This window comes from Triticum aestivum, chromosome 5B, assembly GCF_018294505.1.
Source record: "Triticum aestivum cultivar Chinese Spring chromosome 5B, IWGSC CS RefSeq v2.1, whole genome shotgun sequence".
In the NCBI taxonomy this organism is placed as follows: domain Eukaryota; kingdom Viridiplantae; phylum Streptophyta; class Magnoliopsida; order Poales; family Poaceae; genus Triticum; species Triticum aestivum.
The window spans coordinates 520,344,724-520,416,812 of NC_057807.1; the positions used below are offsets into that span (position 1 = coordinate 520,344,724).

The window sequence follows — 72,089 nt, forward strand, 5'->3', positions numbered from 1 at the left end:
ATAGGCATACTAAAGCTCCTGGCATATTAAGGCATATCGCAATAAGCAGCCGCCTTTTAACAAAAGAGTTTTAAATAAGAAATAGCAGCAGATGAGCATCGCATAAATTCACATGTTGTATTTGAATGATACCTCAATGCGTATGAGTACAGATGATGTGATAAAAAGAAATATGGTTGCGGAACCTGCTGATACCTGGCGTGAGGAAGTTGTGTTCGGATCCGGGGTGTAGTCGGATGATCATAGAGGGGCCTTACGCACTCGAACTGTTTCCACGCCATCCATTGTGGCCTACGTAAAGGTGAACCTGCAAAAAAAATGCAAGAAATGGTTTTGCGCCACAGAGCGGTTGAGCCGCGGTATGTGGCTTGTAATACCTTTTTCCGGAGTGTTTTTAATTAAGCTTCGAACAATCCGGGCTGTCCTGTCGCGCGGTAGTTCAGACTCCTTTGGCGGTGTCCGGGAGCTTGGCCGTCGACTCGAGGTTCGACTGGAAGGTACCATCCGTTGCTCTTGCTGTTAAAGTGGTTGTAGACTCTTTGGCAGTGAGGGGGAGTTCGGACCTGTCATTAACCGTGATGACACCGCACGGACCGGGCATCTTGAATTTACGGTAGGCATAATGTGGCACCGCATTGAACCGGGCAAACACGGTTTGTCCGAGCAGTGCCTGATGGTCACTGCGGAAGGGGACGATATCAAAGACTAAATCTTCGGTATGGTGATCGTCCGGAGATCCAAAGACCACTTCCAGTGTGATTGAGCCCGTGCAACAGGCCTCTACACCTGGTATGACACCTTTGAAGGTGGTTTTTGTGGGCTTGATCCTTGAGGGGTTGATGCCCATTTTGCACGCTGTATCCTGGTATAGCAGGTTCAGGCTGTTGCCTCCGTCCATAAGGACTCGTGTGAGGTGGAATCCGTCAATGATGGGGTCGGGAACCAGTGCGGCCGAACCGCCATGACGGATACTGGTAGGATGGTCCCTGCGATCGAAAGTGATCGGGCAAGAGGACCATGGGTTAAACTTTGGGTCGATTGGCTCCATTGTATAGACTTCCCTTAGTGCGTGTTTCCACTTGGGAATGTGGCGTGCGTATATCATATTCACTGTTTTCACCTGGGGAGGGGATTTCTTCTGTCCTCCTGTATTTGGTGGTCCGAGCTCGTCCTCGTCATCGTCGCTTTGAGACCCCTTCCCCTTGTTTTTGGCAACTGACCTGCTGGCTTGTCTGAAGACCCAGCATTCTCTGTTGGTGTGGTTGGCTGGTGTTCCCAGGGTGCCATGAATTTGGCATGGACGGTCGAGTATGTGGTCCAAACTGGACGGGCCTGAATTGTTTTTGTTGAATGGCTTTTTCCGTTGACCGGACTTGGACCACTGAATCCGGCGTTGACTGATGTGTCTTCGGCACTATCACCATTTTTGCAGCGCTTGTGTTTGTTGCACCGTGGTTTGCTGTTGCTATCCTTGGCTTTCAATGTGCCAGGATTGCTTGTTGTGTTGTTGCTACGAGCCAACCAGCTATCCTCGCCCGCACCAAAGCGGGTCATGAGTGTTGTGAGGGCTGCCATGGACTTTGGCTTTTCTTGGCCGAGATGTCGGGAAAGCCACTCGTCACGGATGTTATGCTTAAAGGCCGCTAGGGCTTCGGCATCCGGATAGTCGACAATTTGGTTCTTTTTGGTTAGGAACTGGGTCCAAAATTTCCTGGCTAACTCTCCGGGCTATTGGGTTATGTGGCTTAGATCATCTGCATCCAGTGGTCGCGCATAAGTGCCCTGGAAGTTTTCAAGGAATGCGTCTGCCAGGTTCACCCAACTCCCAATGGAATTTGCCGGCAAGCTATTCAGCCAATGCCGAGCCGGTCCCTTAAGTTTTAGTGGGAGATACTTGATAGCATGTAGATCATCTCCGCGGGCCATGTGAATATGGAGGAAAAAATCTTCTATCCATACCGCGGGGTCTGCGGTACCATTGTATGATTCAATGTTCACGGGTTTAAACCCTTTTGGGAATTCATGATCCATTACTTCATTAGTGAAGCACAGGGGATGTGCGGCGCCTCTGTGCCGGGCTTCATTGTATTCGGCTCGGCCGGATTTGTTAGTGTATCTGGCGTGATGGTCCTCGTCACGCGTTGAGGCGCGCCCATGTGATTCGTAGATCGATCTTGACTGTCCTGCTTTGCTTTTTAATTTGTCTCGCAGATCATGTGTGGAGCCCCGAGCCTTAGTGTTACTATTTGTTTGGCGCCGGGGTGCGGGCTAGACTTTGGGCTGGTACGCCGCTTTGTCGCGGCCATGGGGTGGTCGGTCAGCCGCATCATGCGCTGGTAGCGTGGGCTTGAAAGCCTCCTCCTCGAGTTGAGGTAGCAACCTGCGCTTTGGGTAACTTTTGCTAGGGCGCTCGAGTCTATATTCCTCGGCAGCCAGGACCTCGGTCCATCTATCAGTTAGCAGATCTTGATCATCATGAAGGTGATGCTGCTTTTTCTTCAGGCTTTTTGCAGTGGCTATAAGCCGGCGCTTGAAGCGCTCCTACTCGACGGGATCCTCAGGCACGATGAATTCTTCGTCGCCAAGGCTTGCTTCGTCTTCAGATAGAGGCATATAATTATCGTCCTCTGATTCTCCATCTGTTGCCTGTTCCTTAGGGCTAGCTTGCCCATCCTCTTACTCGGCCTGCTCAAAGCCTGGCTGGCCAGGATTGTTTTCGACTTTGGCACCATCCGAATTGTTATTTGTGCCGGTATCACTATTTTTGCTATGGCAGGGCCTGGAGCGGCGCCTATGACGCCGGTGCCTAGATTGCTTCTCCAAGGGGTTATCATATGTTGCCTCATTGCCATTGCTTTCTTTGGGGGTGTCCACCATATATATATCATATGATGAGGTGGTTGTCCAGCGCCCTATAGGCGGTGGTCCCTGTTCTTCTCCTGCATCATCGTCCATACCGTCGATGTCTTCGAAGTTGAAGTCAAGTACGTCGGTTAAGTCATCGACAGTGGCTATTAAGTGGGTGGTGGGTGGGGAACAAATTTCTTTGTCGTCCGCTTCCCACTCGAGCCAGACATAGTTCGGCCAAGAATCTCCAGACAAGGAAAGAGACCTTAATGAACTCAGCACATCACCCAAGGGTGAGTGCTGAAAAATATCCACGGCGGTGAACTCCATGACCGATGCTCAATCAAATTCGATAAGCACGGACGCACGCGGTTCGGATCCTCTAGCCGGAAACGAGTCCGAGGGTCCGATGACACCATCCTCGCAAGAGGTGGGATCAGTGTTCGGCTCCAACGCCGATGAGTGTACGGCCTCCATGGTGGGGTCCATCCACCTGTCCTTCGAAGGCACGATCTACTCCAGATTGATTCCCGACGCCGCCGACGTGATCTCCCGAACACTGTCCGATGGCAGACCGAAGTCATGCCCATCGTGACTGTTCGGCGCACCTGGCATGGGCTCGAATCCGTCGAAGATCAAGTCTCCGTGGATGTTGGCAGTATAGTTCAAGCTTCCAAACCTGACCTGATGGCCAGGGGCGTAGCTATCAATCTACTCCAGATGGCCAAGCGAGTTGGCCCGTAGTACGAAGCCGCCGAATACGAAGATCTGTCCGGGAAGGAAAACCTCCCCTGGACCGCGTCATTGAAGATGATTGAAGGATCCATCAAGCCTTACAGCGACGACATAGTAGAACTCTCAATGAAAGCACCAATGTCGGTGTCAAAACCGGCGGATCTCGGGTAGGGGGTTTCGAACTGTGCGTCTAAGGCTAATGGTAACAGGTAAACCTGGGAATAGTTTGGACTCAAACCACAATTTCAAATCGGTTTTTCTATTGGTCTCTTTTGGTTTGGACTAAATGGGTTGAGCTCCTAATGTAAGCTGGTTTGGTTTGGGCTTTTCCTATTATCGGCTTGGTCTGGTTCGGTCTGGTCACAGACCAAACAGTCTCAAACCATTTCAACCCATGGACGGAGAACTAAATCGGGGACCAGGGTAGCTGGGTAGGGTCCCGATCAAAGCAATCACCCTTTTTTTGCCGGGAAAAGCAATCAACCATTGGCAACGTCTTCTTCATCGTCTCCACTGCTGGTACCGATGATGATGCTCCTGCTCGCCATGGCACGTCCATGCTCCAGCATGGACCCCGACCGGCGCGTACTGCACCAAGAATGGTACCACTACAGAGAAACAAACCAGCATCGACCAGGTTCTCGTGGCCTCATCCCGCACGCCTCCGCCTGCTACGCCACAGCCACTGCCGACCACTCATCCTTGGCGATATGGGGCCTTGCGCAGTGCCGCAGCGACATCTCGCGGTAGGACTGCATGCTCTGGTTGGCCGCGGCGGTGCGGACACTGGCTACACGCTCAGCCTTCTCAACACCCACAACGCCACCGGCATGGACTGATGCATCTAGCCGCGTTCAACCGAGCGCAATGAAGCTCATGTCCGACGACTCCAGCGACGGTGCGAACAAGGGGCTGGTGATGGACATGGCGCAGCTCGGTGGCGGCGGCGGCGGCGGCGGTGGACTGCGGGCTGTGTGTGGCGCAGGTGGTGGCCGAGCTTCCCAACTACTGCCAGACAGTGTGATATGCAACAGTCACATGGTGCCCTATGAGGTGCCCCTTCTTCTTCCCACTCAACGGCGTCGGCGAGTTGGCCGACGAGGTCGGACAGTGCGAACAAGATCATATTATACCGTGATGGACAGAGTGCAGTTAGTCACATACAGTATCTAACATTATAGCTTGTTCTATGTACGTACGTTATGGTGGTGAGTAACATGCAGTAGCAGCTAATCACCCTTCCAACGCCTCTCTTCCTTTAGTAATTGGACATGCCCTTGGTTTGAAACTTCAGGTTGAAACTGTATGTGGGGAATGGGTTGGATGGGTTTCGCTTGAAAATACGTACAGTTTGGATTGGTTTGGATTATAGCATTTGCAATTTGGTCTGGTCTGGTCTGATTGTTGGACTTATACTTGTATGGATTGGGCTGGGTTTAATCTGGATTACAAACTATTCTCAGGTTTAGTAACAGGAGACAGGGGACACGATGTTTTACCCAGGTTCGGGCCCTCTCAATGGAGATAATACCCTACTTCCTGCTTGATTGATCTTGATGATATGAGTATTACAAGAGTTGATCTACCATGTGATCGTTGAGGCTAAACCCTAGAATCTAGTCTATGATTATGATTGTTGTTGTCCTACGGACTAAACCCTCTGGTTTATATAGACACCGGAGGGGGCTAGGGTTACACAGAGTCGGTTATAGAGAAGGAGATCTACATATCCGAATTGCCAAGCTTGCCTTCCATGCAAAGGAGAGTCCCATCCGGACAGGGGACGAAGTCTTCAATCTTGTATCTTCATAGTCCAATAGTCCAGCCAAAGTATATAGTCCGGCTGTCCGAGGACCCCTTAATCCAGGACTCCCTCACCCCTCCCCACCACAGCCCCCCCCCCCCCCCCACACACACACACACGTTTGGTTTCAGTTTGCTGGAAAATTATGGTCCGGACCATGATACAAAACGATACAAAATCGTGTTGGATGATTTTCGTGGTTCAGACAGCTAAGTCCGGAAGGATACAGGCGGCTTAAGGGTCGGCCTTGGAGATGCCCTAAGTTTGAGAGAGGCATATGCACACACGAAACACGATTAAGAGCATCTCCAATAAATGGTCCAAATCTTGGCGGTCCAAACCAGTGATTGTCCAAATTTGGAGCACCAAAAAGTGCTTTTTACATCTCCGAAAAAGGCTCAACTCCAACAGATGGTCCAAGTCGGAGATGTAAAAAAAGAGCAACTCCAACAGATGGTCCAAAACGAAGATGCAAAACCGACCGGCGGCCGCGCGGCTGTTGTTCGGCCACTGTACAGCCGCACATATTGCAAAAAACATCTAAAAACAACATTAAAAATTGTACATGTCCACAATATCAAATTATTACATAGTTGTTCAAATCCATGAGATCAAATGCAACATAAATGCAACATAGTTTTGCACAATACAACATCATTTTTCACAAACAAATAATGAATCTATGCGGCTCTTTTGCCATGCCATTTCCAATGCTCTTCCATCAAATCTTTCTAGAGCTGATCATGCACATCGGTGTCTCCAATCTCACTGTACACCTTCATGAAACGTCTGATGCGATGTTCTTTTCGCATGGGGTTAACGAGAATGCCCATCAAGTGATAGAAGTTGTAATCTAAATGTTTTCCGTGCTTGTTCTCGATGATCATATAATGCATAATCATGCAAGCAGTCATGATGTACCAAAGGATCTTTTGATCCTAGAATCTAGATGGTCCTCGCACAATAGCAAATTGAGACTGCAAAATCTGGAAAGCCCTCTCAACATCTTTTATAGAGGCCGCTTGTGCATTGTGAAAGACGAGTAATTTTTGACCTTCAGGTTTTGCAAACGGCTTGACAAATGTACTCCACCTTGGGTAGATCCCATCTGCAAGATAGTACCCATAGTTGTATGTGTGGCCATTTGCTTCGAATGTCACTAGTGGTGCTACTCCATTTGCTAACTTGGCAAACAGAGGTGACCGGTTGAGCATGTTGATGTCGTTGTAAGATCCAGGCATCCCAAAATATGCATGCCAAATCCATGTTTCATGATCGGCAACTACCTCAAGAATGATAGTGGCATCCTTCCCACGACTCTTGAATTGCCCATGCCATGCTTTTGGGCAGTTCTTCCATTTCCAATGCATGAAATCCACAGACCCGAGCATACATGGAAACCCTCGAGCTTTGTTCATCTCCAAAAGCCTCTGAGTGTCCTGAGCATTGGGTGCTCTCAAGTACTATGGACCAAACACTTCTACCATAGTCATTGCAGATTGCTTGACATAGAAGATAGCAGTGCTCTCTGCCATCGCCAAGTTGTCATCAATGTAATCTGCCGGAACACCATATGCCATCATGCGCAAAGCGGCAGTGACCTTCTATTCAATGCTATGGTCAAGCAACCCAGCACAGTTCCTTCTCTGCTCGAAGGCTGGATTGTGCTCACGGAATTGCAAATGTGCATGAACAAGTCTTTCGACATTCTGAAACGGCGCCGAAAGTAATTCTCCAGGAAAACAGGTGGTGATCCAAAGTAGTTGCGCATCAACCGTTTGTGTGCATCAATATGTTCTCTCCGAATGAATGCACGACCATAGGCGGAACCACCGAGCTTTGGCTTCTTCCCCTTGTGCATGGCCACTAGCATAGCAATGTCCTCTTCTTCATGCAAATCAAATTCCTCGTCCGACAATGAATTGTCCACGAATGAGGAGTCAACCGAGCTCATCTACAATATAGAACACCACCGTTAAACATACTATCCAATCCCAATTAAAATCATCAAGTTTCATCGTTTTTTACCTTAGGGAATTTCGTCGAACACCAAGTGCGCGGGGTGGAAGAAGATGTCCGGCAGTTCGATTGGCCGCTGCTGTGAACGGCGGCGCAAAGGGGAAGGGAGCACAACGGCGTAGAGGAGAAGGAAGCATGGTGGACCACCGGAGTCGATGAATCCAGCCGCGACTGCTTCCCGAAACGGCGGCACCGGGGCGGTTGCGAGACTCCCTCCGGCAGGGGAGGCGACAAGGGCTAGGGCAGCGGACGGTGGCGGTAGCGTAGAGGAGAAGGGAGCACGGCGGACCATCGGAGTCGGCGAATCCAGCCACGGAAGCTTCCCGAAGCGGCGCCAGGACGGCTACGAGACGCCCTCCGACGGGGGAGGCAACGGCGGTGGAGGGCGGCCGCAGCGATGTGGGGCGGTGATGGCGACGGCGAATTGGACGGTGTTGGTGGCGACTTTTGGCGGCTGGTGCTCGGTCGCGAGGCAGAAGGGGAATGAAGTGGCGGTTGGGCGTTTGGCGGGCGGCCGCGGTTTTACATCAGTTACATCTCATGATGTAAATTTGCATCACAAAGTTTTCAATTTTACATCATCGGGAGTCTGCGATTCAAATTTTTTTACATATGGACCGTCTATTCAAGCAGTGTTTTTTGCCCCCAGACGGTCCAAAAGTTAGGTATTTTTATATTTGGACCGTATATTAGAGATGCTCTAAGGCCCCTCCCAATGCTCCACCTTGTACAGGTGCTAAGGCTGCCATGTAAACAAAAAATCTCACTACTAGGGAAAAGCCTATACACAGAATCTTATCAGCAGCGCGCTTTAAAATAAGGCGCTGCTGCTAATTAGCAGTAGCGTGCTCGAGAGTAACTCGCTGCTGAAACAAATATAGCAGTAGCGCGCCCGCTCAAAGACGCGCTACTGCTATAATTCCCACGAGGCCGCCGCGAGGCTAGTTATAGCAGCAATGCGTTATAACGAATGGCGCTACTGCTACGTAGCATAGTAGTAGCGCATTTCGACAATAAGCGCTACTGCTAAGTTTACTACAAAAATTTAGTCCCACCTCGCTCCGTGAAGAGAGTTTCTACCACCTTAAATATGTTACTTCTCAAACTTTGACAAGCACTTGGTCTTCATTGAACTCTATGTGTAGAATTTGTGGCTGCAATATGAGTCTTCACCTGTTCCTAAACCGGCGAGGACTCATATTGACAAATCAGATTGTACACAAAAATATCGTTGATGATCAATGTATTTTTGATATATTGAACAAAGTCTATTTTTACATGCTGACACATAGCAGTAGCGCTTTATTGTGAAAGGCGTTGCTGCTGGGTAGCTTAGCAGTAGCGTCTTTCTCCATAGCGCTCTACTGCTAAGCCATTCCATCTCCCACCCCCATCTCCTCTATCCGATCCACTCACAGTCACACACTCACTATGGATCCCCTCTCAATCCCCCGCGCCGGTCCACCCCCGTCGCCCCTCCTCCGTCTGCGCTGCCGTCACCTCCTCCTCCTTGCTGTGGACTCGATACCGGCCTCCTCCTCCGTCCTCCCTCTCCACTCGCCGCTGGTCGGCCCCTCCTCGCTCCGCCTTCCTCCTTCGTCCTCCCTCCACTGGCCGCCGGCCGGCCCCTCCTCGCTCCGCCTTCCTCCTCCATCCTACTCTCTTCTCCCTCCTCGAGTCGCCCCTCCTTCTCCCTCCTGCCCGCTACATTTTGATTTAGTAGGCTAGTTCATATGCAACATTTTGATTTAGTTGATATGATTTAGTTGATTTAGTAGGCTAGTTGATTTAGTTGACTTAGAACATTTTGATTTAGTTGATTTAGTAGGCTAGTTGATTTAGTTGATTTAGTTGATTTAGTAGGCTAGTTGATTTAGTTGATTTAGAATATTTTGATTTAGTTGATTTAGTAGGCTAGTTCATTTAGTTGATTTAGAACATTTTGATTTAGTCGATGTAGTAGGCTAGTTCATTTAGTTGATTTAGAACATTTTGATTTAGTTGATTTAATAGGCTAGTTCATTTAGTTGATTTAGAACATTTTGATTTAGTTGATTTAGTAGGCTAGTTCATTTAGTTGATTTAGAACATTTTGATTTAGTTGATTTAGTAGGCTAGTTCATTTAGTTCATTTAAAACATTTTGATTTAGTTGATGTAGTAGGCTAGTTCATTTAGTTGATTTAGTATGCACCATTTTATTGTTATTTTTTCTGTACATGGATGGGTACATAGTTGCTTTTGTTTTTTTAATAAGTTACTTTTTGGCAAAATGTAGGTGGTACCTTGTCATCTAATATGTTACTAGATCTCTAGGTAAAATGGCGCCACCACCACCACCACTATGTCGACTGTGCAAGTCAAGATGCGCCAGCAACCTTGCAACTGGCAAGCTGTTCGGCATCTACTTCCAGCCGAGTTTTCGTCATGCGGCGGTAAAAAATTAGATGAAATGTAATAACTATTTTATTTTTAGTGTTGGCATTACTGCATTATGTCATTTTGCTTATTTTAGACAGATGGTCCCATGCAATGTGAGGTTGAAATTCAACAAGCTGACAGGAGACACTGTGACATTTGAGGCTCCTGGGGGGCCGTACACTATGGAGGTCGAGAAAGGACGCAATATGTCGCAGATTGGAGGAGACGGATGGGCCCGTTTCGTCGCTCGCATGCGTCTTACTGGTGGTGAGTTGATCAACTTCTCCTTCCGAGCAGAAAGACCCAAGCTGGCTGTCATTTATCTCAACCTGGTGGAAGATGATGAAGATGATGAAGATGATGAAGATAATGAGGACCCACTCGATGAAGATGATGATGACCCACTTCATGAAGCCATCTTAGCTCAAAGAATAAGGCTGAGTGAGGAGGAGGTGTCCAACCCGTGGGACATAATTCCGCCACGTGCTGACTTTGTTGGTGTGACATTCGTGACCCTCTTGACAAATACCATGGTTGATCGACATGATATGGTATGTTATAATTACAAATGCAAATTATCCGATGAATTACTTAGTGTACAGTCCAATGATATGGTATGTTGTGTGGAATCTAGTCGATGATATGTTTTAATGTAGAGTTCGATCACATGCTTATTAGTGTAGAATCTAAGGAAACTATTAATAGTGTAGATAATCCATATGTACTTATTTGCGAGGCTATTTATTAATTGATATGTTTTCCTTATTCAAAAATTGGCAAAGAGCATATCTGTGAGTTATGGTATCGAGCCTGATGAAGAAGGCTCAGCTGGACTACGCCTTACTGCAAGGGGCTCCGTCACAACCTGTACTTACCGCGTGGACACGGACGGTCGCACACACTTAAACTCGGTTGGGTGAAAGAAATTCCTCGATGGCAAGAATCTTCGTGTTGGACAGGCCATCCTAATTACTATGAGGAACACCAACCGCCCAGGCTTGAGGATGATGATTGTCTTCGATATCATCTAGAACTACATATGTGTGTGTGGCTATATCATCTAGAACTACATATGTGTGTGTGGCTATATCATCTAGAACTACATATGATGATCGTCGTCGATATCATCTAGAACTACATATGATGATCGCCGTTGATATGACCTTGTACTGCTTGAGGATGCATGTTGACTATGCATGAAATTGTTATCTAGTACTCCCTTCGTTCCAAATTACTCGTCGTGGTTGAACTAAAACCACGACGAGTAATTTGGAACGAAGGGAGTACTACCCAGTAATGGTTTATGAATTTGATATCTACTAGCAGTACCTAGTATCTAGTATCTGAAAGGGAAACTGAAAGGGAAAGGGGTACGGGAAAATGATGAAAGATATAGCAGTAGCGAGGGGCCGCAAAATCGCTACAGTTAGGTAATAGTAGCGCGTTCATAAAAAGCGCTGCTAATATCGTCAACAGTAGTAGCGCGGGTAAGGGCCGCGCTACTACTATGAGTTAGTTGTAGCGCCATATTAGTAGCGCAGCCACCCGCGCTGCTGCTAGTCTCAAAACCCACGCTACTACTAGGGTTTTCCCTAGTAGTGTCTGATGTGGCAAGGAAATTAAGAGGAAAGAGATGAATGTGGTGACCCCAGGAAAAAACAATGCCAAACACGAGAACCTAGACACAACACTTAAATGTAGGAAGCCCACCAATGCATGAAGAACTTTAGTTATTATTAAATGAAGGATGCTTAGCACCAATAAGTTAAGCACCTATGCGTTGGGGCTTTAGTTGCTAAAGTTTTTTATGTACTCCCTCCGTCTAGGTGAGTAAGGGGGTGTTTGTTTCCAGGGACTTTTTTGTGTAGGGACTAGAAAAAGTCCCTCTTAGAGACTTTTTTACCAAACGGGGGGGACTTTTTAGGGACTAAACTAGGCATTTGGGACTAAATGAAGAAGACTCTTAAGGAGAGTCTTTTTTGGGACTTTTTGGGACTTTTCCAACAATGCCCCTCCATGCATTCATTGGCCCGCCACCCCATGGTGTTGTTTGATTGTTATTTTTCTATATACTAGGGGCAACATGGTCATTTAATAACCTCTAGGAAGGGACTAGGGACTTTTTAGTCTCTGGAGACAAACAGGAAGGGACTTTTTAGGGACTAGGGACTTTTTAGTTGGGACTAGAAAAAGTCCTAGGACTTATGAACCAAACAGGGCCTAAGTCATCTTAGGTTGTGCACCGTGACCAAGGAGGAGGGGAAAACGAGAGACCTTAATGTTTATTTGTTAATTAATAACATTGCATGCAATGAACTAACCACTGCATGTCGTGTTTGATAGTCTCAAGTCATTAAAAGCATGCACACCCCTCATCTCTTATTGGTTGACATGTGAAGAAACAAGAAACGAGGTACAAGTTAATGCATGGTGCCTAAGTGTTTCGGTATTATTTGGTTCTCGTATGATGATTTACACACCTAGACAGAGGGAGTACTTAGCACCTCATGTAAGCACCAATGCATTGGAAATAGCCTATCGGCTAGCAATTTCAACAGATCAATCTGACCCTACCCCAGTGGCAAAGGACTCTCCCCCCCCCCCCCCCGTGCCCTCGCGTCGTCCTCCCGAGGGTGACTCGAGGGCAACTAGGGTTTCCCCCGCGCCGCCACCCCCCTCAATCCCAGTCCCTCCTCGCTGCCACCTGAGGGGATCGACGGGCAAGCCTGGTGGGTCGTCGATGAAGGTGGCGGTGAGGTGTTGTGTTGCTTCGTGCCCCCGCGAAGGACCTGGAAGCCGGGGCGGCGGCCCCGGACGGCGAGGCGGCGCTGCCTCCGCGACTGGCGGCGCCCGCAGGAAGTGGTGGCCGGCATCCTCGGCTGCCCGAGCAGCGAGGATACGGCGGGCGGTCACGGCGCGGAGTTCCTCTGCCCCAGATCTGAAGGTCAGGCGCCCTCCTCCCCTGCTCTCTCATCCCCTCCGGTCGTGCCCTTCTGGGACTCTGGTCGCCAGATCCGGTGCTGGCGGGGTGCGGGTGCTCAGGTTCGAGTCCGGGGGAAACCCTTGGCCGGTCCTTCGGCCACGACGGCGACGGCACGTGTGCGCGTCGTGTTCTTCCCTGGAGGCGCTGTGGAGGGCTCTCCTCTAAACCCTCATCCCAGACCCCGGGTGAAAACCCAAAACCCGTCTCGGGTTGGCCAGCTGCGGCGCCTAGCGCGTCGCGTCCTCGTTGGAGGCGCCGTCTGGGGTGTCTGGTTCTTCAGGAGAGGGTCCAGGTGGTTGGTGGGCGTCCGTCGGCTGCGAGGCCAAGTTTTCGTTTTTGTGGAGGGTGCTCGTTCCTGCAAGAGCCCTTCTTGCAGCCATTGGAACGGGACCTGGTGCTTCTATGCTCCGCCTCTTGGCCTCTGCAGCTTTCTTCTTCGACGACCTCCCGACGGCTATCCTTCTGCTCCTAGTTTGTTCGGGAGAGGTGGCAGTGCAGCTGTGGTGTGTGCCAGCGGCGTGGCGACGGTTGTGCACTTTGTCTGCGATGGGAATCCGGCTGGCGTCTGCTCTAGTTCTCGGGTGAGCGCCAACGATCCGACGGTGCGGCGCCTTCGAGCCTAGGCGAGAGGAAAGGGTTCCTCTTCGGCGTTGGGAGCGATGTTCTTCCCTTGTACCTGGGTTCAGACAGTTCACACCTTTCTCTGGCTATCGGCTGATCATTGAGGCTTCTCTGTTGCTCCTCTCTCTGCTGACTATGTGCAGTAGGCTTCGACTCTACTAGCAGGGCTCTGCATGTTTTTTCTTTCTGCTGTAGTGTGTGTTGCATTGTTAGCTGTTCACTAAGCTCCATTGTATCTTTCGGTCGCTATTGCTTGGTGGCCTTGTGTAATCCTGGCCGGTTGATGGCTTTGTTAATTCAAAGCTGGGCTCCCCTTGAGCCTTCCTTCTAAAAAAAAATCTGACCCTACCCACTAACCAGGCACGCACCAGCTGATTCTCACGCAGCCTCCGCCGCCACGCGCTCCCGTCCCGTTGGCAGCCCGCCTCAACGTTTGTGACGCGGGACCGATTCCGGTCCACCACCACCATCCAGATCCAGGGACCTCACGCGCCAGCATCACCAACAACGTTGGTCCAACGTCTCCTCCCGTGGCCGCGCACGAGCCCGACGCCGACCGAGCCGGTTCCCCGTCCCCGACCTTCCAGGCTATAAAGCCGCGCGTGCAGCCCACGCCTCCGGCCCGTTTCTTCCCATCCGCAGCCATCCACCCACAGCCAAAAAGAAAAAGAAAAAATCCTTTAAAAAAATCGATTCGCTAATCCTGTCGCGAAGCAACTGCTCCGGCGCCAGCCACCCATGTCGTCGCTCGCCGCCGGCTACGGGCTGGACTTGGACCTGGAGTTGGGGATCTGGTTCGCGGGCCTCTTCTCGGCGCCGGAGCTGGCAGCGGCGAACCTGCTGCTGCAGCTCAGCGTACTCGGAGGGGCGGAGGCCACGAAGCCCTCGCGGTCTTCGGCGAGTTCGTGCTGCGAGGGCCTCTCGGTCGAGGTGGAGGAGCGGGTCTTCGAGGAGAACCCGTCGTCGGCGTCCACGGAGCTGCTGGACACGAGGGCGAGGAGGAGGTACCGCCCGCTGTCAGAGCTCTACTCCGACACGATCCCGCTGACGTCCGCCGCCGCCGCCGCCGCCGTGAAGAAGAAGAGGAGGAAGACGCACCACGACCACGGAGGGGCGTCATCGTCATGGGAGTCGGAGGCGACGAGGTACGGCGGAGACTACTAGAGAGTAGAGGTACACAGGTAGAAGACGGCTCTTGTGTAATTACCGCCTCTCTTTCAGAGAAGAAACGGGAAAAGACAAAATTGTGTTCAGAAAGACGAAGCAGATGGTTAGCGCCTCCGTCTTTTGAATTTGAAATTTGAATCTGGCCTTCCGAGATCTGCAAAACATCAGAGCTCATCATTACCTACCAACTGCATGTAGCACGCCACCGATCTTGGCATGCTCTGAATTTTCTTACCAAGTCGATTTTTGTTCTAAAACTATCCTTTTAATCCAGCTATGTACTCTAGTAGTGCTCTTTCACGGGATTTTGGTCAAATGTTGTCCAAAAATAGTTATGTCAAAGAGGTTCCCCCCCCCCCCCCCCCTTCAACATATCCTTGTCTAAATGTTCATCGCTACTTGAAATACTAGCTATGTTGGCAGTTCCAGCTAGAGAGCTAGCTAGATAGCTTGATCTTATCTTGGCAAGTTGAACCAATTAATATATATACATGAGACTAGAGCTGTTGTTGATTTCAGTATGAACACACGTAAGTTTTATGTTACTCGCACTTTTTCAGGTCTGTCTACGTGTCTCAGGATTTAGTCTTGATCATCATATTCAGTTACCCGACACACCATGATCACTAGCAATTAAGGCGACCGTTGTAGGGATCAACACTCAATGTTGAAAATGGGCATTGATAGTTCATAGAGAGAACGGTTAACGCGTAGATGACATCCTCATATTGGTGGGACGTAGCCGGCCGGCAGCTAGTGTTTTTTTTCTTTGCTGATTCGGTCTAAGTGGAAAGTTTTTCTTCTGTTGATCATAAGGGGAACCTTTCTTGGTGGAAGCCAAGGGAGGTTGAGCTCAACAAGCAATGACATTCCTGACAACAGGTGCACGCAGGAACTCCACCCAACCATCATTAGTTCCACCCAAAGCGTCCACTATGTACGTACATATGTGGATGCATAGTTCGTAGAGGCGTCTGATGTGAAGGGTAAATTAACGGCAGTTTGCTCAAATGATATGTCAGATACATTCAAAATTCAACCGAAGCAAGCAACATACTTTGCTATCAATATTTAGAATTAAGTAAATCAGGAAATGGAGGCAATCTAACTGTTTGCGCCCACATATGAATATAAAACTCGTGACATAGGGCTTCTTCGTGGAAACAGGGCAAATTTGTATGCTTTTTACACAAAGGGCCATTTGTATGTTCCTAGCTATATGTTTTTGGACACATAACATGAAAGACTAAATTGAGGAAGCTAGATGCAGTATCCTGTTTATTGTCAAAAATTGCACCAACAATACATTTGCATGCCCAAGCTGGAGGGTCGAAGAACAATCAGAAGTTATGTCTCGACACTGGTCATGTGGACATGCTATTCAGCCTTGGTAGTTTAAGATTATGATTGATGTTTTGATGTGTAAGATAATGCGAGTACTTCAACTTGATAATTTTGCACAGCTGCAAGGAAATAAGAATTTACCTCATTAATACCCCTCATAGAAGTGTGATAACCGACTAATGTCAAGTCAGTTCATTACTGAAATGATCAATAAATCTTATATATCGTACTTCCTCCATATCACAAATTCATGTCGTTTTGGACTTGTCTTAAGTCAAACTTTTAGAACATTGACTATAGATATTACTTCAAATATTTGGACTGCGAATTCGTAAATCATATGTTTAGATCACGGGAGGGTGGCAGTGGGAGGAGATTCCGAAGAAATCCATGGCTGACAATGTCAATAAAGGCGGCGCCCAAGGGCGTTGTTAATTACCTATTTGTAGGCATTGTCTTCGTAATCTCCCAACCCACTTCCTTCTCCCTTCTCTTCCACTGGGTGAAAACCCAAATTCCCTCTGGGTTGGGCGGTACCGGAGCTGCGGGCGTTGTCACCTCCTTGGGGATGCTGCTTTCGATGCGTCTGGGGTGGTGGTGTGTCTGGTTCTGTTGATTGGTGTAGGGCAGAGACGTCGGTGGTCGGCGTGGTTGACTTTGTGTTCCTCTTTGATTCGGCGTGCATGACGACCAGTGGTTATTTCTGTGGCCGTGCTAGGCGGGGATTGTGTTCCTCCCCAGCGTTGTAGCGTTCCATCAGGATTCGTGTAAGCCCGGTGCTTTATCTTACGGTCTTGGGCCTCCTCCTCTGACCCTTCATCATCCGTAGCCCATCCTTGCAGTTGCTTCTCCTTCGTCATTTTCAGGGCCAGGAACATAGCCTATCCTTCGGTGTGCTCGATGTTACTCTTGGAGTGCTAAGGTCTTCCGGTTTGCTTTGGCGTCGGTTTTCACCTTGCTCTCGGGGGAGCGTCTTCTTCTCCCGATGGATCGGCGCACTCCGTGGTAGGGCAAGGGGTTTGGAGTCCCCTTCAAAATTAAAAGGGGTTGTTACCGAGGCATCTCGAGCTCATGGAGTCGACATGTGTGTTCTTCATCAAATTATATGCCTCAAGGTTGGGGCGTTTTCATCTGTACGGTGCTTCGGAGTAAGGTTTCTTCGGCATCAAGCAAGTCTTGAGCCTTCGCTTTTTCTTATCCTTGCTTGTTGTCTAGATATTGTATGTTAGCTCTTTGCACATCACATTGTATCTTCTAGCAATTTTCACTTCCATTTTCTTTTTTATTTGCTTTGTATTGGTGACTGATGTAATCATGGCCGGTTAGTGGCTTTGTTAATTCAAAGTCATGCTCCACTTGAGCCTTTTCTCTAAAAAAATATATGATTGGTAGAGTTTCTCTGGTTATTGTTAGCATACAACTACATACCATGACATATGTGTAGTGATAGAAGGAGATGTTGGATAATACATCTAATGTACTGCATCAAGCTATCCGCATGAACTTGTAGTGGTAACTATGGGCATGAAAACTTGCTCAGGCCAGGTGTCCGGTGTTTCTTCCTCCCCACGGAATGTCTCTTAAATGATTAGGCTTCCTCTTGTCGTCGGCGTCGCCACCGGTCCATCCCGCCTTCGATGGCCTTTGGGCTGTGGAGGTGTGGAGGACCTCGGCCCCTTGTTGGCACGAGGGACCACACTCTCGTTCTTATTAGGTTTACCCTCTTTGTTGGGGTTGTGTGGTGGCGGTGACATGCTTTTGTAGGAATAATGTCTTCTATGCTCAGACCCTTCACTGATGGTGCTAGTGTCGTCAGAGGGCATGTGGAAGTGCTTCTCCATCGGATTATCCGGGATTTGGTCGATGCTGCTTTGATGGACCTGGTTTGGATCCACTTCTCCCTTCATCGGTGATGGTTGTTCTTCTGGTGCGCTGGTCCTTTAGGGTCTTAGCATGACAACTTTCGACTATGTACTACAACAACGTTTACCCGGCTCTGATGAGGGAGGGACAATAATGGTAGTATGCCTTTGGTACACTCTAGTGCTTGCAGTCGTCAAACCTGTATAATTGTTATTTAGCTCCGATGGTCTCTATACTACCATGATTGATTATGAATAGATGGACTGTTTCTCCTGAAAAAACTAATGCCTATTCGATTCAGAGCTAGGTTTGATATTTATCCAAGGTACTTCTAAGAGTATTCGCAAAAAAATAGGAGACAAAAGTTTGCCCGCATTTTCTTTAAAGCCCAGCCTAAATAGAAAATGGCGAAAATTAATAAAGCCAACCTTCTCATTTGCGAAGAATAAAAACGTAGCCTTCTCGAAAGCAAAAGAAATTAGCCGACGAGCGTCCACGGCAACCAACCCACCCTGGCCAAATCTACCATGAAAAGACTACAGCGCGAGATGCAGCCGGCGAAGGCGAAGCCGGCGCCGGAGCCGAGGACCAAGGGCGTCGCGGCGCTTGCGCCGGCGCTGGCGGCGGAGGCCTTCACGCCGCGCGAGCTCGACGCGGCGGAGCAGCTCATCCATCTCAGCGGGAGCAGCGCGTCCTCGGGCACCACGGGCGCCCACCCCGTCGCCTACGCCGCGGCCTCGGGCGTCTCCTCCCCGCGCTCCGTCAACGGACTGCAGGCGCCGGCGCCGGGCGCGGTTTTCCTTGGCGGTTCCGGGGACCGGGAGGAAGAGGAGGAGCAGGAGGTGGCCGGGAGCCAGCGGAGGGCGAAGCGGTACCGCCTGATCGCCGAGATCTACGCCGCGACGGAGGAAATCGGAGGCCGCAGCGGCCGGATGAACAGAAAGGATTAGGCGACGAGGTGGAGCGAGGAGAGGAGAGACGAGAGGGATCTTCTTGTAATTAGCGTAATTGCTGGGGGGTAGCTCGTACTTCGTGCTCGCAGTCCTCTCCTTCCTCGCCGGAGAGGAATCGCCATCGATCTACTGTAAATTAAAGCTTCAATCGATGCAATAAGACGTACTACTAATTGGTTGGAGTTCCATCCCTTGTTTGTGTTGAACTGTTGATCATGACGGCTTCTGATTCCAGAACTGATATTTGTCGTCTCCTACCATGTTTCCCTACTTCGTACAGCTTATCGATGATCTCCGTGCGCTGCGACGAGGATCAGATCAGGTCCGGCGCGGTTAGGCCAACTCCACCACGCGACCCTATCCTGTCCGTCCCCGTCCGTTTGGGGTAAAAGGGACAAACGAGACGGCCCAGCGTGCGGGCGTAAACGGACTTTTGTCCGCTTTGTGTCCGCTTTCAACCCATCCGCGGCCCAAGTTTGCGCCGCTTTTAGGATAAAACGGACACCATGCAGACGCGCGGGTCGTCTGCGCGTGTCCTTCCCTGGTCCGCCCGTCGGTGGCACAGGACGGGCCTTTTTCTATCCGCCCCCTCCCTCCCTCCGGCCGCATCCACTCCACTCTTCCCCTCTCTTCCCCACGTCGCTGCCGGTCGCCCGCTGCCATTGCAGCCATGCAACTCGGACGCGCGTTTGCCCAGCCCCTTCCTCTCGTCGTGCCGAGCTACCCAAGCACGGCCACCTTGTTTGCGCGCCCGTCGGCCGGATTTGGGGCGGATCCGGTCGGTCTTGAGCTCGCCCAGCTGTGGGAGGCTGGGCCGCGCCATGGACTGCCCGGGAACCTCGCCGGAAAGCCCTGGCAGGCAGTGGCTCGTCCTCTAGCCGTTCGGATCTGCACCGTTGGTGGCCCGCCGGCAGATACGCGAATGGCGGCCGGCCGGGCTCGGTGCTTGCCCAAAAGCTCGTCGGCGCACCGTTGCCCCTCATCAAGTGCGACCACTGCCCAAGGGTGGTCGTGCGCCGCGTGCCTACAACGCCGGAGCATCCCGGATGGGTGTTCATCAAGTGCTTAAACGATGGGGTATGTGCTCTTTTAGCTTCGGTTTGTGCTTTCGATTATACTAGTGGTGCTAATTTTAAGTTTTATTGTGTAGAACAGATGCAAGTTTTGGTATTGGGAAGAAGAGTACATCGATATGTTGATAGAGCGAAATGTATTGCATGTTCGTCCACTTTTAGCTAGCCTAGAGGCTTTAGATGAGACAAGTGCACTTGTTGCTAGATTAGAGACTAGGCACGATACTATGTGCGAAGAAGCAACAAGGCACGATACTACGTGTGAGGAAGCAACGTCGACTTCTGGCTTGAAGAAGAAAGGAGGGTGCAACGTCGTGCCTCCTCCACAGATCAACAATGAGTGCATCGAGAAGGCGCTAACCCAACTCAAGGGAGTAGTTATGAAAGTTGGGTATCTTCTCAAATGTATTCTTGTGGTTCTTGTTTTCTTTGGCCTTGCTTTACTAGTCAAAATGTAATGATGTATTATCTTATGGTTCTTGTTTTTTTGGCCTTGCTTTACTAGTCAAAATGTAATGATGTATTATCATGTACCAAAAATGAATGATAAAAAAAATTAAGGACTTGCAAAGAAATATACGCGGACAGGATGGGGCAAATGGATGCGGCCGCGCGCTGGGCGCACGGCCACCGCATCCTAGGACAGGTCCAAACACGACCTCAAATCCCTACCCAAACAGACAGAATTCGGATAAAACGGACGTCTGTTTGAAATCACACGGTGGAGTTGGCCTTAGGTAGCTCTGGGCAGAGCGGCGAGGCGAGGCCGATCAATTTCGATTGCGCCCGCGCGTGCATGCAATTTTCGCAATTAACTATTCAGAGGCTGATGCGAGTGCGATTCGATCCACACGATCTGGGAAATTCGTAGTAAGAGCACTGGTCTGGAGTCCAATTCCTGGCGCGTACATGGTCAGAGATGCTTGCGGTGTGCTTTGATCAAAAGATTTTGTGGAGGAGCTAGCACCAGCTGACGGCTGGTGGCGCCCAGGGAGAATGGCGGTACAGGCTTCTTACTACGGCCAGGCAGCGAGGTTCCGATCTAATTAACCGCTGCCTCGCCATACTGGTTTGGTCGATTCAGGCGAGTCCAATTTCTTGCATGCAACATGAAGGAGTGACTGACGGTAGCTGCTGAAGCAGAGACAATGGTGGGGTTAAATGGAATGTTCTAGAAGCTTCCAAGCGAATCTTGGAGGTAGGCAGGCAAGCCGTCCATGCGAAATTAGATCTTGCACATACATGGTGTCCTGTTAAATCCAACTAGCTTATCTTTGACCACTAAGGTGTGACTGTCACTCATCATGACTGATGACTACAGATAAATTTATTTGATTCTTCAGGTTGAAATGATCTGATCGATGGAGTCATTCTCAGTTACATACCTTGTAGTTTGATCGATTTCAGCGCCTGTTATCGCCGGAGGAGATCATACGACAGCAATCCAACAAATTGGTGTTGTAGTTCTCTGCCATTCTTGTCAATTTTCCTTCCTTTCAGATGTTGTTGGACATGCATCTTCAAGATGGTAATCTAATTTCAATGCCCCAGGACGGTGCCATATGGGGAGATACAAGGAGTCAAGGAAGACAGAAAATCAGGGTGGAGGTTTTTTTGAAACTTCATATCTTTGTTCATACAGTCGACATCTACTAGTTCCTACACCCATGAAGGAATCTCCTCGATCAACGCACCATGCTCCTCACACCCTTACCAGACAAAGAAACTTGATGCGCTACTCTATTGACACCTCGACTAATCCTCCTTAAATTGACATCTTGGAGGCATTGCATCAAACCCAAGGCTTCTTTCTCCGGATCAACATAAACAAACTTATCAAACAAGGGAGAAGGTCCAACACCAGCCGAAGACCTTGCAAGCACTCTTGAAGCTCGACTTCAAACGGCACTATATCCCAAGTTGAATTAACAGTGTTACCCTTAGCATCACACGACACCAAGCCGACACACCGAATGAGGAGCTCTTATTGTACCATGCACCACACTAGCACTAGATTTTGCCAGACCAAATGGAGGAGGATCCCAAACCTTTGTATCAAACACACCACTCTTCCCATGAGAAGAAGGGACATGACCATGCATGACTACAGTGTTCTATCTTTCAATGCAGCTAGCAGAGATAACCAATGTTTTATCTTTCGACCATAGCCTTCCATTCACCAGAGATCACATTATTTCTGAGATGCACATGCCCTTAACGGGAAATGACAACATATAACGCAAAATCTAGGTAAACCTAGCCACATTAAGTGGGCTTATGTGGTGTTAATAGCATAGATATTAGCTAAATTTGATAGTTTGAGCATTGGAAACACAAATTCAAACCAGTAGGAGGATAAAGAATAGTGGGTACAAGAATATTGTACTCCCTTCGAACCATATTAATTGACGTTGGTTTAGTATAAAGTTGCACTATACCTTTGTACTAAACTAACGTCAAATAATATGGATCATCACGTAGCAAATCACGCGCCGGGGGGGGGGGGGATGATTGTCATTTTATTATAAACAAACATGAGACTCAGGACCCCAAATGTTTTTTCTGCAACAATCGGTTGGTTGTAAACAAAAGGGTACATGTGGAATGGTAGATAGAAGCCAGAAGAATGACCCAAAATTATACGGCTCCTAAGTGGTCTTTTCTCCTCTGCGGAATCATAAGAGACAAAGTGAAATGTTTTGGTTTGCATGGGTCATGTACCGATAGAAAGCAATAAAAAGGTATGTAACACAAACTTTTGGATGAAATGTCTGGACATGGATGGCCCTTGATGGTTTGTGTAACAAATTACACGGTTCGGGGGGGGGGGGGGGGGGGGGGGGGGTCTTTTCAAGAGTCATGTACACAAACTCAGATTTCCTATCTACAGAAATGGCAAAGCTCCTACATTGTCATAAAAAAGTTTAAATGATACCCCGCGTGTTACTACTAGAATTAGCTGAAACATTTTCGAAAAATGGCAAGGAACACAACAACTAAAAAAATAGGAATAGAAAGAGGCATTGACGAATTGAGATGTCATGTATCTTTGATTTCTATAGGAAACAAAACAAGGAAAACTCTAAAGTTGTCATTTGATGTCACATAGGAGAAACACAAGAATAGTAGATGCAGAGAAAACAAAACATGTTCCTATATAATAGCCATGTTCAAATAACAATTATATATAAATTATAAGATAGCAATTTTTGTTCTGGACGATACAAAAAAATCCTATAAGAATCATATTCTCTAGAGTTCACGTGTGTTTTCCTTGTTCCAAACTTGTCCTAAAATAATGAAAACCTGAGTAGCCTAGCCCTGCGTGGCAGCTAAAAGATGATCATGCAGATGGGACTGCACATACCTGTTATCCAGTTCCGCAAGGATTCATTTTTTTAAAAGTTCCGCAAGGATATGGTAAGATCCAGTCATATATCTCACCACAAACTAATTAACTGGTTTCAGAAGAAGCGGTATAATTTGATTTTATTTTGTTCTTTCAAGTATAAAGTACTCCCTCCATTCCATAATGTAGTATGTATAGGGTTTTTTTACGTCAAACTTTATAAAATTTGACAAGTTTATAGAGAAAATTATTTATATCTGCAGTACCGAATATATAAAATGTGAAACTGCATCTTATAATGAATCTAATGTTATATACATATTGACATCCTAGATAAACTTGTTCGAAATTTGTGAGGTTTGACTTTTCAGAAAAAATCTGCAAGCACTGCTTTATGGAGTGGAGGAGGGAGTATATAGTAAGCACTAGGCATTCAGCCGGGAATCTGGTAAAACGTGTAGGATCAATCGATTCAGTAGCTGCTGAGAGCGGTGTCGGCACAACGGGAGCTGGCCGAGGCGGTCCATGGACAGTACAATCAACTGTGGATCCTGTGGGCCGATGAGCAGTGCCGCACAAAGCTGTCTCCGATCGGATGGCAACCTGTCCCCGGTCTGTGCAGGCACTGTCAAGCACGTTGCAGCCACAGTTGGCATGCGTAGCAGCTTTGGCACGAACAGGGACGACCTGGGCTGGGATTAAGCAGCAGCATCTTCAGCTCCAGAAAGGACGGAAAGAAGACGTACGAGTAGCATGCCGCCGGCGTTGAGTTTGCCTCGCACGACCGCGCGCGCGGAGCCTAGAGCTTGTCGATTGTGTGAAGCAAACTGCAAGAAGAACAAACACACAAAGCTTACCAGCAAAGGCGCGCGTCGACCAGCTATCGTGCAATTCCTTGTGGGAAAAGGGAAAGGAAATTAAAGCTGATTTCTCGTTATAGCGGAAGGGTGACGGTTTCGGATGGACCGTCTACTTTTCCTTCCTTCCTTCCTTCCCTGGCCACACCGCACTGAAATACTCCCTAGCACCATATCTCTCGTATAATCCAAAAAAGAAATTAAAAAAAAGCATATCTCTCGCGGCTTCTTCTGTACTATCGCCCCTGCTGCGATCAGTACACATATAGCGTCTGTTTGGTTTATGACTAACTTTGTCACAATTAAGCTCAGGCAAAGAGTGGCTGCTACAAAAAATGTGGCTAACAAAATGACCACCATAAATATGGTAAGATTTGTCCAAAAATTGAGTCTATGATATATGGACCGTGTAGCTAGAAAAGTGTGGCAAAACCACAAGTGTGACAATGAACCGAAAATATGCCTAAGATATTATGGCATGACTAAGTTTAGGCGTGGCAACATTAGGCTGCAAACCAAGCAGGCCCATAGGTCACCAAAACACAAGTTGTACTGACTTGTACCGTCATTTTATCCTCCTGGCTTCTTTGCTACACGTACACCTGCAAGATTGCACGCACGCGTACTGTGTATACTATATTAATGGCCCTCAAAAAATACTACCACCTCTGTACTAAAATATAAAACATTTTTTAGGCTAGTTTAGCATACAAAATATCTTATATTTTGATACGGAAGGAGTAATATATATATTACACGCGTACGTGGCAGGTGGCACAAGCCGACCACGACCACCATATCTGCATCTCCGTCTCGAGCCACACCACCAGACATCACGTCAACCAGCTCGCCCCAGCCGCCGCCCACCCAACGTTCACGTGACCGGGTCCATTCCCCGCCACCCAGACCAGGCCACGGGCCCCACGCGGCAGTGTCATCGCTGCTTCCCCACCACCACCGACGTCACGTCTCCTCCCGCGGCCGCGCGCGAGGCCGACACCCACGGATGATCAGCCGCCTCCCCGCTATAAACGGCCCGTGCAGCCCACGTCTCCGTCCGCCCCGTCCCTATGTTCGTCTTCCGCGTCCACCCAGCTAGTTGCAACCCAGAAATCTCCGGCGCAGCCCCAACCCTCTCGAGAAGCGATCGATCGCCCGCTGTGCGCGCCATGTCGTCGCTCGCCGTCGGCCGCGGGCCGGAGAGTGAGCTGTACTGGCTCGGGGGCCTCTTCACGGCCGCGGAGCTCGCCGCCGCCGACCTGCTGCTAAAGCTACGCGGTGACGACGATGAGGCGGCGGCGGCGTCCGCCGACACGTCATCATACTCGCGGCGGTTCCCGAGCTCCCGCCGCGAGGACCTCGCCGTGGTCGACCAGGAGACGGAGGAGGAGCGGGCCTTCGAGGACGCCGCGACGGCGTCTGCGGCCACGCCGTTCTCCTCGAGGCGGTCTGCGAGCTCGTGCTGCCAGGTCCCCGTGAAGGCCGAGGAGGAGCCTCGGCCGATCCTCAAGGAGACGGCGCCGTCGCTGCTGGGGTCGATGGAGCTCGACAGGAGGGCGAGGAAGAGGTACCGCCTGTTGTCTGAGTTGTACGCCGCCACGGCCCCGGTGACATCATCTTCCGCCTCCGCGGAGAAGATACGGAAGGTACACGGCGACCACGGCGCCGGCACCGTCGAGTCGTCGGTGGACCAGGCGACGAGGAATGGCGAGGGACTAGTAGCACAGAAGGGCTTCTATGTAATTACAACACCGTGATCTTAGCGTTGTTTCGCCTCCTCAGCTATACAGTACTTAGTACTCCCTCCGGTCCTTTTTACTCTGCATATTAGGTTTGTCTGAAGTCAATCTCATCCAACTTTGACCAAGTTTATATAAAAAATTATAGACATTCACATAACAACACCAATATCATTAGATTCATCTCGGAATATATTTTCATATTATATTTATTAAATATTATAGATGCTAATAATTTCTAATATAAATTTGGTCAAACTTAGCAAAGTTTGACTTTCGGCAAAACCAATGTGCAGAGTAAAAAGGACCGGAGGGAGTAGTAATCTTCTCGGAGAAGGAACGGAAGGAAAACACACTTGTACAGGACTAAAAAAACTAAGGTGGTTACCGCCTGAAACTTTTGAATCTGAGCTTCCAAGGTCAGGTCGCATCCGTCCCCCAAGAATTTGAATTTGAAATTTTTCTTCTCTCCTGGTACTTATTACATGTAAGCACACACACCAAGAATATATTTTTTTGACATGCAAGGCATGAACACTGACAATTCCATTTCGACGACATAGGAGTTGAGGAATACGTATCCCAACTATTGGGGGGTGGGGGGTTCGGCAGTCGTAATGGTTAGACTAGCCATAATGCATAGTAACATACACTAGTAACATACACATATCCCTAGACTATGTTACTACCTTCATAGTGAGTAGTAACATAAGTGTAGTAAAATACAAAGCTTCATTTATTAGGTTATAGACTCATATTGCATTGGGACATGTGATGTTACAGTAACTAGCTAAGTTACTAGTACTACATCTCTCCTCATTAACTCATTGCCACATAAGCAAATTTGCTGAGTTGGACTCGATGTTACCACCGAAGTTACTCCCATTGTGACTAGTCTTAGCACCTCCTCTCAACTCTGGTTTCGTTAGTACTAATCCTCTCCCCCGCAAAAAAAACCCTCAACCTCTTGCGCGAAAAAAACCCTTTGAAATAAATCAGAGGTTAGAAACCAGCGTAAAAGTTGAAAAAAGCATGCACGTAGCACGTTGTCCACTTCTTCCACGATGTTCCACATATCTCTCCATCTATTTATTTATCTATCTATCTCCATCCCCCATCATCCTCATATCTCCAACCGACATCCCGCCGCAGACCCATTAAAGTTGTGTTCGGTTGACAGGGTTGCGATGGGGTTTTGGCTGCGATTGGGGTGGATTTAATCCCCTACAAGTCAAAAACCCCCCAAATCCCTCCAATCCTCTTGACAAAGGGTGTGACCGAACAAGGCCTAAGTTGTAGCAGACAAGGGAGGCAATGAAGAAGACGTTGAGGCGCAGGGCAGTACCGTGGAAATCGAAGGCCCTGTGCAAATCAAAATTAGGCCCTAGGTGTGAAAGAAAAAATTATTTTTTTGTCAACCAGTGTAGCTTTTCACAAAACATAGCACCAGTTCAAAGTAGAAGCTTAAAAGAAACAACAGGTACCTAATCTGCATTTTTTTAGTTGTACTATATGCTATTTTGGAAGAGCCGAGAGATGCATAGGGTGGCTTGGTGTAAAATATTTCAATTAGTTCTTTACTCGGTACCTAATGCTTCAGTTAACACTTTGATTAAGAAAAAATGGGGCCCCTCTGGTGCTGGGGGCCCTGTTCGGTCGAGCATGTTGCACATGCTCATATACGGCCCTGTGGAGGTGTATCGGGAGGTCGGTCCCATCGTCTCTAGCTGTAACGTGAAGAGTGTCGTGTTGGTGGAGGATTGACTCATCATCATGGCCACAGAGTACCTCATTGAGTGGAAGGATGGGCACGAGCCAACCTGGATCCTGGTGGGGGCGATAGCCGAGAGGAGATATCAGCAAATGTAGTTGCGGAGTATAAGGCGCCATGGAGGGAGGCCGACACGGAGGCGATGGGTGCACTGCTCGCGGACAAGGTGATATGGTGAAACAAGAACGCGAAGGGTGTGCATGGGCGCACGGTGATGCCCTTTGCGACGGGGCTCAAGTGATCAAGTACGTGAGTTTTCTTTGCATGCCCGTGGAGGCGGGCATAGTCGTCGTCCATGGGCAGGGTAAGACCATGTGACAAGTGGGTGCACCCTGTCGGAGTAGGGCACCTGGGCGGAGGCCCCTGACAAGAAGAGGGGGTTACTGGCGGTGGGACGTTCGGCCTGGTCAGCCTTGCCCTAGAGCACGGTAAAACGGAGCAAAGCTTTCCATAAGAGAGTAGTCCAAGCAAGGGTATGCGCCCGACAAAATGCACGGTAAGCCAACATGACAAGGAATACCCCCAAAAGGGTGAGATGCCAGAACACCATGTCTAGGGACCCTACAAACAACACCGGCAAGGCCTGCCGCTCAGTCCAAGCTAAAGTTTCCTCATGTAGGAATGTGTGATCGATGGAACGAGATGTTCCAAGTCCCATTCTGAATCACCGAGGTCATTAATAGAAGTGGTAGGAGAAAATCGACGTTAAGCGAGCTCATACCGAGCCACGAGTAATGCCAAAAGAGAGTACCTTCTCCATCTCCTATCGAGAAGCTAGTACCCAGGCAGATCTCGTTCTTAATTGGCTGGAGGGGACTTCCAGAACTGATATCCCTCTGTCTTCCGACGTCGTTGTCCCATATGTATTAAGAGGTCATCTACTCCTTCCGTCTGGGTTTATCAGGATGTAACCAAGCTTCCCATTCAAATACCGCCTCAACATAGTACTTGTTAATGGTTCTCATGAACTATCAAAAGGGGCCATTTTGAAGATTGAGTGTTGGTTCGTACATACGTTGGTTATTTGTGGTGTCCATCCATCGCCTTAATCGCTTAGATAATAGAATGTTCAGTTCCAGCTCCAAAGTTAGCACTTGATTATCAAGATTGGTGTGGAAGAAAAAGAAAATGCGATCAGCTAGAAGAAAAAGGAAATGCGATCACAAAAGGAAAGGGGAAAGAAGAAAAATCAATCATGGACGTACGTACACCTCAAAAAAGGTGACTAACATAAAGCTTTCATGTGTTCATACTCTAATTAACAACAACTCTAGTCTTGCGTATAAATATTGCTTCAACTTGCCAAGATAAGATCAAGCTATCTACTTGCCAAGATATAGACTACCCTAAATGGTCTTATATTTAGAAACGGAGGGAGTAGCTAGCTTTGGAGCTGGAACTGCCCATGTATCATTCAAGAATCCATGAACATTACGACAAGCATATGTTGAAAGGAAGAAAAAAAATTGCATCCTATTTTTTGGAGAAAATTAGCACAAAAACATCATGAAAAGCACGGTTAGAGTATGCCAAGATCACTGGCGTGCGCTTGCAAGCAAACTATACATACAACTATGGTACTCATATACTACTCTTTTGGGCTGTCCATTCCCGCATCATGAGACTGGTCGTAATGATAGTATCATAGTTAGTATCATGCGCGCCAACTAGACAATTTTGATGAGGTGTCATAGCATTAAATGAAGAAAAAGAGGATGTAGTATCATATCATGATACCGTATCATATTAAATGCTATGCTACTTTGTGTCATGCATGACAATAAATAGAGTACTACATGATACTAATATATAATACTATGCATTAGGGAGGTAGTATCATACACTAGTATCATATGCATGATACTAGTATATGATACTCCCCATTACAACCAGCCTGATGGGTCAACTCCGGTCTTGTCAAGTTGGGGAGCGAATGCCAGTTATTAGGGTCCTTAATAGTCACACATGCTTGTCAAGTTGAGAGAGAGAGAGAGAGAGAAGAAAGATTCAAATTCAAATCGTGGAGGAGGGAACCCTTTTGGAGCTCTAATGTTTGGAGATCTCGGAACCCAGATTCAAATTTCAAATTCAAAACTGGAGGCGCTAACCATGCAGGACCACGGCGTTGGGGACAGGGGGAAACCACGGCGTAATTACACAAGAGCCATTTTATACCCGTGTAAGTAGTACTTTCTCTCCTCTCTAGTAGTCTCCGCCGTACCTCGTCTCCTTGGACTCCGATGACGGCCCGCCGTGGTCGTGGTGCGTCTTCCTCCTCTTCTTCGCGAGGATCGTGTCGGCGTAGAGCTCCGACAGCAGGCGGTACCTCTTCCTCGCCCGCCTGTCCAGTCCCGTGGACGCCGACGCTGGAATCTCCTCGACGACCCGCTCCTCTGCCTCGACGGACAGCCCCTCGCAGCGCGAGCCCGCCGAACACCGCGAGGACTTGGTGGGCTCCGCCTTCGCCTTCGCCTCCGCCTCCGCCTCTCTGAGAACGCTGAGCTGCAGCAGCAGCTCCGCCGCCGCAAGCTCCGGCCCAGAGAAGAGACCCGCGAACCAGTTCCCCAACTCCAAGTCCAGGTCCAGCCCGCGGCCGACCGCGAGCGACGACATGGTTGGCTGGCGCCGGCAGACCAGTTGCTTCGCGGGAGGAGGAGCGAATCGGAATAACTTTTTTTTTTGTTCTCGGGGACTCGGGGATGGGTGGGTGCGGATGAGAAGAAACGGGTTATGGGCGTGGGCTGCACGCGCGGCTTTATAGCCGAGACGCCACCGTGGTTACGAGCCGGCTGGGTCGTTGTGTGTGCAATGCGCATACGCACGTCTCTGCCAAGCGTGTGTTGCTGAATGGCCACTGAGCAGTTTCTTATGTGGTATACAGTTCAGGATCCTGTCTAAAAAAATTGTGTCTATACTACTTCCTCCGTCCCAAAATAAATGTCTCAACTTTAAACTAACTCTAGTACAAATTTATACTAAGCTCAAGACACTTATTTTGAGACGGAGGGAGTGTTAAGGATGAAGTCGTACGTGAAAAATGAGAAATGGTAATCGAGTAGCCGGTGAGCAGTAGTAACCATGCATACGCAAAGCGATTTTTAGACGAAAAGCAGATACAGCAACGTAGCACATGCGAAGTCGTCGTTGTCTGAAAAAAATCGGAGATTGCACCAAATTTTGTTTCCTGCAAGGAACTGCGAACTGCTGCTGTATGGCGTCGGAGTCGCCGTCGCCGTCGCCTTTCTCCTCTGAGCTTTTGCTTTTGCGGTTTGCTTAGCGCGGTCGTCGAGGTCTTCGCCAGGCGCCGTACGTCTTGAACGCAAACCCGAAAGCGCGTGGGGTCTGGGCGTACGTGTACTCCCGCATCCAAAGCCACTTGGATCCTGTACTCTTGTCATCTTGTGCACTCCTGTGCCGGTTGCAACCGAAGCAATGTACATAGAGTCGCGCTGGTCGACCGGCGGATTCCCTCGACCGGTTCAGTCCCCCGCCGTCCGATTGACCTTTCTATAACCGTTGGATGCATCTTCCCCCTCCCCCAGATGCGTCTCCGACTCTCCGTAACCCCATGCACGTCATGCCTGCAGAAAAACAGAGAGATCCCCTTCCCACCACGTTCCCCTCGGCATAGCTCGCGCGAGGAAGAAATCGGCCGCGGGCGTCCATAGCCGTGACTATCGAATTGCAGCACCTCTCGTGGAACTGCTCGCAGGAAGAGCACCCTGCCAACCGGGCACATCCAGTCATCTTTGTCCACCTGGCAAGAGCACAGTGGTCGCAGGGTTTCAGCTCGACCACTTGTCGGTTGCATCTCCATCTCTTGCCGGCTGCAGCTTTGTCCCTTCCGGTTGCTACTCTGACATAGCCCGTTCCAGCTCCTCCACTTACAGGTTGCAGCTTTGCTATGGCCGGATGCAGCTCCTCCACTCGTCGGTTCAAGCTCCACACCCTGCCGGTTGCAGCTCCTCCACTCGACGGTCCAACCTCGCCCCTTGCCGGTAACAGCTCCTCCGATCGCCAGTTGCAGCGTCGCCACTCGCCGTTTCGAGTCGCCCGCCCGGTTGCAGCTCCTCCACTCGCCGGATCAATGCAGCTCTGTTGAGCGCCATGCCGGTCCCAAAATCTCGGTGTGACGGTTGGAGCTGGGCGCCATGTCGGTTCCAAAATCTCACAAACACCGCATCTCCTTGTGAAAACATCAGCTTGTCAGAAGCGGCTCGCGATGTTGGTCGTAGCTGCGTGTGTCGCCTGTTGATATCCACACACCCCCTCCCCTTCCCAAACTTGGAGTGGCCCCATTGGTGGCCCCGTCGCTGCAGACGTGACGACTTCTCACAGAACCAACGAGCCTCGCGGTGGTGGTGGGTGCCTCTCACATCAGTGGTTGGGGGCGGGGATGCGATGGCAACTAGGGAGTTAGGGAACAAGAGGTTGCGCGGTGCGCGTGGAAAGATAAGGATTGAAACAAGTGCTCACTCCAGGACACGCGTCGCGTGGGAGGTGACCGGTGGGGGACGAGCACAGTTGGTGCCACAAAAATGTTGTATTCAAATTCCACCGACAACTCAAGAAGTGAAAAACAGTCAAACCAAATTAATGTTAGTTTTCTGATTAGGCCAGAATTTTGGCCCGTTTACATAGTCAATGTTGAATTTCTTGTTCTCATTTCTCAAGCTCTGTTTGAAAGTTATATTTGAACGCGACATTGTAATACATTATTTTAGTGTCATATTATTTTTAGATTCTTGGACAAAATTGTATAATTGCTTTTATGATAGGTGCATTGGAGATGCTCTCACATGCGCTTGACCTAGCGTCTATGCGAGTTTTTTGAAACCTAAAGAGGTCCAAGGGCACGCCAATGTCTCTCTTGTAGCGAGACTGATGGTTTGCCTCGCCCACATTCACACTACAGGGAGTCGGTGGTGGTTCAGCCCAGTGGAGACATGGCGGTCTTGATGATGTCATGTTGACATCATGCTAAGATCGCACCAAAGTTTGTTTTTTATTTATATTCTAATGGATATGTTTAAAAAATGTACTTAAGAAAATTTTAAAACCGTGATTTTTGGAAAATGTTAACACTGTATAGAAAATGTTAGCAATTTAAAAAAAATGTTGATAGCTTTAAAAAAATGTTCGTGACAATAAACATGCCCCTTGGGTTGTGTAGCTCCCGTGGAAGTCCAAAATGAGCAAACATGTCACTTGGGTTGTGTAGCGTGACCATGCGAATTAGTGTCGGGTGGCCCGTTGGATGTTTTTTACGGCCCGTAAATTGATATCCCACACGTGAGATATCTGGGCTATATTGAGGAGGCATTTTCAAAAAGAATGAGCTAGATCGCAGGTATTTGCACACGAGGTAGTAGCGGTGTCTAGTCAAAACGGTGAACGAAGTGTACAAAGGCGAGTATCATGGGCAGCGACAAAGTGAGGGGTCTCTCGAACTTCATGGAAGACGCAGTTTGGAACGGGATTTTTGGTTCTCAGGTGCTCCACACACAATGAAGGTTTTCGATCGAGATGGTTACATTTAATTTGAAGTAAAATTGTCTAGTTGTAATACATATCCAACAGCTCACTTTGCAAATTGATCTCTAGACATGCTCGACTAGTGTCGGTGAATTGATACATAATTTGGAAGTATGCTTCTAGTCCCGAGCTCACATGCACATGATATGAACGGTGTAATTTGAAGAAATAGTAAGAATAAAAAATCTGTTTTTTTTTAACAACAAACATTGCTGAGTTTTATGCTCGTGTGAAAATATTTATGATGAAATGACATTCATGGATATGTGGGAAAAAGCAAAACAAAATCACTGCTCCAAAAATACTTTTTAGAGAATCTTTTTATCCAGACCTGCATGAGCATGGATGTCATTCCATCATGAAATTTTGCATGATGTAAAACACTCCACAATGTTTATCTTTAAAAAAAGTTTTTTTACTATTTTTTGAATGTTTTACTGTTCACCTAGGTGCATGTACATGTGCATTCTGGGTGCTCCTGGTACTCACAATCTGGAAACAACCCTACTAATGTTATTAAAAACCGGTAAAATTATTGTTTACAGATAAAACACATATCTAACCTGGCACAAAAATTCCCGTATTTGAGTCCAATTCAATTTTGAGAAAAAATGTAGAAATTTTATCGTGGTCCATAGCAAATTTAAAACGGGCCTCTAATCTCACTCCAAAGAAAGCATGGCCGGCCTAGGTAAGAAATCCGGGTAGCCATGGACCTGTGGACTTCATTCTCGTGTCCAAAATAAAGAGAAGAAATTTTGCTCAAAAAGAAAGAAAAAAGAGAAGAAAAAAAAGTCGAGAGAAAGAAAACGTAAAAGAAGAGCATCATCTGACTTTTGATTCGCCACAAGCCAAACACCACACGCTTTTGGGTCTTTGTCCGGCAAAACCGCGCTGGCTGGACGCGAAGACCTTGGTGATCCTGTTAAGCAAACTGCAAAACGGGAAGCCTTAACTAGCAAGGCGTCGCCAGCCTTGCATGCAGTTCCTTCCGTGAACGGAAAATAAGTACTACACTGATTTTTATTTTCTTTATTTGTCAAGGATAGACGCCTTGCATGCAGTTCCTTCCGGGAACGGAAGATAAGTACTACACCGATTTTTTATTTATTTGTGAGGGATAAGTATCTCTGATTTATGTTAGAAGTATTCCAGTGGTGTAACTTTTTTCTCGCGAAAAGGATCCGGCCCTACCATAAAAGTTCATGAGAAAATATAAAGCAACTCAAATATAGTAAAATTTACATCGATATCCCTGCACCATCGAACAACCATTGCTAGAGTGGACAAGGGCCTCGAGGGGATGTAGCTTTGTTTATGCATGTTTAGCTTTTACGTTAACTCCATTTACCAGTCACTGGGGGGGGGGGGGGGGGGGGGTATGTCGGTTTCTCTTCTAAGCCATTGCTCATTGTAATCCTAGTCGGTTAAGGGGTTTGTTCCAAATAAAGGAATTAGCAGATGATTGTTTTGCATACTTTTCGTGTGCCAGTGTATATGAGGCACTCGTCAACCCCAAAGAAATTCCATTATGCACAAATATAGCTAGAAGATACTCCCTCGGTCCCATAATATAAGAGCGTATTTGACACGCGGGAATGGGTGTAGGTTGGCAATTAAAGCAAAAAAGAAAAAGACTTTGGCGGCAACTAACACCTCGTGACTTCATCCTCAATATATGCCACGGTGGATGACAGAGCATTCTCGAGCGCTGATCAAGCCCCATAACAAAGTACTAAGAATGAAATCAACGCATGACGTGTTGTCATTCGCTCATTGCACGAAAACGGAGAGAACAAGATATATGAATTCTACATGCAGAGCGCAAAGCGCGAGAGGCAAATATGGTGCTAGAAGGACACTCTCACAACCTCTCGATGCGAGAGCCCAGTCCGTCATCGTCGTCATCCTTGGTAGACATTAGGCTCGCCCGGGTGGGCAGTGGTCCATTTCAAATTTTGAGAAATCAACTTCTATCGTCATATACTATTTTGCCTATTTCAGCCCAAAAGTAGCAGCTCAATTACCCAACACTACTCTTGCACTCATCCACATCCGTTCGTCACCAGGGCGAGAGACCTAATTCTCTTAATCGGCTCCTCCCAGGCTCCTACTCTAGCCCCTCCCCTCCCCTGCTCCTCTGCGAGGAAAACGTTGGCCCGCGCTCACCTGCTCCCCTCCCCTCGCGGGCTCGCCACGCCTTCTTATTCAGCAAATGTCGAGCTGCCAAATATTTTTTGGGAGGAATTACCACATGTTCATTAAACAAACTAATTACAATGAGTGTGTGTGTGTGGTCACTCCATGAGACAAACAGAGGGTCTAGTGTCTTGAAGATTTGCACAAAAGGCTCCAAAAATATTTTTTTTTACAACTTTACTTTGGAAGATCCATATGCCCAACCTAATCATCATCCATCATCGATCACCGCCGCCACCATGACACCACCGAAGAAAGACACGAGCAACCCCCACACCCCAGATCTAGAAGAACTCTATTGCAACGCTGCTTTGTGAGCCAATTAAACGGTCCGTCAAAGGCGATGGAACCGAGTCTTTGTGGCACGTTGGTCGGGTATCATCCCCAAGCCTGCCAGACCCCGACGACATCGCCTTCATACAACGTGGTCGAAGAAGAAGAGCGTTGCTACAAGCCGCCATCCACACACCACACTCCAAGACACCCGCATACTTTGCACCAGCCGACGTTGTCGCCCGACAAGACGCCAAGCATCAGCCACCACAACCTAACATTATCAAACCGAGGTCCAATAGACACAGGTGCTACTTGCTTACCGTCACTGCCAATTGAAGCATCACCAGGGGGGGGGGGGGGGGGGGGGAAGAAGCAGAGCCATCTTATTTCAATGCGGCATCGATTCCACTACCAATTCAACGCCACCGAAAAAAACTATGCCTATCCTATCTAGTCGCCGGGGTCCCCGACCCTCGGGCTGCCAAAGCAGTGGCCAAGGGGCCAAAGGACCTGCGGCCACACTGGCGAAGGAAGGAGGCAGAGAGATCGCCTCGCGATCACCCGTGGAGAGGCAGTTGACAAGAGAAAAATTGTGAACACCATTTGTCACGTATTTATGTTATCTCTTCCAAATATTGTAGTACGACCCTTGCATTATGTTTGATTTTTTTTAATGAGGGCACCTCTATTTCATCGCTAGGCCCGCCACTAGTCGCAGTGGTGGTTATTTGGATACCAAATCCGTTTATACACCAGCGCACACACGTACGATCGGCAGTTCGGCACAATGAAGAAGAAGAATGCAACACACGAGCATCACCACCATCCATCAGGTAGGCACGCCCCACGGCATATGCTCGGCCCGCAGCCTCCGCCGCCACGCGTCCGGCGTCCAAGTCCACCCAACGTTCACGTGACGCGCGACCGATTCCGTCCACCACCACCCATTCCCAAACCTTGCGACCCCACGCGCCAGCGTCTCCTCCCGCGGCCGCTCACGAGCCCGACACCGACCGAGCCGGATCCCCGCTATAAAGCCGCCCGTGCAGCCCACGCCTCCATCCAGTTTCTTCTCATCCGCATCCACCCATCTCCAGAACAAGAAAAAAAAAATCTCCTCTTCCATTTCAATCCTACTCCTCGTCCTCCTCTCGCCGCGGGGCCAAGTGTAGCGGCCGATCACGGCGGCTGCTCCGTCCATCCATGTCGTCTCTTGCCGTCCGCTGCGGGCTGGAGTGGGAGCTCGGCTGGCTCGGGGGCCTCTTCACGGCCGCGGAGCTGGCGGCCGCCGACCTGCTCCTGCAGCTCAGCAGAGACTACGAGGCGGCCGCCGCGGCGTCGAAGGCAACGACCATCGCCTGGCCGCGCTCGGTGAGCTCGTGCTGCGAGATCCTCGTCAAGGAAGAGACGGAGCGGATCGTCGAGGAGACGGCGCCCTTATCGCTTGGGTCGCGGGCGAGGAGGAGCTCGGCGAGCTCGTGCCCCGAGGACCTCACCGTGGTCGGCGAGGGGGAGCTGGAGCCTCCGCGGATCTCCAGGGAGACGGCGCCGTCACCGGGGTCGATGGAGCTGGACAGGAGGGCGAGGAAGAGGTACCGCCTGCTGTCGGAGCTCCACGCCGCCAAGAGACAGGGGAAGGCCGCCGGCCCTGCCGCGAAGAAGAAGAGGAAGAGGCACCACGACGGCGGCGAGTCGGAGTCGCCGTCGTCGGAGGCGACGGGATACGGAGGCTACTAGGAGTTGAAAAAGGGCTTTTTGTGTAATTACGTCGCGGTCGTAGGGTTATTTCCGTAGCAATCTTTTCCGAGGCGAAACAGAAAGCGACAAACAAAGAAGAAGAAGGTGGTTAGCGCCTCCACTTTTCGAATTTGAATTTGAATCTGGGCTTCCGGTGCCCACCCAACTAGCTACTTCGTGCTCATCAGTGCAAATATCTTTTGACAGTTCCCTCCTCCGTGATCTGAATTTGAATGATATGAATCTATCTCCATTCGTTTTCTAATTTCTATACGCGCACACATGACCAATGGGGTTGGTGTCCAAGCGCGTTTGATCATCAATGCGAGGTCTTTGATTCGACAAGATCGGAGCTGGTCGATCCTGATGTGGGATTCGACGGCCGCCTGGGCACATAGGAGCACGTAAAGTACGGACTCAAGTGCGTTTTGCTCGCGAGCACACGCCAATGATCTTGGCATCTGAGATTCATTGTCTAGGCAGTAGCTCTTTTTTTTATCCTACTCCAGTAGTTAGTAGTTGTGGGATTTTGATCTTGATTATCTTGGCAAGTTGAAGCAAAAGAGCAGAGTAGCATATAAGACCACTGTTGATCACAAATGAACAAACACTATCATTCTTATTATTATCTTTTCGCGTGAGAAAAGCGCCTGAGGGTTGTATCTTCTACTCCCTCCGTCCTGAAATACTTGTCGGAGAAATGGATGTATCTAGATGTATTTTAGTTCTAGATACATCCAATTTTATCCATTTCTGCGACAAGTAATTCCGGACGGAGGGAGTATATCTAAATAGCTAGCCCCCCACTAAGTATTTCTCTCAACATCCAAGCATGCCACATCATCGCATAATATGCATGAGATAAGGCACATCCCCCACTATCATATGTCCCTCAACATGCAAACATGCAACTTCATGGAACATGCATGAAAAAAATACCCATCTCAACATGCAAACATACAACTATACATTACAAACATAATAAATTATTTCAGTTTTAGCCTTTTACATTATTACTTAAATAGTCATGTTTCATACAACAAATCACACTGAAAATGTTGCAAGATATTTCCGCAACAACATGCGGGGTATCATCTACTTCCTCCGTTCCAAAATAGATGACTCAACTTTGTACTAACATAGTACAAAGTTGAGTCATCTATTTTAAAACGGAGAGAGTAGTTATTATACACAATTAAGTCTTAGATCCTATTTTGATGTAAAAAGAAGTCTTAGATTTTATTCAGTCAGGTGACAACAAACACTCGCTGAATAAACATTACACATGGGCACTCTCGACGTGTCCGTTGATAGCTGATGGGCTGGCCCATTTTTTTCCGTGTTTTACTTCTATTTTTATTCTTCATTCTCTATCTATTTTTTCTTTCAAAGTTTATTTTTCTTTTAGAATTTATTTCGTAAGTTAAAAATTCGCAAAACACGTTCAGGATTTTTTTTGGAAAATGTTCACAATTCCAAAATTTTATTGCTATTTCAAAAATATTCGAAACTTGTGAAAAGTTGCCCATTTTTTTATTTTTTATTGTCTTCCAAAATTGATCAAGATTTCTAAAAAGAAAATGGCATTTCAAAAAGTACTACAAATTTGAAAAATATTCATATTTTATTGAAATTTTCAAAATTAAAAATAATGTTTGTGTTTAAAAGGTACACATTTTTAAAAAATCTTATGAAGTTTCAACACATGTTCACATTTAAAAAATGTTCTCAAATTCAAATAATGTTCATGTTTTCATAATTTTTTTTGGTATTTTTATAAAATGCTTGTGAATTTTAAAAGATGTTCCCTTTCATATTTTGTTTGTGCTTTTTCAAAAGTGTACATAACTAAAAAAACTGTTCAGCATTTTAAAAATTATTCATGTTTGCTAGAATATTCAGAAACTTCATACCTTTAAATCCCCTCGATTGAAATGATTGAAAAGAAGAGTAAATTTAATAACTCACTAGTCTTCTCTGGCGTACTATGACGTAACAAACCTCTTAAATGCCCTCGACCAATGATTGAAAAAAAATAGCGGATTGATTCCTCCACACGCGGCGAAACCGAGAAACTAAATGTTGCTTTTTCGTGTGCACGCGGGGTTTTGCTTGCACTTATAATTCTCACTGACTTTAAATGCATACTATTTTATCTCCCGCTGCAACGCACGGGCATATATGCTAGTAAACCTCAATTGACGCATCATTGATATTCAAAAATGAATTAAAGCAGCGGGACCATGGAAACACTAGGGATATATGCATGTACAAACAAAATCAACCCCGTCTACAAATCACACACACATCTATACTTCAAACTTCGTTTGGGACATGCACATGGTTTTCTGAAAATGAAAAAAAACAGTGTCAAAAAATTGAAATATATGTCGCAATATATAATAAAAGAAATCCTAGATTGTGTAAAAAAATTTAAAATTGCTAAATTATGCACGCGTATGAGAAAACTCACTTTTTTTTCGGAAGTCTGGGCATGCCGTGTAAGTGTTATATTTAAGGAATAACAGCACAATAATGTGAGAGCACTTAATTAATGAAAATTATAATTTAATGCCGTCTAAAAGTCACCACTCATATATACTCCCAAATACGTTTGGTACATGCACATAGTTTTTTGAAAATAAAAAACAGTTGTGTAAAAAAGTGAAAATTTGTGTCGCAAACATATTAATAAACAAACCCTGGATTACATTAAAATCATAATTCCTAAATAGTGAAAGCGCATCCGAAAGCCCATTGTTTAAAACAAACCTAAAAAAGTTCAGCGATTTTGCAGACATTTTAAAAGTACAAGATATGCTTGAATTGAGTTGCGATCCTTATCAAAGCGCAGAGTTCACCGACATGTTGAACTGATAAGCACTCGGCTGGCAGGGGAAGCAATGAGTTAGATATGGATGTGTGGACTGTGGACGAGATGAAGAGTGATCGGCATAAACTAACCTTGCAAAACTGTTGATGCACCTTGTTCTAATGGAATATTTTAACCACACTCATGCATGTGGAACCATGAAACGACCGTGCCAGTAATAACCGGGAGAGAGAAAAATCATAGATGGTATACATATAATAATGTTAAAAACAAAACACATCTATGGGTTTAGTAGTTGCTAAAATTAGGAGCCTATTCTGGCTTTGACACAAAGAAGAAAATAGGTAGTATAATTTTCATATAAGTATTTTCTATTTCTAAGTTGTACAAGATTTTAGGAAAAACAATAGATACAAAACCTCTATATGTACAATATTATAATATTCCAAAAATTTCTAGCCCGTGCAGTAGCACGGGTTGACGACTAGTGTATCCCTAATTGCATTGCATGGATTTGTGTGGACTTAAAGGACGTACGTACAGAGAGGCGTCCGATGTGAAGGAGACATTTAGCCACGACCATGATTAGTTAGCGTAAACTACAACGGTAATTTAATTAGGCTCCCAGGCCCAAAAATAATTTTGAAAATGTCAAAGAAATCAAGACAAATTTTTTATGTGTTCTCAGTCACATCCTGTAACATTCCAAATTTTCAATTTAGAATGTTATACATATTTTATTTGCATTTTGCCTCGATCCTAGAAATTCTACGCAACTCAAGGCCCCATGGAGAGAGTTGGGGATTTCGTTATTTTCGTATTTGAGTTTTTCTCAAAATCTTGAAAATAGGATCATTTGATTTTATTTATTTTATCTTTAATTATTTCGAGCATTAAAATATGAGAGAGGAAATAAAATGACCTTCCCAAAATAAAGAAATAATGAGGATTTAATAAGGAAAAATCAAATAAAGGTTTTTTTTGATGTTTTGGCTATTTTATTTGAATTTAGGAAAAATTGCATGATTTTCAAAATTTCATTTTTAGGAGCAAAAACATGTTCATCTCGTTCTAAATATTTTATTTGGACGACGAAAATTTATTTCGGTATTTTTAGATTTTTATTTATTTTTCTAAATTTTTTTTTAGTTCGGCGTAATTATTTAAAAAAAAAACTCCCCGCGCCCGACTGGGCCGAAGCCCAGCCGAGCCAGGCCGGCCCGCCCACGCCACCGCCTTTCCCCGCCGTGCCGCCGCCAGACTCGGGAGTCCGAGTCACCGCTGCCGCCGCCGCCCGACCCCTTCCCCAAGTCGGAGCAGCCGCCCCCCTATATAAACCGCCGCCGCCCCCTGGAGCCCCGAGCCGCAGCCGCCGCCACCGCACACCCCGCCGCCGGAGCCGAGCCGCCCCGTTGCCTCGTGTCGCCTGGAGCCGCCGCCGCACCCGCCGCCCCTAGCCAACCCCGGTGGAGCCGCCTCGCCCCACCGGAGGTACCGCCGAGCCGCCGCCGATGCTGGTTTCTTCGAAAAAAAACACTTCGGTTTTTCTAGAAAACCCTAGATTTATTTTATTTATTTTATTAGATTGTTTTTTTGGTTTATTTATTTAGCGAGCGTTCTCTCGTTCATTCGTTTTAACGGACATATCCGTCGTTTAGATCCAGTTAAACGAACGTTCGTTCGTTAATCCGTTCGTCGTTTTTCTTTTTCTCGGATTTATTCCGCGATTTTTCTGATCGCGATTTCTGATCCGATTTTCGTTTTAGTTTATCTTTCCGCTCGTTTATCAGAATCAGGCGATTCAAGCGCCTAGAGTTTCCTCTTGAAACCCTCTTTCCAAATAATCTACTCAACCCGATTTTGCTTCTATAAAATTGGACTTTGGTCCAGATTAGTAAACGAAGCTTGTTTCTTTCGCCATTTGAGTTTTGTTTCTCGTTCGATTTGATTCTTTTTGAAACCGGAGTTCTTGAGTTGAACTTTCTAGTTATATCTTCTTATTTGAGTTTTACCCGTGCATTAGATGAGTACTTATTTTATGCTTGTTTGTTTGTTTGCTTACGATAGAGTACCCGGATTGCGCCGCTTGCTACTTCGAATCCCTAGGTTACGCGGATCATCAGCAAGACAAGTAACACTTTGATCATACCTCTTTACTACCCAGTTTTTATGCATTAGATCAATCCTCAAACATTGCATGATTAGGATCTAATTAAATTGTGGGTTTTGGGAAGTAGATGAGGTAATACCTATTACCTGTTTTATTATCAAACCCTTGGGAGTTACTTCTACGTTTGCTTATTATGCCATGCTATGTTAGTAGACGTGGATTGGAAGAGTGAATTTCCATGACAGATGTGAGATTGTTAATTGATGGTTTAGTTAAGGTGGCAACTTTAATACACATCTAGGTGGATTGAGGCACTTGGGTATTCCAGGATTGCTTGTTTGTTTTTGGACCGCCACCCAGGCTCAAAGGGATCATAAGATTATTCATACTAAAAACTTTCGTGTGCAGCCACATGCTATTATGGGCTCTAGCATAGTTGACTAAGTCCCGCGAACTCTTACAGTGGTAGACTAGCAGATGTAGGGGAAAGTAGGTGTACCGGTCTACCCATCGTAAGGTGCTAGCGCTTTTGAAATACTACTTCTCGGTGATTCGTTTCTCAAACACCATGTAGTGCGAGAAAACCAATGGAGGAGATCGAGTCATGTGGGGAAAAGTGCGCAAACCTCTGCAGAGTGTATAAACTAATCATGATTAGCCGTGTCCCCGGTTATGGACATCTTGAGTATCTAGTACTTGGATTATCATGTGAATCTCATCATGTTACTTTAATTAATATTGTTGGGTTTGTTTAATGATGATGCTTAATTGGGATTGAGGATGCTGTCAACCATTTTCAATGTTTAACAACCACCATGATAGTTAAATAATTTATTCCTTTGTAGTAGGGAAAAACTGGCTTTACGCAAATACTGTAACCATAGAGCTATCCACCAAGCCATATATTCATGTAGCATAGCTTTACTCTTTCATTATTCTCTATGTGTTACTTTGCCAGCATATTCCATGTGCTGACCCGTTTTCGGGCTGCAACATTCATGTTGCAGACTTTTCAGACGACGAGTAAGATGCCTTAGGATCGTGGTTCTATACTCAGTGATGCCGTTGGAGTTGATGGACTCACTTATCTTCCAAGCCTTCCGCTATTATCGTTATTAGATGGCCTTAAGCCATATTTATTGTAATAAGTTCTCTTTGGAGACATTCGATGTAATAAGTGTGTGATTGCCACTCTTCAAGTACTGTGCGTATCAGCATGACTGATCCAGGGATGACACTGATGCACAGAGATCGGACTGTTTGAGGTCTGGTCGCTACAAGATGGTATCAGAGCACACGCTGACTGTAGGACACGACCACTAAGCAAAAGCCATAGATCACTACTCTCTCTTCTCATTCTAACTCCTCATCTTTTCTATTCTTCTAGGATGGCGGATGCAAGGAACAAGTTCATGCAACCGGATGAAGATACACCCTTTGGATGACACCTGAAGAAAGTAACCAAGTACCTGAAGATCGGAGTATCAAGCTTCACCGGAACCTACAACGCCACTTTACTTCAAGAGAAGTGTTGGATGATTCAAGTTCAAGTTCCAGGAAGGACGTTCATGCCAGTCACTGAGCCTATAGAGTTTTCCTTTGATGCACCAACCTGGAGTTTAGGGAAGAGCATGGCAACTCACATCACCATGGGACGTATTGGAGAAGTTTATCACAAGGAGCTTAAGGATACTACCTACCAGATTTGTGGGCGCCGAGATGAGCAATGGGAGATGATCAACACCAGGAAAGACAGATCAGTTGCATCTTTCATCAAGGAGTTAAAGCAGCACATTCGACGCCAGGAGAACCAGATGTGTGCAGGCATGATGGATCTGAAGAAAGCCATGACTAAGATCACGGAACTGGAGGAAGAACTCAACTCTACATGTGATGGATATGAGGAGGAAATATCAACGCTAGTCGAGAAGAATGATGATCTGAAGAAGAAGCTAAGAGTGTTCATGGGATTTCCAGCAACTGGAGAAGACGAAGATTGCACTTGTCCCGAGAACTACATCATCATCGATGATACCGACTTGGACCCATATGATAGTAATGATGACTATGTTGATGAAGCCGGAGGCAGATATCATGGAGTCTCCATCGGAGCAGTTTTTCTAGTAGACCACCATGAAGTAGTAGAATTTCCCTCCATGTATCTATTATAGTCTGAGCACTTTGTAACGATAGATAGACCGTTGTATGCCCTTGCTTGTTTGAATGAAGTGTTTTGATTGCTATTTGTCTCATGTGCATATGGGTAGTGTTTTCCCTTTAGACCTCATTCTATTCTATATTCTCTTCTTTTCTAAACCCCAGATGCCTCCGAGATGCGACAACGGATTTGCTTTTCCACGGAGCTCACTCAGTTGATCCAGCAGCAGAATGCATTGATGTAGATACTAGTCCAGAAACAGAATCAGGGGAACAACAACAACAACAATCCACCACCACCACCACCTGTTGATCACTTAACCATTTTCTTAGGCTGAATCCGCCGGTGTTCTCCAGTAGCACCGAGCCGATTGTTGCAGATGATTGGCTTCGTAAGACATCCAGGGAGTTGACCACTGCAGGATGCACAGATGCGGAGAAGGAGCGATTTGCCGCACATCAGCTTTGAGGGACCTGCAGCATCATGGTGGGAGAATTTCACGCCACTTATCCAGCAGACACTGTCACATGGGATCAGTTTCAGCAGGCTTTTCGTATTGCCCATGTTTCAGCAGGAGCTATGGCCATGAAGAAGCGTGAGTTTCGCAACTTGCGCCAGGGAGGAAGAACAGTTGGCCAGTATGTGGATGATTTCAGTAAGCTAGCACGTTATGCCCCAGATGACGTCGCTACGGATGCAGCTAAGCAAGAGAAGTTTCTGGAAGGGCTGAATGATGAGCTGAGCATGCAGTTGATGGTAGCAAGTTTCAACAACTACCAGGAGTTGGTAGACCGTGCTCTCATGATTGAAGGGAAGCAGTAGCAGATTGAAAACCGCAAGAGGAAGTATGGACAAGGGAAGTACAATTCTGGAGCTCAGCAGAAGCCCCGTTTTACTCCGAAGTCAGGAGGACAGTTTCAGCATACCCATGGAGGAGGTAGCTCGCACAATCACAATGGTCCCAAGAATGGTACCGGGAATGGAGGAAGTAGTAGCCAGAACCGTACCAACCCCTCAACACCAGCCAAGAAAGATCCGAGTCAAGTCGCTTGTTTTAAGTGCCAGAAGACCGGACATTACGCCAATGAATGTCCTGAAGGCCAGACTGGGAATGGCAATGGAAGCTCTGGGAAGAAGCCGAACCCTTTCAACAGAGGACAAGTGAACCACGTTAGCGTGGAGGAGGTTGAAGCTCAACCAGATGCAGTAATAGGTAAGTTTTTGGTTAAGTCATTTACTGCACTCGTTCTGGTGCATCGCATTCATACATATCAAGGGGATTTGTGGATAAGTATAGACTGCCCACTAGGGTTCTAAAAACACCCATGCTAGTAACCTCACTAGGAGCAGAGTATATGGCCAGTCGAGGATGCTTTCAAGTTCTGTTGGGTATAGGCAAGCATGTTTTCCCCTCGGATTTAATCATTTTGGAATCCCAAGGTTTGGATGTGATTCTGGGTATGGATTGGCTATCAATGTATGGAGGAAACATTGATTGTGTCAGTAAGTCGATTCTGCTTACTACCCTAGAAGGGAAAAGGATAAGGTATGTATCAAGGCATGAGCCGAGGAGGATGCACGTAAATTCCTTATCAGGAGTTGTGCAGGAGGAAGTACCAGTAGTGAAGGATTTTTTGGATATATTTCCAGAGGAGTTGCCAGGCATGCCACCAGACAGAGACATTGAGTTTTTGATTGAGCTTTTGCCAGGCACAGGGCCAATATCCAAGAGACCATACAGGATGCCTGCAAAAGATTTGGAGGAGATTAAAAGTCAGATTAAGGAGTTACTGGATAAAGGATACATTCGCCCAAGTTCTTCACCTTGGGGATCACCAGTACTTCTAGTGGAGAAAAAGGACGGATCGTTAAGGATGGTTGTTGATTATCGAGGATTAAATGCGGTAACCATCAAGAATAAGTACCCACTGCCAATGATCAATGATCTGTTTGACCGACTGCAAGGAGCAAAGGTGTTTTCCAAGATCGATTTGCGATCAGGATACCATCAGTTGAAGATACGAGAATAGGATATACCCAAGACATCTTTTACCACTAGGTACGGGCTGTACGAGTATACCGTTATGTCATTTGGTCTGACTAACGCACCCGCATATTTCATGAACATGATGAACAAAGTATTTATGGAGTTCCTGGATAAGTTCATCGTGGTGTTCATTGATGACATCTTGGTCTACTCGAAGAATGAAGAGGAGCATAAGGAGCACTTGCGTTTGGTATTGGAGAAGCTCAGAGAACACCAGTTATATGCCAAGTTTAGCAAATGTGAGTTCTGGTTGAAGGAAGTTGGATTCCTCGGACATGTTATATCCGGAGAGGGTATAGCAGTAGACCCCACCAAGGTTGTCACCGTGACTAATTGGGAAGCACCAACGATAGTTAGGGAGATCAGAAGTTTTCTTGGACTGGCAGGATACTACCGGAGATTCATTGAGAATTTTTCAAGGATTGCTAAGCCCATGACAGAGTTGTTGAAGAAGGATAGCAAGTTCAATTGGACTGAGGAATGTGAGGCCAGTTTCCAGGAATTGAAGAAACGTCTAGTTACCTCACCAGTGTTGATTCTGCCAGATCAGACTAAGTATTATGAGGTGTATTGCGATGCTTCACGTCGAGGACTTGGAGCAGTGCTTATGCAGGAAGGAAGAGTTGTTTCGTATGCATCACGATAGCTTAAACCTCATGAGTTAAATTATGTCACACATGATTTTGAGTTAGCAGCCGTAGTGCATGCATTGAAGACATGGAGACATTTTCTTATAGGAACTCATTGTGAGGTGTACACGGATCACAAGAGTTTGAAGTACATCTTCACGCAAAAGGAGTTAAATCTCAGGCAAAGGAGATGGTTGGAACTCATCAAGGATTATGATATGAGATTGCAGTATCACCCTGGAAAGGCTAACGTAGTAGACGGCGCGTTGAGCCGTAAGAGCCATGTTAATACATTCATGACCGCAGGACCACCAAAGGAGTTAGCCAAGGATTTTTGCGAGCTATGTTTGGAGATAGTTCCGAGAGGCTATGTAGCAACATTGGAAATTCATTTGACTTTGATGGATAAGATCAGAGAAGCTCAAAAGACCGATAAGGAGATTGCTAAGATAAAGGAGAGGTTGAGCAAAGGAAAAGCCAAGGGATTTCGTGAGGACGAGCACGATACCCTCTGGTTTGAGGACCGCGTTTATGTACCCAATGACCCTGAGATCAGGAAGTTGATTTTGCAAGAGGCCCATGATTCGCCGTATTCAATTCACCCAGGGAATACCAAGATGTACTTGGATTTGAAGGAGACTTTCTGGTGGACCGGAATGAAGAAGGACATTGCCGAGTATGTAGCAGTTTGTGATGTATGTCAGAGGGTAAAGGCAGAGCATCAGAAGCGAGCAGGATTGTTGCAACCATTGCCGATACCCGAATGGAAGTGGAATAAGCTAGGCATGAATTTTATTATAGGATTGCCCAAGACTCATTCAGGCTATGACTTGATTTGGGTGGTAGTTGATCGTTTGACGAAGGTAGCTCATTTCATTCCAGTGAAGACTACTTACACCAGTGCCAAATTGGCCAAGATTTACATGACCAGGATTGTATGTCTGCATGGAGTTCCAAGGAGCATTGTATCAGATAGAGGAACCCAGTTCACCTCAAAGTTCTGGAATCAGTTGCACGAAACCTTGGGTACCAGGCTAGAGTTTAGTACCGCTTTTCATCCGCAGACAGATGGACAGACCGAAAGAGTCAATCAGATTTTAGAGGACATGTTGAGAGCTTGTGCGCTAGATTATGGATCTAGTTGGGACGACAATTTGCCGTATGCGGAGTTCTCTTACAACAACAGTTATCAATCCAGTTTGAAGATGGCCCCTTTCGAAGCCTTATACGGAAGGAGGTACAGAACCCCGTTGTCTTGGGACGAAGTTGGAGACCGTCAGTTGTTTGGACTAGATTTGATTAAGGAGTCTAAAAGGAAAGTGAAGTTGATTCGCGACAGGCTCAAGGTAGCCCAGTCCAGGCAGAAAAGCTATGCTGATGCAAAACGCAAGGAGACAGTTTACAAAGTTGGGGATAGAGTTTATCTTCGGGTATCTCCACTTCGAGGAGTTAAGCGTTTTGGTGTTAAAGGAAAGTTAGCGCCACGTTTTGCGGGACCATACAAAGTTTTGGAACGTATGGGAGAGGTTGCCTACAAATTGGAATTGCCTGAGGGATTGTCTGGAGTTCACGACGTGTTTCACGTTTCCCAGTTGAAGAAGTGCCACGCAGAGATGGCCGATATACCACTGAGAGATATAGTGCCACTAGATGCGATTCAGTTGGACAGTGATTTGACCTATGAGGAGAAACCAGTTAAGATTCTTGAGTATGCCAGCCGAGTAGTCACCCGCAGCAAGGTTATAAGGTTCTGTAAGGTTCAGTGGAGCCACCACACTGAGGATGAAGCCACCTGGGAGCGAGAGGAAGATTTGCTGAAGGACCACCCTCACCTATTTTCTAGCCAACCCCAATCCCGAGGGCGAGATTCATCTTAAGGGGGGTATGTTTGTAACATCCCAAATTTTCAATTTGGAATGTTATACATAGATCATCATTGCATATCATATTTTATTTGCATTTTTCCTCGATCCTAGAAATTCTACGCAACTCAAGGACCCATGGAGAGAGTTGGGGATTCCGTTATTTTCATATTTGAGTTTTTCTCAAAATCTTGAAAATAGGATCATTTGATTTTATTTATTTTATCTTCAATTATTTCGATCATTAAAATATGAGAGAGGGAATAAAATGACTTTCCCAAAATAAAGAAATAATGAGGATTTAATAAAAAAATCAAATAAAGTTTTTTTGATGTTTTGGCTATTTTATTTGAATTTAGGAAAAATTGCATGATTTTCAAAATTTCATTTTTAGGACCAAAAAAATGTTCATCTCGTTCTAAATATTTTATTTGGACGATGAAAATTTATTTTGGTATTTTTAGATTCCTATTTATTTTTCTAGATTTTTTTCTCAGTTCGGCGTAATTTTATTTAAAAAAAAACCTCCTCGCGCCCGACAGGGCCGAAGCCTAGCCGAGCCAGGCCGCACCGCCCGCGCCACCGCCTTCCCCGCCGTGCCGTCGCCGGACTCGGGAGTCCGAGCCGCCGCCGCCGCCCGACCCCTTCCCCAAGTCGGAGCAGCCTCCCCCCCCCTATATAAGCCGCCGCCGCCTCCCGTGGAGCCCTGAGCCGAAGCCGCCGCCGCCTCACACCCCGCCGCCGGAGCCGAGCCGCCCCGCCGCCTCGGGTCGCCGCCGCCGCCGCCACAAACCCCGCGCCCCTAGCCAACACCGCCGGAGCCGCCCCGCCTCGCCGGAGGTACCGCCGCCGCCGTCGACGCCGTTTTTTTGAAAAAAAACCACTTCGGTTTTTTTAAGAAAACCCTAGATTTTTATTATTATTTATTTTATTAGATTGGTTTTTTTGGTTTATTTATTTAGCGAGCGTTCGCTTGTTCGTTCGTTTTAGCGGCCATATCCGTTATTTAGATCTAGTTAACGAACGTTCGTTCGTTAATCTGTTCGTCGTTTTTCTTTTTCTCGGATTTATTCCGCGATTTTTCTGATCGCGATTTCTGATCTGATTTTCGTTTTAGTTTATTTTTTCACTCGTTTATCGGAATCAGGCGATTCAAGCGCCTAGAGTTTCGTCTCGAAACCCTCTTTCCAAATAATCTACTCAAACTAGTTTTTGCTTCTGTAAAATTTGACTTAGGTCCAGATTAGTAAACAAAGCTTGTTTCTTTCGCCGTTTGAGTTTTGTTTCTTCGTTCGATTTGATTCTTTTTGCAAACCGGAGTTCTTGAGTTGAACTTTCTGGTTAGATCATCTTATTTGATTTTTACTCGTGCATTAGATGAGTACTTATTGTATGCTTGTTTGTTTGTTTGCTTGCGATAGAGTATCCGGATTGCGCGGCTTGCTACTTCGAATCCCTAGGTTACGCGGATCATCAGCAAGGCAAGTAACACTTTGATCATACCTCTTTACTACCCAGTTTTTATGCATTAAATCAATCCTCAAACATTGCATGATTATGATCTAATTAAATTGTGGGTTTTGGGAAGTAGATGAGGTAGTACCTATTACCTGTTTTATTATCGAACCCTTGGGAGTTACTTCTACGTTTGCTTATTATGCCATGCTATGCTAGCAGACGTTGATTGGGAGAGTGATTTTCCATGACAGACGTGAGATTGTTAAGTAGTGGTTTATTTAAGGTGGCAACTTTAATACACATCTGGGTGGATTGAGGCACTTGGGTATTTCAGGATTGCCTGTTTGTTTTTGGACCGCCACCTAGGCTCAAAGGGATCATAAGATTATTCATGCTAGAAACTTTTGTGTGCAGCCACATGCTATTATGTGCTCTAGCATAGTTGACTAAGTCGTGCGAACTCTTATAGTGGTAGACTAGCAGATGTAGGGGAAAGTAGGTGTACCGGTCTACCCATCGTAAGGTGCTAGCGCTTCTGAAATACTACTTCTCGGTGATTCGTTTCTCAAACACCATGTAGTGCGAGAAAACCAACGGAGGAGATCGAGTCATGTGGGGAAAAGTGCGCAAACCTCTGCAGAGTGTATAAACTAATCATGATTAGCCGTGTCCCCGGTTATGGACATCTTGAGTATCTAGTACTTGGATTATCATGTGAATCTCATCATGTTACTTTAATTAATATTGTTGGGTTTGTTTAATGATGATGCTTAATTGGGATTGAGGATGCTGTCAACCATTCTCAATGTTTAACAACCACCATGATAGTTAAATAATTTATTCCTTTGTAGTAGGGAAAAACTGGCTTTACGCAAAAACTGTAACCATAGAGCTATCCACCAAGCCATATATTCATGTAGTATAGCTTTACTCTTTCATTATTCTCTATGTGTTACTTTGCCAGCATATTCCATGTGCTGACCCATTTTCGGGCTGCAACATTCATGTTGCAGACTTTTCAGACGACGAGTAAGATGCCTTAGGATCGTGGTTCTATACTCAGTGATGCCGTTGGAGTTGATGGACTCACTTATCTTCCAAGCCTTCCGCTGTTATCGTTATTAGATGGCCTTAATCCATATTTATTGTAATAAGTTCTCTTTGGAGACATTCGATGTAATAAGTGTGTGATTGCTACTCTATTATAAATCCTTCAAGTACTATGCGTGTCAGCATTACTGATCCAGGGATGACACTGATGCATAGAGATTAGACTGTTTGAGGTCTGGTCGCTACACATCCAAATGCTACCTGCAAATTTAGAGGCAAAAAGGTTAAGCATTTTGGCCTTGGCAAAAAAAACACACCAAATGTTACCCCAAATTTGTTTTTCACCGAAGAAACCACGCTGCTCCGTTTCGCATGAAAATTTTCAAGCATGTTTGCGACACTAACACGAACATCCACAAAAAAATTCAGAATTTTTTCAAATATTTACTTTTTTTCGTGTTATTGTTCATGCGGGAGCATGTGCTCCCGAGAGCCAAAAGTGGGGAGCGCTGAAAATATTATGATTATGTTGTCAAAAAATTTCAGTATTTATATGCATACCCAAGCTAGAGGTTCGTAGAACAATGAAGCTTATGTTCTTACTATAGTTTCAATCTTGGTAGTTGAAGATTATGTCTGGTATGTGTGTGTATCCTAACAAGATATATTGCTCATAGGCAATAAATGAAATATTTTGTTATCTAAAAATTATTAAATTTATTTCAGATTATTGTATTATCTAGTTGGAAAGAAAGATGGTGACCCAAGAAACGAAGTTAGCCAAAGGTGAAATAATTAGTAGTGTTTAGTGGATTAAAAAATCCACATTGAGCCTAAAGGCAACCATACTATCAAGAAGGGTGCAGACAATAAAACTAGGGATGACGACTTATTCAGAATCTACATGTAATCCCTCAAAATTTGCACTAGAAATGTCTTTTTATCACCACTTTTCTACATTGTCGATACTGCTGAACCAGTCGGCCGATACTACCAAACCAGGTGAGATGAGAGGACTACTAAGCAAATTCCACTTTCTCCAAGTGCAATCCGGAAGTACCTCATGCTTTCCTGGAACTACCTCATGGTGCTCCTATTATTGTTGTGCCTCATGAGAATTATTCAAAAATAATTATGGAAGATGATACACTTGATGGTGATATTTCTTCTTTGTCTTATGGCATAATGTATGAAGGAACTATTGAGGATGTTTTTGTTATGCCTACTACTCGTTGTGATGATTATGATTGGGAAAATAATGATACTTCTTATAACCTTGAAGATCCTTTTGGCACCAACTTAGAAAATTATGATGATAATAATTGTTATACTATTGGTGCTATTCATACTATTAATGATGAAAGTGAATATACTTATGATATGCAAAGTCACAAGCTTGGGGATGCCATGTTTGATGAGAATGACATGTTTGATAATTTATTTGCTGCAACTAATGTTTGCCCTAAGCTTAGAGATGCTATGCTTAATGAAGATGATCTTTTTAGTCCCCCTACTTTGAATGATCAAATTTGCATGCCTCTTATTTATGATGATTGCAATATTCATGAAAGTGGGTTTGGAAGAGTGTCAACTATAGATAATAATTGTCCCACTATTTTGGTGGGTGTTGAATATTATTATAATTAAAAAGTGAATTTGGAGAGTTCATGACTTTATTTAGTAATGATTCCACTATTCCGGAAAAGGTTTCAGTTGACTATGATGAGAACAAAGTTGCTACTTATGATGATTATTGTAATGATACTTTTGTTATAAAAAGTAGTGATAATTATTGTCATAATTTTGAATATCCTTTTACAGAACATTACATTTTTAATGGGGAAACAATTTATAGTATTCGAGTTTCATATGACACTCCCACTATTATTAATGAATTTTTTTGCTTATCACTGGTATGCGTCGGTGCTATACAAACGATTTTAACCCTTTTCTGCGATGAAATTTGGAACCGTCGCCAAGTGAGTGTGGGCGATAGGGGGCCCTTCCCACATGACCCAGAAATCATTGGGATATGCCCTCCTAGCACACACGCTCGGCAACATGAGGTCGTGTGCGACCGAAGAGCGAGTGCTACCTCTTGAGCATGCATTGGTTTTCCCTTGAAGAGGAAAGGGTGATGCAACAAAGAGTATTTCCCTTAGTTTTCAGAACCAAGGTATCAATCCAGTAGGAGACAACGCACAAGTCACCTAGCACCTTCACAAACAATCAAGAACCTTGCAACCAACGTGATAAAGGGGCTGTCAATCCCTTCACAGTCACTCGCAAAAGTGAGATCTGATAGAGATAATAAAGTAAATAGTTTTGGTATTTTTGTTGTATAGATTGGAAAGTAAAGATTGCAAAATAGTAAACGAGATGCGATGTAAATAAAAGAGATGTAATATAATAGGAAAGAGACCCAGGGGCCATAGGTTTCACTAGTGGCTTCTCTCAAGATAGCATGTATTATGGAGGGTGAACAAATTACTGCCGAGCAATTGATAGAAAAGCACATTATGAAGATATCTAAGGCAATGATCAGGAATATAGGCATCACCAAGTAGACCGAAATGATTCTGCATCTACTACTATTACTCCACACATCGACCGCTATCTAGCATGCATCTAAAGTATTAAGTTCATAAGAACGGAGTAACACATTAAGCAAGATGACATGATGTAGAGGGATTAATTCAAGCAATATGATATAAGCCCCATCTTTTTATCCTCGATGGCAACAATACAATACGTGCCTTGCTGCCCCTACTGTCACTGGGAAAGGACATCGCAAGATTGAACCCAGAGCTAAGCACTTCTCCCATTGCAAGAAAGATCAATCTAGTAGGCCAAACTAAACCGATAATTCGAAGAGAATTGCAAAGATATCAAATCATGCATATAAGAATTCATAGAAGAATCAAATAATATTCATAGATATTCTTGTTCATAAATCTACAATTCATCGGATCTCGGCAAACACACCGCAAAAAAGAGTTACATCGAATAGATCTCCAAGAACATCGAGGAGAACTTTGTATTAAGAATCAAAGAGAGAGAAGAAGCCATCTAACTAATAACTATGGACCCGAAGGTCTGTGGTAAACTACTCACGCTACATCGGAGAGGCAATGGTGTTGATATAGAAACCCTCCATGATCGATTCCCCGTCCGGCAGATCGGCAAAAAAGGCCCCAAGATGGGATCTCACGGGTACAAAAGGTTGCGGCGATGGAAAAGTGGTTTTGTGGCTCCCCGGATGTTTCTAGGGTATAAGAGTATATATAGGCAAAATAAGTACGTCGGTGGAGCTACGAGGGGCCCACGGGGTGGGGGGCGCGCCTACCCCCCTAGGCGCGCCCTCCTGCCTCGTGGCCTCCTCGTGGAGTTCCAGACTTCAACTCCAAGTCTTCTGGATTTCTTTCGGTCCAAGAAAGATCACCGCGAAGGTTTCATTCCGTTTGGACTCCGTTTGGTATTCCTTTTCTGCCAAACTCTAAAATAGGCAAAACAAAACTCGCACTGGGCCTCCGGTTAATAGGTTAGTCCCAAAAATAATATAAAAAGCAAAGTCCATTAAACATCCAAAACAGATAATATAATAGCATGGAACAATCAAAAATTATAGATACGTTGGAGACGTATCAGCGAGCAAATACGATTATATGTACAATAGTGCTAAAAAAATACAATTATACAGGCGAAATTGTTTCTGGTTGTAAGTACGTCCTACACAATCAGTCCCTTCTAAACGTTTTCGTTTGTATATACATCCCACACAGTCGCTCCAAGAAAAACATTTCCGTTCGCAGGTACATTACACACAATTTTCCCCGTTAAATCGTTTGTGATAGCGTTGCCATCGCACATAATATTAACAATTTTATCGTTTGCATTATTGAATGCATCACACACGATGCATACAAGAAACTATGTGGTAAAGGCTGTCCATCACATACATTTTTTATGTGGTAAATGTTTGCGCAAGGTGGCCTAACACAAACAGTTTTGAAGAGAATGTCGTGTGTGATTGCTCATCGATCCAACACGGTTTATTTCTAAAAACTGTGTGCGTTGCCTTAGATCATCGCCCACGGTATTTTCTCAATAACCTTTTGCAATAGAAAAAACCAATAACAGGCTAATTCTCCATTAGCAGGATAATTGCCCTATTATTAATAATCCGTTTATTAATCTAATTGACATTCATATTAAACACATAATATATTTCATTCCTATATTAAGGAAGTGGAATTTCATAATTGAAATACATCAGAGTACAACATGATATAGCTTCAGCACTCAGCTACCCCATTACACAACTGCACCAGCACCAAGTTTCACATGCAACATCTAGAACCTCTCGAAATTAGCATCATAGATGATACATAGACAGATGCATCTCATCTGGAAAACTGCTGAAGCGCAAGGCGAATATTGAGCCTTCATTGATGTTGAAGGTCTTTGCAACTTTAGGCCAGTGCCTGTGGATGATTGACCGTCCATCCTTCGTCCTCTTCAGGAACACTTCAATATTGAACCATGGGTGTTGTATGAATACCTTCCTCGCCTCCTAACCATACAGGTGGTTTGAGAGGTAATCATCAGTGAACTGCTTTGGAAAGGCCTGAAAACAAGGATGTGCATAAATATCTTCTCTATATTGAATATGGGACAAAGGAATAAAAAAGACAAGGTATAATAGTTAGTACCATCCTATAGTGAACTGATGTCTTCTTCATTGTGCAAACAAAGGAGTTGATAATTAAAGCAAGCTATAAGGAAAAAAGAATTTATGCAAAGGAACAGATATTTACCTCATATCGCTTTTTCATCAGACCTACTAAACCGGCTTCATAGTCGCGGCTGGTATACAGACGGTTTAGATATCTAGAGTGGATGTCCTGAGCATTGAGGTGGGCATAGCTTGATAAATTTATTTTCCATTTGCCCTTGTCCACAGCGGAAAATTCTTCCTTGGCACTATGATTTGATAAAGCGTCAGGGTTGCTAGGAGCAGTATGGCCAAAGCCGGTAATCACAACATCATCTGTGGTGCCATCAACAGTCTTGTCTGGGCTTGGCGGTTTAGCAGATGTTCTTGGTGGGCTTGGTGGATCGGCAGCTGGGCTCGGCGGATCAGCAGACCGGCTCGTTGGATTCATTTCTACCGGTTCAACAAAAGTATCCTGACCTTGAGGTACCGGATCATCCAGAATAATGTCAGCATTCTGATCAAGAGCCTCTGAGGTCTTCTCCGGTTCAGTGGCCGGATTATCATCAGTTGGTGTCGTCAGCTTGGCTTTCTTGCTAAGTCTGGCTTTGGCACTAAAAAGAACAAACACAGAGGTTAGTACAATAAACCAGTGCAAGCATAAAAAAATTAAGTATAGTATGCTTACCCAGGAACGGTCTTGAGTGGAGGCATCTGTGTGGCTGATGACTCGCCGGAGGATGAATGGGAGGTTCCCTTGTAATTCAAATCAAACGGATTAAGAGGATATCGGAAGTAACCCGCCTTGGGATAAAGTGTATTACAAGAACAAGAGACCTCTTGACGGCGTTTGCGAACCGGAGAATATGTTAAACCGAAGGAGGTAACCACTTGACCACTGTGCCGGGTTGTGCGGCGAGCTTCAGGCTGCTGTGTCTTCAAAGAAAAGTGCGGATCCAAATAAGCAAGAGGGTGTGAATGTTTTACTTTCCGGACTGCTCGACAGAGTTTTGGTACTGGCACATGATTTGAGTCGGAGGATAGAATAATTACCTCTGCATCACCAACGTGGCTAGCTTCCGCATCATCCTGATAATAATCATTGTCAATGAGGTGTATGAAAAAAGAACCAAGAGAGTCAAGTTCTACCTCTGATTCTGGGTTATCGAGCTCTTCGTCATTGGGCAAGTAAGAGGCTTCGGAAATTCTTTTCTTTGCGGGCTTCTTTGTAACCCTAGTCTTGACACGAGGGGCTCTTACCGGTTTATCTTGCGACTTCGCCGGTTTATCTTGTGATTTCTTTTTCCAGAACAGATCATCACCTTGCATAGATGGACAAAAAATTATAAAGGAATATTTAAGAAGGGACAGATTAAGACAAAAATGAGGCAATTCTTACAGCTGGCGGTTTATTTGAAGTACAAAAGGGACTAAGCCCTACTTTGCTGCATACCGCCACCGGTTCATCAAGCATATTCTTGACAGATTCAGTGACCTCATCATCGGTGAGCTGGATGTCAATATGACGCCGAGGGTCATTCAAATCCCCCGTGTATTCACACATCAAACCGGGGCGCCGGCTTATGGGCATAATGCTCCAAGAGACCCAACATCGAACGAAGTCGATGCCAGTCAGACCGTTTGCAACAAAAGCCCTAAGTTTTGATAACTGAGGGGCATATTTTGATCGTTCCTTGGCAGTCAGTCGCTGAGGAACTGGATGTTCTCTGGTAAGCCGGTGTGCACGGTAACCCGACAGAGGATTCTCTTCAGGTGGAGATGTATCATGGCAGTAAAACCAAGTTTGATTCCAGTCTTTGGGACGACTATGATGCTTGGTGTGAGGGAAGCTAATGTCTTTTCTCTTTTGGATGGAAACCCCGCCAAACTTAGTGTTAGGCCCATCTGTGAACTCGGTGCGGCGATTCAAATAGAAATAGTCTCTGAACAACTCAACAGTGGGTTCCTCTTGCAGATAAGCCTCACAATAAACTTGGAAATTGCAAATATTGGATACAGAGTTAGGCCCAATATCTTGAGGGCGGATCTGGAAGCTGGCAAGAACATCACGAAAGAATTTTGAACCGGGCGGGCTAAATCTGCGACCCAGATGGTCAGCAAAAACAACTACCTCTCCATCCTTGGGCTCAGGAGGATTTTCTGGACCGGGGACTCTCTAATTTATGATTTCCTTCTTAGCTAAAACGCCAGTGGAAACAAGCCCATTTAACTATTCTTCAGTAACCCGGGAAGGAACCCAATTGCAAGCATAGAATGTTTTGGCCATTTCAATGGAAAAGCTGGAAAAAAGGATCAATGCCGGTTTATAGATTCATGACTAATGCAGATAAACCGGCTTAAGGACAGAGGAAGAATAAATTGAAGCATATGTACATGATAAACCGGATTGTTTATATTGAGGTTGAGTTGGCGGTTTAAGAGAGGGCTAATGGTACCTGGCGGTTTATCATCTTCTAAAGATTAAACCGCCTACAATGATGTGGAAGTTATAGATCTGACAAAATTCCTAAGTATTGCACAAACAGGTTTTACAAGTTGGTATTATATTTTTCGATCTACCGCAGTCTTAAAAAGGAGAAAAATTCAGAAGCCCTAAGTGGTGCCAGCGGAACAACTAAGGGCCAGATGGGATTGGTTTACTGACAAAAGAGATGTTATGATGAAGAAAAATGGGTTCTAGCTATGGCCGCATAGGAAAAAGGTCACGTTTTATCTAAAGGATCCATGTGATAGCAAAGTTCAAGTAAAGAGCATCAAGAACACCGAAACCCTAATGGTTGATCTGAGGTGGAAGGAAGGAAAACTTACAGAGTTTGAAGGAGTAACGGAGAGGTGTCGCGTTTCTCTGGTCAGATCTGGTTGATGCAGCGGCCATTGTTGGTGCAGAGGCGAAGGTCGACGATGGAGGCTATGCTCGAGCACTGAGGCGACGCAAGGAAAACAACGAGGCGAAAGGGCATGAAGGGGAAAAGAAAGAATGACCCTTGGTCCTATTTATAAGGCGAAGGGATAAGTGATAGGCGCGGGAATCGAGGAACCCAGAAAATGGATGTGTGAGACAGCTATCGCCTTGGTTTTCGAAGGTTCACTAATAAAAGGGAGGTATTTACAGGTTTTTATATGGAGATGACATCATGGCGATTTATTACAATCTTGGAAGATGACGTCACATCGGTTTACCAAGTTCATATGGAGATGACATCATGGCGGTTTACAAGGTTCATACGAGGATGTTCAAGAAGGAGTTTTTCTAAGTGTTAAAGATTGACATGAACAGGTTTAAGTCAACCTGGGGCCTAATGTTGGGGATATAACTATTGAGTATAAGCCGCCCAGGAGGGGCCGGGTTATGCTCACAAGGAATCATCCGTATTGAAGCCCATGAAGACAAGAAGTACGATGCTTTACTACAGAGACTTAGAGGCCCTACAGAGACTTAGAGGCCCAGAGCCCAAGGGCGGATTAGGGCCCATTGACATAAACCGCCATGAGATATGTAACTTGTGTTGTAAGATAGGGAAAGGTAGAAACCGAGACGGACACATGTATGAGCCGGCCTCGGGATTCTGTAAACCTCCGGGCGTCAACCTGTGTATATAAAGGGACGACCCGATGGCGGTTCAGGAACAAGAAACAAAAACTCGAGAGATAGGTAAAGCGGATTCGCTCCCTGCTCATCGAGACCCCATCAATTCCACCACAACTAGATAGTAGGCTTTTACCTTCACCGCAAGGGGCCGAACCAGTATAAACTCCCCGTGTCCTTTGTCCGGTTTAACCCCTTTAAGCTAATCTCGTTGCGATGGCTCCATGACTAAGTCCTCTCACTAGGACATCTGACGTGATAATTCCACGACAATGATCTTCATGACAGAGAGTCTCCTATGTTGTCACTTTCATATACTAGTGGGAATTTTTTATTATAGAACTGGGCTTGTATATTCCAATGATGGGCTTCCTCAAAGTGCGCTAGGTCTTCGTGAGCAAGCAAGTTGGATGCACACCCACTTAGTTTCTTGTTGAGCTTTCATAAACTTATAGCTCTAGTGCATCCGTTGCATGGCAATCCCTACTCACTCACATTGATATCTATTGATGGGCATCTCCATAGCCCGTTGATATGCCTAGTTGATGTGAGACTATCTTCTCCTTTTTGTCTTCTCCACAACCACCATTCTATTCTACATATAGTGCTATGTCCATGGCTCACGCTCTTGTATTGCGTGAAGATTGAAAAAGTTTGAGAACATCAAAAGTATGAAACACTTGCTTGGCTTGTCATCAAGGTTGTGCACGATTATATACTTTGTGTGATGAAGATAGAGCATAACCAGACTATTTTATTTTGTAGGGATAACTTTCTTTGGCCATGTTGACTATTTGATTTTGTAGGGATAACTTTCTTTGGCCATGTTATTTTGAGAAGACATGATTGCTTTGTTAGTATGCTTGAAGTATTATTATTTTTATGTCAATATTAAACTTTTGTCTTGAATCTTTTGGTTCTGAACATTCATGCCACAATAAAGAAAAAATACATTGAGAAATATGCTAGGTAGCATTCCACATCAAAAATTCTGTTTTTATCATTTACCTACTCGAGGACGAGCAGGAATTAAGCTTGGGGATGCTTGATACGTCTCCACGACTAATCTCGTTGCGATGGCTCCACGACTAAGTCCTCTCACTAGGACATCTGATGTGATAATTCCACGACAGTTGGCGCCCGATACATCTCCAACGTATCTATAATTTTTGATTGTTCCATGCTATTATATTATCTGTTTTGGATGTTTAATGGGCGTTAATATGCTCTTTTACATTATTTTTGGGACTAACCTATTAACCAGAGGCCTAGTGCCAGTTTCTGTTTTTTTTGCCTATTTTAGTGTTTTGCATAAAAGGAATATCAAATGGAGTCCAAACAGAATGAAACCTTTGCGAGGATCTTTCTTGGACCAAAATTAATATAGAAGACTTGGAGTTGAAGTCTGGGACTCTACGAGGAAGCCACGAGGCAGGAGGGAGCGTCCAGGGGGGTAGGCGCGACCCCGACCCTCGTGGGCCCCACGTAGCTCCACCGACGTACTTCTTTCGCCTATATATACTCTTATACCCTAGAAACATCAGGGAGAGCCACAGAAATACTTTTCCACCGCTGCAACATTCTGTACCCGTGAGATCCCATCTTGGGGCCTCTTCCGGTGATCTGCCGAAGGGGGAATCGATCACAGAGGGCTTCTACATCAACACCATCGCCTCTCCGATGAAGCGTGAGTAGTTTACCACAGACCTTCGGGTCCATAGTTATTAGCTAGATGGCTTCTTCTCTCTCTTTGATTCTCAATACCATGTTCTCCTCGATGTTCTTGGAGATCTATTCGATGTAATACTCTTTTGCGGTGTGTTTGCCGAGATCCGATGAATTGTGGATTTATGAACTTGATTATCTATGAATATTATTTGGTTCTTCTCTGAATTCTTATATTCGTGATTTGATATCTTTGCAAGTCTCTTCGAATTATCGGTTTAGTTTGGCCTACTAGATTGATCTTTCTTGCAATGGGAGAAGTGCTTAGCTTTGGGTTCAATCTTGCGGTGCCCTTTCCCAGTGACAGTAGGGGCAGCAAGGCACGTATTTTATTGTTTCCATCGAGGATAAAAATATGGGGTTTATATCATATTGCTTGAGTTTATCCCTCTACATCATGTCATCTTGCTTAATGTGTTACTCCATTCTTATGAACTTAATACTCTAGATGCATGCTGGATAGCGGTCGATGTGTGGAGTAATAGTAGTAGATGCAGAATTGTTTCGGTCTATTTGACACGGACATGATGCCCATGTTCATGATCATTGCCTTTGATGTCTTCATAATTATGCGCTCTTCTATTAATTGCTCGACAGTAATTTGTTCACCCACCGTAATACATGCTATCTTGAGAGAAGCCACTAGTGAAACCTATGGCCCCCGGGTCTCTTCTCCATTATATTTAATCTATTATTTGTCCGTCAACTTGCCAATTTCTGTCGCCGTTCCTTTTTATTGCAATCTTTACTTTCCAATTTATACAATGAAAATACCAAAAATATTTACTTTACTATCTCCATCAGATCTCACTTTTGTGATTGGCCGTGAAGGGATTGACAACCCCTTTATCGCGTTGGTTGCAAGGTTCTTGATTGTTTGTGTAGGTACTAGGTGACTTGTGTGTCGTCTCGTACTGGATTGATACCTTGGTTCTCAAAACCAAGGGAAATACTTACGCTACTTTGCTGCATCACCCTTTCCTCTTCAAGGGAAAACCAATGCATGCTCAAGAGGTAGCAGCCTCCAGGTCCGTGGAAGCCACCCTGTTCTTCTTTCCCCCTTAAGGGGAGTATTGCTCTCTTCCTCCTCCTCATCTTCTTCATGAGAGGAGAGAGTATCGATGTCTTGACGCAACATCCGAAGCGCCTTTATGGCGGAGGTCACCTCTGGCCTCCTTGCCCTTCTTCTTGGCCTTCTTCTCCAGCGCCTGATACGGCACCGGAACCAGCATCTTCGTCAACAGAGGGATGGTTGGGTCTTTGGGTAGCGGAGCCGGACATTGGATCCGCTCCGCCTTCTTTGTCCAGCCCTATGGGAGTAACGTAAAGCTAAATATACTCCTTGGATTTACAAACTGAAGTTATCATAAAACTTACGGGAGTGGCAAGATGAGTGCACTCGAAGCCGCGGTCTTCGGTCGTTTTCAGCCACAACTTCTGAGCCTTGAAAAACAACTTCCATATGTCTTCGTGCGTTGTGCCGAAGAACCGCTGCAGGGTTCGAGGACTGGCCGGGTCGAATTCCCACATGTACCGAGTCCGGTGCTGGCAGGGGAGAATCCGGTGAAAGAGCATCACCTGGATCATGCTGGCAAGACTAGTGTTCTTATTTATCATACCCTTGATGCGACTCTGCAGTGTCGTCACCTTGTCAGGCGGCGCTCAATCCAGGCCCTTGTTGATGCATGAGGTAAGCCACATTGGAGGCCCAAATTTGAACTCGGGAGCGGTGACCCATGTGGTGTCACGGGGTTCCGTGATATAGAACCACCCCTGCTGCCATCCCTTGATAGTCTCCACAAAGACCCCCTTTGGCTAGGTGACGTTGGGAAGTTTGCTCAACATGGCGCCGCCGCACTCCGTGTGTTGACCTTCAACCACCTTCGGCTTCACATTGAAGACCTTGAGCCATAGGACGAAGTGGGGAGGGATGCGGAGGAATGCCTCGCACACGACGATAAACGCCGAAATGATGAGGAAGGAATTTGGGGCTAGATCATGGAAATCTAGCCCATAGTAAAACATGAGACCACATGCGAAAGGATGGAGGGGAAACCCTAGTCCACAAAGGAAATGGGGAATGAATACTACCCTATCATTAGGCTCCGGGGTGGGAATGATCTGCTTCTTGGCAGGGAGCCGGTGAACTATGTCCGCGGCCAAGTACACAGCTTCCCAGAGCTCCTTGATGTTCTCTCTGTAATAGAGGAAGCCATCCACTTGCCCTGCGCTCTAGATCCGGATGTGGCTAAAAGTGTTTGGTGGCGATGGAAAAGATTGGAACTTGGGCGCTGGAGCTCGAATGGCAGATGCGCTGAGGAGGAAGAAGGCGTGGGGTAAAAATATGAATCCATATCTTCTTATAAAGGCAGTGGATATCAAGCGTCCCTTCATAAGCCTTAAATTTCGCCTATTCCCAAGGGGACGTGTGAATGGCACGGTTGGATTACCCAAACCCCTATTGATGAGAATCCCATGATAAGGGGACACGATCCCTTTTTTGACAAGATGTGCCTATGACCGTGCCTCGAAACACGAAGCGGGGACTATAAAATGGTTCAGAATACTAACAAGGCCAGGACATAACGCCTCACCGGAAAAATCGCCTATGGACGTGACTTACTTTGTTTTGAGTATTTTTGCCCTTACAACTTAAGGTTGTAGTTATTAAACAGAGCCGGATACAGCTATATTGTGCGGAGGACTGCGTTAGAGTATTCCGAGAAGGAACCTACCTTGCAATGCCGAAGACAATCTGCGCGCCGGATACATCGTCATTGAAGCCCGGTTCAGGGGCTACTGAGGGAGCCCTGGACTGTGGGTCCTTGGGGAGCCGGCCTATGTGACATGGGCCGGACTGATGGGCCATGAAGATACGAGATGGAAGGCCTTCTTCCGTGTCCGGATGGGACTCTCCTTTGCGTGGATGGCAAGCTTGGCGTCAAGATGTATAGTTTCCTTCCTCTGTAAACCGACTTTGTACAACCCTAATCCCCTCCGGTGCCAATATAAACCGGAGGGCATAGACCGTAGGGACAATCACAATCATACATGCTAGACATCCAGGGTTTAGCCATTACGATCTCGAGGTAGATCAACTCTTGTAACCCCTATACTCATCAAAGTCAATCAAGCAGGAAGTAGGGTATTACCTCCATTAAGAGGGCCCGAACCTGGGTAAACATCGTGTTCCCTGCCTCCTGTTACCATCGATCCTTGGACGCACCGTTCGGGACCCCCACCCAAGATCTGCCGGTTTTGACACCGACACCTACAACAATTTCATCTTATGTTCTCTTCTAGATAAGAACTTTGGAGTGATTCTTTGTCACGTGTTGAGGGATTGTTATATGATTCAATTATGTGAGCATTGTTAAGATGTTGCACTAGTGAACCCTAAGCCTTGTTTTCAAGCATTTCAATACCATTTGTGCTCCATTTTATCACTTGCTACCTTGATGTTTTTATATTTTCAGATTACGAAACCTATATCTACTATCCATACTACACTTATATCACCATCTCCTCATCGTACTAGTCCACATATACAATTTACCATTGTATTTGGTGTGTTGGGGACACAAGAGATTTCTTGTATTTGATTGCAGGGTTGTTTGAGAGAGACCATCTTCATCCTATGCCTCCCACGGATTGATTAACCTTAGATTATCCACTTGAGGGAAAATTGCTACTGTACTATAAAACTCTACGCTTGGAGGCCCAACAGAGTCTACAAGAAGTAAAGTTGCATAGTATACATCGAAATATCACTCATCATCATCAACACCAGGGAAGAGAAGGCCAGGGAAGAGATGCCGGATCCGGCATAAAATGTTGTCGGGTTTACTGCCTAGGCGGAGGAGGCCCTGCGTGCGGTGCATCAGCCGCTCGACCAGGCAGTGCTCGTTGCGTCTCTGTCCATGTCAGACATTGGGCGACTAAAGAAGAGTCTGCAGCTAGAGAGAAGAGGAGGGTGAACACTCTGTGTGCAGCGACCGCTCTCAAGGCGGAAGGCGAGGGACCGAACTTCGTCATCCTATCGTCCTCCGAGGACGAAGACCACAACGATGATGGCGCCATCGTCCTTTCGGACGATGAAGACAAGTAGGCGTCCATCTATTGTCTCTGTCGGCTCTAGCAATCTTATGTCGCCCATGCTATCACTCTCTTAATTTCGTATTACGGTAATGTCAATTCGCTCTGTTAGGCTTGAGCACATCTATGAATGTGCTTATTAGGTTTATCTGAATGTGCTATCTCTAAATCTGCTTTGTTTGACACCGCCGCGATCTATCTTTCTTGTGTCACTAAATCATGAACCCGTCTTTTAAAGTAGGCAATGTCAGGTCAAAAGGTTATTTCTCTGCCCCTCGGCACACACATGCACACAACTCAAATGGATCATACAATGCATATTCAAGGATGGCTCTCGAGTTCGACCCCCCTCGGACGGCATTATATTCCACCATTTTTTGCCAATAAACCAGACACTGACAGGTGGGCCCCGGGGTGTCCCACTAGTGAGCTAGGTAATGGTCAACTACTTTGACCCAATGACAAGGCTCTGTTTTGGGAATTTATGAGTGTGGCCTGAGTAGAGGAGGGGAAAAGTGAGGAATATTAGTTGGGTGGGGCAAAATTGAGCAGAACTAAGCAGTGAGGAGAATGAAAGTAGAAATCCCTTTATGATATTCTTGTAGTTGTCAAGAAGAGAATGGACTTCTTTCGAGCCCAACTCCTCTCGTAAGAAGGTGTTGATTAAAGGAAATATTACCAAGAACAAGTTACACACCACAATCGTGACCAATAATGATAATATGGAAATATGTAGCGTATACGTACAACACATGAGAATCTCCGATGCAACATGCCAATGGCAATCCATTGGTGAACTGGACATAGCCGACAAGATGCAATTTGCCCAAGATTGACAGACGAACATGATGTGCCACGGACCTGCATGGCAACGCGTTCGTGTTGGATTAAGGCTCAATGATAATTAACAGTGTAAAACTTGGTCAGGCCAAATCTATTCCGGGCCATATTGATGTGTCCAAAAGAGCAAGGGGAAATAGAGAAATATGCAATTGTGACAACAAGTTCTATAGTATGAATATGCAACGGTAACAAGGACTGTCTATATAATGTAATTTAAACTATGTGTATACCTAGCCATGTGAATGCGCAACGGTAACAACGAGTGTGAAACCAGGCATCAAATAACTTACATACCATAAATCATGATAGGAAACAACTATGGTAGGGAAATCTATAGCATGTACATACAATGTGTGAGAACCTCAAGCGTGACAAGTCGATGGGTGCCTGACCCAACAATTCGTTGGACAAAGCCGATTAGACGTGCTGCATGCTTGACTAACAAGACAGCTCCCCTGCAAAAAAAAAAAAAAAAAAAAAAAACAGACAGCTCAGAATGTGACACGCGTCTACACAGTGACGCGTATTCGCATTGTAATACAGGATAATTGTAATTACGCGTGAAACGTGTTTCATGCCATGCCAAATCTATTCCAGGCTATGTCATTTATGGGATGCCACCTAGGGAAATAATTCAAACATTTCCAAAAATCCAAGGGGAAAATAAAGAAATAAAAGCCAAGCCCCTCTCTATCGGGAAACAAGAGGAAAAGGAGAAGGGGAACAACCAAAGAAAAGACTAGAAGAGAGAGTGGAGGCGAAATTATCCAACCCGCGTGTCCATGGCAACCCACCCACACTAATCTTCCATGAAAAACCTACAGCGCAAGGTACAACCAGTGAAGGGGAAGATGGAGCCGAAGCCCAAGAGGAAGAAGACCAGGGCGGCGGCGCCAGCAGAGGTGGAGGAATTCACGGCGCTTGAGCTGGAAGCGGCTGAGCAACTCATCCGCCTTAGCGAGAGCAGCGTGTCCTTGGGCACCCTGCGCGTCCTCCCCGTCGCCCCCTGCGTGGCGCTCTCGGGTCAGTCCTCCTCCCCTCCGCGCTCCACGAAGGCCCCACCAGCGCCGCCGGCTTCGGGCGCCATAATTCTTGGTGGTTCCGAGGACTGGGAGGAAGATGAGGAGCATGAGGTGGCCGGGAGGCAGCGGAGGGTGAAGCGCTACCGCCTGATCAGCGAGATCTACGCCGCAACGGAGCCAATTGGCGAGCGCACCGGTAGCAAACAAAACAAGAAAAGGGAGTAGACGAGGAGAGATTAGTAAGGAGAGGCACCTTCTTGTAATTCATGTGATTTCTCGGGGGGTAGATCGTAGGTTGAGCTTGTAGTCCTCTCCTTCCTCTGACCGGGAGGCGGGGTGTTAAAACTTATCTTTGCACTAAGAAGAATTGTTGGTTGGAGCTGAATCCATTCATGGCAGCTTATGTACTCTGAAATGAATTGGTTTTGTTTGTTTCATACTGTGTTGCTAGCTGGCTAGACTGGATGTCTGCTAACTGGTCCTATTTGCAGATCGATGGTCTCACTCGAGAAGATGATCAGATCAGCTCCAGCCATGGTTGTGGCTTCGTAGCTCACAACCCTGTGCGGCACTACACGACTGATCGATGCCTATTTGCATTCAGTTTTGGCAATTCATTACTCCAACGAACATGCGAGTGCTTCAGACCGGTTTGAGCCCGGACCCGGCAGATGGCTTGGTCGTGGCCTTCGGTTTTAGATGTTAGGTTTAGGTGAGAGGTATGGGTATGTGGCCCAGCTTGCACCCTTCATTATTCTGATAGAAGTAGCGGCAGATGCTGTCAAGATGGCGGATTCAGACATATTGTTGTTATACTTTGTAAGGTCCTCGAGAATAATCAATAAAATGGTCGTATGCATCTCCCAGATGCAGAGGCCGGGTGGCATCCTCCTTTTTCGAAAAAAAACGAACATGCGAGTGTGAGTCACAAAAATCTTGATTGAGTGATTCATGAAATTTAGTGTATTGTTTATTTGATTCTAGTACAGATGAGGTGCATCTCCCTGGTCTCGGAGTTCAATTTCCTGCAGAAATGCTTGCTGCGTGCACACAGAACTATATATCAGCAGATATGGTGGAGGCCCGAGTCTCTTCCTCCAACAATGAGCGTGTTCTGCCAATACAACCTTTTGCCTCATCACATTAGTTAGTCGATTCAGGCAAGTCCCAACTTGTTGCATGCGACATGGCGGGATGTGGTCAATCTGGCTGCTGGATCAGAGACAATGGCACCGTCGGCGTGGGGTGGGGGTGGGGGTGTAATGATCTAGAAGAAGATAGCTTCCATGCGCATTGGCGTGGGAGACGCTACAAGGTAGTTACCCACGAGAGAGATACATATCTTGCCTCTACGTGGTTCATTTCTATTACACCAAACGCTTGAGGTTATAATTTGAGACAACTGGCCAAACTACATATAAAATATTATAATAATCATATGTCAGTGGGTTGGGATAACTGTGATGATGAGTGTTTCAATAATTTCATAAGTGGCACAAGGCAAACCAAGGGTTAGTTTGTTAGAATGTACGTTTTGGAGTAGTATACCACCTACAATAAGGTGTTGAATCTATATATGTTGACCAGCTTACTAGACTTTTTGGAGATCTATTTTAGATAATCTTAAGATGAGCTAGAAAGATCGCCATTTTGGTTAAAAATATATGCCGGACTAAGGACCCAAATGTTTAGTTATGCATGTTGTTGTCGTGGCCTGCCCCTCTCTCTCTCTGCACCTCCCTCCCTCTCACTCTGTGACAACCGAGAAGAAGAAGGAGGAGGAAGAAGAAGACAGTGGACACGGGAGGATTTTCCGGCGCACGAACACCCGCCGCACAGACGGCCTTTTCTTCCTCGAGCACGAACTCGATCCGGCAAACTACAACACGGAGGAGGGAGCAGGATTTATACGGGCGTGCACAGACACGCCGTGCCGCGCTCCCACGCACCCCACTCACGCATCCCCCACGTCGCGCGCTCCCAGGCTCGCGTACCCGACTCGTACGCACGAAGTCGACACAGCCCGAGTCCAGCGCCCCGACACGGTCACTCCTCCACGCATCTCGCCAACTGACTACGGCCCACGCGCTTGTACGCGTGGACACACACGCACACACCCTTGGTCACGCGTGCACGCGCCCAAGCCTGCCATGGACCTAACCCGACGTGTCCACCGCGCGCATGCGCACCGCGTTTGAGCCCGCCATGGCTTATTTGCCCTACATTTCACCCCCTAAGCCACGACTCAGAGGAGTCTTGGCGTCCTCCACGCCGACATCCGCCAGCAGCGCGTGCTCCGCCACCGGCTCCCACCGCAGCCGAGGGCAGCCCCTCTTGAAGTGGCCGCGCTCGCCGTACTTGTAGCAGCGCCCGCGTGGGTTGCCGCCGTTGCCCGACACCACGCTCCGCCCGTCGTCCTCGTCGTCGTCGTCGTCGTGAGCTCCTCCCGCGCCCGCCACTGCACCATGGTCAGGAGCAGCTGATCGTCCCTACGCTCGCCGCCGTCTTGTCAACGACGCCGAAACCGCTCGTCGAGCGCGCGCAGCCCGAGCACCTCGTCGAACGCCATCTCGTTGAGGTTGCAAACCTGCTCGATGCTGGCGACGACGGGGAACAACTGATCGGGGACGGTGTCCAGGAGCTTCTTCACGAGCACCGCGTAGCCTAGCGTCTTACCGAGGTTCGCATACCGCGTCGTCATCCCCGCCAGCCTCCCGGCGTACGCATCTAGCGCCTCGCCGTCCGCCATCTTCAGGCGATCAAACTTCCCACACAGCGTCAACAACCTCGCCGCGCGCACCCGATCGGCGCCGACGAACCTCACTTTAGGGAGTCCCATGCCTCCCTTGCGGTGAGTTTCTTCGCCACCTGCAGCAGCACGTCCTCCAGCAGCCCTGCGAGGATCATCATGCGTGCCTTCTTGCACTTCTTGGCGTTCACCGCCGCGTCGCCCGGCGCCACCGCCTCCCACAGAGTGTGGGCGTCGAGGACCGCTTGCGCCTTGATCGCCCACACCGTGTAGTTGTCTGGCGTGAGCAACAGCATCGCCATCGACACCGATCCGCCCGCGCCTCTGCCGTGTGGCACAATCGCCATTGCCGCCGTCGAGCTCCTTCACCAAGCTCTGATACCAATTGTTGTTGCCGTGGCCTGCCTCTCTCTCTGCAGCTCCCTCCCTCTCTCTGCCACAACCGAGAAGAAGAAGGAGGAGGAAGAAGAAGACAGTGCACACGGGAGGATGTCCCGGCGCATGAATGCCCGCCGCACAGACTACCTTTTCTTCCTCGAGCACGAACTCGATCCGGCGGACTACAACACGGAGGAGGGAGCAGGCTTTATACGGGCATGCACAGACACGTCGCGCCGCACTCCCACGCACCCCAAGTCCCACGCTCCCAGGCTCGCGTACCCGACGCGCACGCACGCAGTCGCCACGGCCCGAGTCCAGCGCCCCGACGCGGTCACTCCTCCACTTATCTCGCCAACAGACTACGACCCACGCGCTTGTATGCGTGGACACACACGCACACACCCTTGGTCACGACACACGCGCCCAAGCCTACCATGGACCGACCCGACGCGTCCACCGCGCGCATGTGCACCGCCTTTGAGCCCGCCATGGCTTATTTGCCCTGCAATGCATTCTACATCATCTTTCATCCTTTCAGAAGTGGACAGGGAAATATCTTGTGGCTATGATGAAGCTTGGCAAGGGTAATAACAAAAACCGTTGGAAAATTTGCGTCTTGGCGATCCCTACATTTCTGCCACGACGATGATTAGTTTGCGTAAACTGCAACCGAAATTCAATTCGGCTCCCGGGAGCACGTCCTCCCGGCCCCAAAAATAATTTTTAAAATGTCAAAAAATCAATAATTGTTTTATGTGTTCTCAGTCACATCCAAATGCTACCGGCAAATTTAGAGGTAAAAAGGTTAAGCATTTTTACTTGTGCAAAACAAATTTTGAACACCAAATGTTACCCCCAAATGTCACCCCAAATTTATTTTTTCGCCAACGAAACAAGACTCCTCTGTTTTGCTTGAAAATAAGCATGCTTGTGACACTAACACAGACATCAAAAAATTCAGAATTTTTTGAAATAATTACTATTTTAAGTAATTGTTCATGTGGGAGCTTGTGCTCCCACGAACCAAAATTGGGGAACACTAAAAATAATATGATTAAGTTGTCAAAAGATTGCAGTATCTATATGCATGCCCAAGCTGGAGGTTTGTAGAACAGTGAGGGCTTATTTTCTTACTATAGTCGTGTACTCATGTGCACACATTACCATGGTTTCAATCTTGGTAGTTCAAGATTATGTCTGATGTGTGTGTTAATCCTAACAAGATGTATTGCACATCCACAATAAATGAAATATTTTGTTATCTAAAAAATATTGAATTTATTTCAGATTTAGTGTATTATCTAGTTGGAAACAAAGATGGTGATCCTAGAGAAGCAGTTAGCCAAAGGCGAAATAGTTAGTAATTTTCTAGGAATTTAGTGTATTAAAACAATACACATTGAGTCTAAGGGCAACCATACTATCAAGGGTGCAAACAACAAAACTAGGTATGAACACTTGTCAAAATCTGTAAGTAATTCCTCAAAATTTCCACTCGAAATATCTTTTTATCA

The 72,089-nt window shown here is 46.4% G+C and overlaps 3 protein-coding genes across 3 annotated transcripts; all 3 read left to right on the plus strand.

The window, feature by feature from the left end:
• Positions 1-18,255: 18,255 nt before the first annotated feature.
• On the plus strand, positions 18,256-18,942 carry LOC123116707 (uncharacterized). Its single transcript, XM_044537629.1, has one exon. The coding sequence runs from the start codon at positions 18,331-18,333 to the stop codon at positions 18,751-18,753; it is 423 nt and encodes a 140-aa protein (XP_044393564.1). The 5' UTR covers positions 18,256-18,330; the 3' UTR covers positions 18,754-18,942.
• Positions 18,943-25,108: 6,166 nt separating this feature from the next.
• Positions 25,109-25,933, plus strand: LOC123116708 (uncharacterized). Its single transcript, XM_044537630.1, has one exon. The coding sequence runs from the start codon at positions 25,205-25,207 to the stop codon at positions 25,790-25,792; it is 588 nt and encodes a 195-aa protein (XP_044393565.1). The 5' UTR covers positions 25,109-25,204; the 3' UTR covers positions 25,793-25,933.
• A 10,711-nt stretch (positions 25,934-36,644) lies between these two features.
• LOC123116709 (uncharacterized) lies at positions 36,645-37,499 on the plus strand. The gene has a single exon (XM_044537631.1). The coding sequence runs from the start codon at positions 36,759-36,761 to the stop codon at positions 37,290-37,292; it is 534 nt and encodes a 177-aa protein (XP_044393566.1). The 5' UTR covers positions 36,645-36,758; the 3' UTR covers positions 37,293-37,499.
• Positions 37,500-72,089: the final 34,590 nt, after the last annotated feature.

Coding starts and splice junctions, on each gene's coding strand:
- LOC123116707 (XM_044537629.1), top strand. CDS start 18,331: ATGAAAAGACTACAGCGCGAGATGCAGCCGGCGAAGGCGAAGCCGGCG.
- LOC123116708 (XM_044537630.1), top strand. CDS start 25,205: ATGTCGTCGCTCGCCGTCGGCCGCGGGCCGGAGAGTGAGCTGTACTGG.
- LOC123116709 (XM_044537631.1), top strand. CDS start 36,759: ATGTCGTCTCTTGCCGTCCGCTGCGGGCTGGAGTGGGAGCTCGGCTGG.